Source organism: Camellia sinensis, chromosome 2 (genome assembly GCF_055761805.1).
Source record: "Camellia sinensis isolate YWXY chromosome 2, ASM5576180v1, whole genome shotgun sequence".
Lineage (NCBI taxonomy): Eukaryota > Viridiplantae > Streptophyta > Magnoliopsida > Ericales > Theaceae > Camellia > Camellia sinensis.
In genome coordinates, this window is record NC_138962.1 from 21019823 (window position 1) to 21091911 (window position 72089).

The 72089-nt window shown below is 39.7% G+C and overlaps 1 protein-coding gene, 2 long non-coding RNA genes and 2 pseudogenes across 4 annotated transcripts in view; 4 read left to right on the forward strand and 1 right to left on the reverse strand.

The window, feature by feature from the left end:
* Window positions 1-7496: 7496 nt before the first annotated feature.
* LOC114304733 (uncharacterized) lies at window positions 7497-17561 on the reverse strand. Its single transcript, XR_014360669.1, has 5 exons — window positions 17360-17561; window positions 16198-16263; window positions 15839-15925; window positions 15645-15738; window positions 7497-7736 (listed from the first exon to the last, which is right to left on the reverse strand). It is a non-coding gene; the product is annotated as an uncharacterized LOC114304733 (long non-coding RNA).
* LOC114304734 (WAT1-related protein At2g37460 pseudogene) lies at window positions 11490-14849 on the forward strand (annotated as a pseudogene).
* Window positions 17562-22897: 5336 nt separating the features above from the next.
* LOC114306264 (putative disease resistance protein At1g58390) lies at window positions 22898-51460 on the forward strand (annotated as a pseudogene).
* Window positions 51461-54782: 3322 nt separating this feature from the next.
* LOC145811607 (uncharacterized) lies at window positions 54783-55337 on the forward strand. Its single transcript, XM_082907569.1, has one exon. The coding sequence runs from the start codon at window positions 54783-54785 to the stop codon at window positions 55335-55337; it is 555 nt and encodes a 184-aa protein (XP_082763695.1).
* Window positions 55338-69465: 14128 nt separating this feature from the next.
* The window catches only part of LOC114267328 (uncharacterized), an 18354-nt gene continuing 15730 nt past the window's right edge, over window positions 69466-72089 (forward strand). Inside the window, exons 1-2 of one of the 2 annotated variants that reach the window (XR_014360671.1) lie at window positions 69466-69825; window positions 70185-70297. This is a non-coding gene — a long non-coding RNA (uncharacterized LOC114267328). The remainder of the gene's footprint in view (window positions 69826-70184; window positions 70298-72089) is intronic. The other variant, XR_014360672.1, reaches the window with a different exon arrangement.

Consider the following 72089-nt stretch of genomic DNA (forward strand, 5'->3'; position numbering starts at 1 on the left):
ATCTTCCAAGAGTTCTTAGACTGTTTTGTAGTCGTCTTTGTGGATGACATTCTGATTTACTCAACCTCTAAGGAGGAGCACGAGGAACACTTACGAGTGGTGCTTGAGTTGCTTAGAATCCATAAACTGTATGCTAAGTTTGGGAAGTGTGAGTTCTGGCTAAAAGAGGTTAAGTTCTTAGACCATGTAGTATCCGGGGAAGGGATGACTGTAGATTCATCCAAGATAGAGGCAATGCAGCATTGGGCATAACCTAAGAATGCTTTCGAGATCCATAGTTTCTTGCAGTTGGCTGGGTATTGCCATCGGTTTGTGAAAGATTTCTCCAGATTAGCATCGCATTTGACTAGATTGATAAGAAAAGGGGTTAAATTTGTGTGGAGTGAGACTTGTGAAAAGTCATTCCAAGAGCTTAAGGTTAGATTTACCACCGCTCCAGTCTTGATCATTCCAGAGAGGGGCTTGGGCTATTCGGTGTATTGTGATGACTCATGGCAGTTGAAAACACACGAGAGGAACTACCCTACTCACGACCTAGAGCTAGCAGCGGTGATATTTGCCTTGAAGATTTGAAGGCACTATCTGTATGGCGAGAGATTTAAGATGTTCTCTGATCATAAGAGTCTGAAATATCTGTTTACACAGAAAGACTTGAACTTGAGACAGAGAAGGTGGATGGAGTTCTCAGAGGATTATGATTTCGAGTTGCATTACCACCAAGGAAAGGCCAATGTAGTGGCCGACGCCTTAAGTAGGAAATCCATTAGTAGTGTAGCTTGTATTGCTATTCGGGAACGAGAGATGTTGGGTGCCCTTGGGAAATTTGACTTGTATCTGGGCGAATCTATTGAGTTTACAGCCTTGTTCTCTGTGGTTGCATAACCTACACTTGTGAATCGAGTGTTAGAAGCGCAGAGGGGTGACTTTGAAGTGGAATCCCTCCGGAAAAATATCTCTAGTGGGAAGGTAGAGAAGGGTTTAACTGTGTATCCCGACCTGAGTGTGGAGTACCGTGGCCGTTTGTTTATGCCGGAGTCTTACCGAGAGGAAGTACTCCAAGAGTTTCACCATTCACGCCTTGAGGTGCATCCGAGAGGCACAAAGATGTATCATGATCTAAGTCACCAGTTTTGGTGGAGGGGCATGAAGAAGGATATGACAGTATTTGTATCGAAGTGCCTTACTTGCCAGCAAGTGAAGGCCGAACATCAGAGACCAGTGGGTTTGTTGCAACCCTTGCCTGTAGCTGAATGTAAATGGAAGCATGTCACGATGGATTTTGTTGTGGGCCTTCCGAGTACTCAACGAGATAGTGATGCCATATGGGTGGCAATTGACCGGTTAACCAAGTCAACGCATTTTATTCCTATGCGCGTAAGAGATTCGGTAGATTACCTCACTGACTTGTATATTCGGGACATAGTAAAGTTGCACGAGGTCCCTGTGAAGATTGTTTCGGATAGAGATTCGCGTTTCACTACTGGGTTGTGGCAGAGTTTACAAAATGCCTTGGACACTAGATTTACCTTTAGCACGGCTTACCATCCTCAGACTGAGGGGCAGTCCGAGCGTACTATTCAGATCCTTGAGGATATGCTTCGAGGCTGTGTCCTTGACTGTAAAGGATCGTGGGAGAGATACTTACCCTTAGTAGAGTTTGCCTATAATAACAGTTTCTAATCGAGTATTGGAATAGCACCATTTGAGGCCTTGTACGGCCGACCATGTGGATCTCTTGTATGTTGGGCCGAGGTAGGTGATGCACATTTGTTAGGTCCAGAGTTGGTTCGTGAGACGACAGAGAAAGTGGCACTTATCCGTAAGAGGCTAGTTACAGCCCAGAGTCGCCAAAAGAGTTATGCCGACCGTAGGAGGAGACCTTTGTCATTTGAGGTTGGAGATCATGTCTTTTTGAAAATATCACCTAGACGAGGTTTGATGAGATTTGGGAAGAGTGAGAAGTTATCCCCTCGGTTTATTGGCCCTTTTAAGATCCTTGAGCGGATTGAGGAGGTCGCATATCGTTTGGCGTTGCCTCCGTAACTTTTCGGAGTGCATGACGTGTTTCATATTAGTATGCTTCTGAAATATAAGTCAGATCCATCGCATGTGCTAGATTGGACAGGCTTAGAGGTGGACGAGGATGCCTCGTATGAGGAGAGACCGATGAGAGTCTTGGATAGGCGGGACCAAGTCTTGCAAGGCAAGACGATTCCCTTGGTCAAAGTATTATGGAAACATCACGATGTTGAGGAAGTAACATGGGAGCGTGAATTGGAAGTTCGAGAGAAATATCCAAATTTATTTGTTGATATTTGAGCGCATGTTGAAATCCTAGTTTTGTTAACAAACTATGAAGAACATTGTATGTGTTTTGAATTATGAAGGCATTGTAAATGTTGAATATGTTTCAGAAATGTAAAATTTAATTTGAACATTGTATATGTTGTTTGAGTTTTGGAAATGCAATTATACCATGAACATTGAATATGTTATAAAGCTATGAAAGATATAGTGAAATTAGCTAAATTTTCGGAATATGCATTTTGGTAAAATGTGTTGGGCTATGTATATGTTGTGGTTTTGTTCTCTTGTGAAGAGATGAAATGACCGGCGGGTGGGTCATGGTGATGAGAATAGAATGGTAATCATTTTGAAAATTGGAAAATCATGGTCTTGAAACTTGTACAAAATTTTAGGGACGAAATTCTTAAAGAATGGAGGTTATAGTGATCCCGATTTTTACCCAGATCTTTATTGTGTTCCAGACTCGGGTTCCGTGATTGTATGTTGTTGTTTACGTCTTGTTTCCTTCCTTTAATTCTTTGAATTTGAGTTTTGGGATTTGTTGGGCGAATTTGGAACAGGTTGGTTATTAGTTGGTTCAAATGGTTGTTGCCCGAGTTTTGGTCTCTTCGCCCGAGCGAGGCTTTTTGAGCTCGAGCGAGCCTTAAGTAATTTGCTTCTTCGCTCGAGCGAGGCTTCTTGCGCTGGAGCGAGAATTGAAGGTCTTCAGGTTTCTTTTCCAGACACAGCTTTGCTAGAAAGATGTAAGTTCTTCGCTCGAGCAAGGCTTCTTGCGCTCGAGCAAGCCTTGTGGAATTGTTTCTTCGCTCGAGCGAGACTTCTTGTGCTCGAGCGTGCATTTGCGTCTGTGGCAGACCTGAAGCTTTGCATTGTGCGCTCGAGCGACACTTTTTGTGCTCGAGCGAGGTCATTTGTTGTGTCTGGTCGCTCGAGTGACAACTCCTTCGCTCGAGCGAGCCTCGCACATATTAGTTCGTAGCAACGATACTTTGTATCACTTTTTGGCCCCTTTTTCACTCAAAACCCTAGCACAACTTCATCTATCTCTCTCTCTCTCTCTCTCTCTCTCTCTCCATAAATACCCTATGATCTAAGGTCTTTCTACCCTATTCCCTTTGTTAAAAAGTTAGAGTATTGTGTGGGCATCCATGGAATCAGAAAAATGTGGAATTTGGAGCATCTTTGGGTTTCTTCTTCTTCTCATTTGCTCTCCTAACTCTGAAGTAGGGATGTTCTACTCTTTAATATGAGTTTTAACCTAGATATTTGTCATTTTGTATAAGTGGTGGGATTTAGGAAGATTTGGGAAATTTAGGGTTTGGATTTGAATTTTTGAAAGAGGGGTTTTCTATATTTGGCCCCGCATGTGTATGAGAGGTCTTGAACATGATATTGCTTGGATATAATTGGTGAAATTTGGTCTTGGGTGTAATATTTGGAAAGGGGAGAAGAATGCCCTAATTTGAATTAAAATAAATTATTTTGTATAAATAATGAAATTGATGTGGAAATATGAAATTGGAAGAGCGTGTAATTGAATGGTGTAGTTGGATGTGTTAAATTACTCACCTATGAAAAAATTGACAATTTATCTGTTTGATAGATTTATTTATCTATTTAGAAAATACTTGTTTTGGGCTATCGGTGGAGGATAGCTATGAGTGTTGTAGAAACTGCATGAGGACTAGGTGAGTTAAAACTAACCACATGAATTATGTCATTGAATATGACGGTCGATTAAATTGTTGAATGCGTGAATTTGATAGTCATTGTATATGACACGTGTTTAAATACATTGTATATGTATAATTGTTTGGGAGAAGATAGGGGATGTACTCCATTGTTTGGGAGGAGATAGGGGATAGACTCCATTGATAATTAACTTGGCCGGAGTGTCCATGGTGAAAGTCCCGAAATCATATATATATTTGGGTGTCAATTCTCTCGGATGTGATTCTGTAAAATGGCAGGAAAATGGAAGTGTTTGAATAATGTTTGTTATGAAAGTGTTAATAAATGAGTTGTAGTCTCGTTTTGAATTGTTTAGATAACAACGAATTATGTCAGTGAATTAATTTGGATAAATGAATGGAAACAGACTGAATTATGGATGTCAATATTGATTGGTCAAGGAAAGGGTGTAAGTAGGTTTACAAGTATTGAACATATATCTGATGCTGATATTTTAGTTAATTCTCATATATTGTTTAGCATATCTCTACTGGGCTTTGGCTCACCCTACTTGGAAAACCACTTTCAGATACAGGTGACATGCCGCCTCCAAGAACGTAGATTGGGAGGTTTTAGGGTTGAAGACTCTATTTTGTTACTTTCGTGTTTATATGTTTTTTTTTTAAGCCGAGGGCTTTAACTGTAAAGAGCTTATGACTCTCTTTTGTTGTAACTAAGTTATCACTTGGAAAGATGTAAGCCCGTAGGGCATTTATTTTGCTGTCTTCAATTAGGGTTACACGCTATAGTTTATGGAATGAACATTTATGAAAGTGTAATGCATGTAATATCTTTTGTAATGTCGACTTGATTAATGAAAATATAACTTTTCTACTATATTTATAGATCTAGTGTATGATTGATTTATGTCATTTTTTGAGGGCGTTACATTAGTGGATAAAGAGATACAGATTAATGTAAATCAATGCGATTTTAACAGATTGACATTTCACATGATTCAGAGTGGTTTTACTAGTGATTTATGCATTGTTCGGCAATGAAATGAAAAGAGGGAGCCGTTTGATGTGGGTGGAAGAATTTTATCTCAAAATAAAATTTTGAAAAACTTATAAAATAATGGAATAATAAAAAAATTACATTATAAATGAAATATTTTCTAGTATAATTATGACACATAGAAAAGATTTATACCAAATAATGAAAGGATTTATACCATGCATACATAAAATTTATATCATCCTGGAAATGTAAATATTTTTTAGTGTACCATTAATTTACATTTTTTCCTAAAATTATCATCACATTTGCGTTTGGATCTTCTTTACTCTTATAGTAGTTCTAAAATGATTTTGTTTTGATTTGAATGAAAAAAAAAAAAAAAATACAAACGCATTTCTTAAGATTTGCTTAAAACATAGATTGTCTCTCATGATTTTGAAAATTATAGATACCCTCTTATCGAATTTTTTTTAACAGAAAAAAAAAATCTTAATTATTCTCTTATATAATAATGAAATTATCTGAATTATTAATTAAAATATATTTATAATATTATTAAAAATTGATAATTGATTTGATGATTTATTAATAAAAATTAAAATTTATTATTAATTAATAACTTAAACTATCATTTCTAAAATTACAAGTAATAATTCATATTTTAAACAAATATTAAGGTTGTATTTGTAATTTATCTAAGAAAAAAAACAAAAAACATAACACGAGAACGAAAACTCCCACAGGCCAGCGGCCACCCCTTTCATTGAAGCTTGGGCAACACGTCTCTCTGTTGTTTGTGTGCGGGATACAATTTTTTGTTGTATTGTTTGTTATAAAAATCTAATAACATGTCTTTCTTCTGAGAATGCGATTTTTTTTGGAAGAAATTAGAAAAGTAATATGTGATGTCTTGTGCCTAGGTAGAAGCACATATGACTTCAGAAAAAACACACATAAATTAATCTTGGGAAAATTGGAGTGTGACTTTTGTGACAAAATAAATCTATTTTTAATTTTATGAATTTATATTTTAATATTTTAATTTATTTTTAATTCAAATTATTTGTCTATTTTAATAAGTAAAATTGATGAAAAAGAGTATTTTAGTCATAAACTCAATGTAAGTGTATATAAAATGTTTAAAATATCATTTTTTGTTAAGTTTAATGAATAGAATATCAATTTTTTGTTAATGAAATAGGCAAATGGTTTAGATTGAAAACTAATAAAAAAAATAGTATTTAATTAACAAAATTAAAAATTCAGATTTATTGTTTTGTTACAATAGTCAAACTTTAGTTTTTTTATTATAATTTTCTCATTAATCTTACTCCAACAATGACTGCAGAGTCTAAAATAGCCAAAATTTCTGTCAAAATAAGTTTATGAGAAAACCTCTATTCAAATAGTCTACATATCTAGACATTTTTATTTTGATGTTGTCCATTTCACTACAAGAATTTTTACTTTTGGCGACTAAAGTTAATTTTTAGTCACCAAATTATTTCAGCGACTAAATTATTTGGTCGTAGAAATATTCATCGAAGAATTGTCGGTAAAGGTCATTAGCGACTAAAATTATTTTAGTCGCCGAATGTATTCAATTTCCGACTAAATTTTTAGTCGCCAAAAGGTTGGACATTAAATTAAATTAGTACATTTTTGACGACTAAACTTTTAGTTGCCTAAAGTCCCTCATTTTTAGCTACTAAAATTTTAGTCAGCAAAAAGTTCTTATTTTGGCTACTAAAAAATTGGTCGCCTAAAGTTCTACATTTTTTGCTACTAAAATTTTAGTTGGCAAAGAGTTCTTGTTTTGGCTACTAAAAAATTGGTCGCCTAAAGTCCCACATTTCTGGCTACTAAATTTTTAGTCGGCAAAAGTGTTTTTATTCTTTAGCTTTTGTTTTTAGCTACGAAATATTTTAGTCACCAAATGTTTGATTTTCTTTTGGCTACAAAACTTTTAGTCGCCAAATGTCTACTTTTTTTTTTTTGGCTACAAAACTTTTAGCCGCCCAAAGTATTTTCCCAATTTCTTTTTAGCTACCAATTGTTTAGTCACTAAAAACATGATATTATGTTTTATCGCAAAATTATAATTTCTCCACAACCTGTCTATATTCCATCCAACCTGGAATACGTATATAAACAAAATGATACATACTATATATCAATCATTCCACAATCTGCATTCATATACAAAATATAAATAACTTTAAATGTCAAAATCCATACAAGCCAACTATTGTCCAAACTAAAATAATAATTCCATACAAAATATATCATACAAAAATCAAAACTGTATACAAAAAAATATATTTACTACCAAGCGAAATTATAATTTGGCATGGTACAAATTACCATCGTAATATGTACCACGACAAAAGGTGATATATGTACCACAACAAAAGTTTTTCTATAGACCATGACAAAAGGTCATATATGTACGCCGACAAATGGTCATATATATGTACCACGACAGAAGGTGATCTATGTACCACGACAAAAAATTTTCTATAGACCATGACAAAAGGTCATATATGTACGTTGACAAATGGTCATATATGTATCACGACAATCATTATCTGTTGATTGCCAAAAGTTTTCTATATTAGTAATAGTGAACTGCACAAAAGCTGAGGACAACAAAAGTATTATATTAGTTCTATACAAAAGTGAAAATTCTTCTCCATACATCAATATGGATTATCCACGAGTCTACACAACAAAGCCATCTAACAAAAAAACAAAAAACAAAACATTAGAATTGGTTACAAAATATCAATTCAGTCAGCCATAGGGAACATGTTGTAACATGCATTTAAGTTAGAACAATCGAGAAATGTTTTCTTGAAAATAAAAGAAAGTATATAATATATATGTATCATGCAATATTTATTCCAACCAACTGCACAAACAATCTAATATGTAATTTGTTCATCCTATAAATGTATGAAGGTAATTATTAAAATATGTAGCTGTTATTTTCATAAAGTTGTTGCTTTTTAAACTAAGTGTTCCGAGTTTTTCGACTAAGTGTAAAGCGTTTTTGGCTCAAACTCCAAGCCTACGGGTCCTAATTACATTCCGTCAGTTGTCATAGGTCGTAATTGTCATGGAGAAGCAGTCCGTGAGAGCCATACGGTGGTTCGGGGGCTGTTTTAAATTTTTGCCCCCAAAACACTGTTTTTTAAGTAAGTTTAAGCCGTATTCAGCTCTAATTTCCAACCTACGGGTCCTAATTACATTCCGCCAGTTGTCACAGGTTGTAATTGTCATGGGAAAGCAGTCTGTGAGAGCCATACAAGGGTTCAAGGGACGTTTTGAATTTTCGCCCTCCAGAAAGCTCTTTTTCCAGTAAGTTTAAGGCATATTCGGCTCTAACTCTCTACCCACGGGTCTGAACGTCAGTTGTCACAAGTCTTATTTGTCAATGGGAAGCTGTCCGTGAGTGTCACACTGCGGTTCGGGGGCTTTTTTGAATTTTTACTCCCGAAATGCCCTTTTTCGACTAAGTTCAGAGCGTAATCGGCTCTAACTCCCTACCTACGGGTCCGAATTACCTTTCGTCAATTGTCACAAGTCCTATTTGTCATGGGAAAACTGTCTATGTGAGCCACACGATGGTTCGGGGGCTATTATGAATTTTTGCCCCTGGAAAGCTCTTTTTCATCTAAGTTTAGGGCGCATTCGGCTCTAACTCTCTACTTACGGGTCCAAATTACATTCTATCAGTTGTCACGAGTCTTATTTGTGATGGAAAAACTTTCTGTGTGAGCCACACGGTGGTTCGGGAGCTGTTTTGAATTTTTGCCCCCAGAACGCCCTTTTCCGACTAAGTTTAGGGCATATTTGGCTTTAACTCCATATCTATGGGTCTGAATTACATTCCTTCAGATGTCACAAGTCCCATTAGTCATGGGGAAGCTGCCCGTGAGAGCCACACGATGGTTCGGGGGCTGTTATGAATTTTTGCTCTCGGAACGCCCTTTATCGAGTAAGTTTAGGACGTATTTGGCTCTAACTCCCAACCTACGGATCCGAATTATATTTCGTCAATTGTCACAAGTCTTATTTTTCATGGGGAAGCTGTCCGTGAGAGTGACATAGTGGTTCGGGAGATATTTTGAAATTTCACCCCCGGAATGCCCTTTTTAGACTAAGTTTATGACGTTTTTGGCTCTAACTTCATACCTAAGGGTCTGAATTACATTCCGTCAGTTGTCACAAGTCCTATTTGTCATGGGGAAACTGTCTGTGAGAGCTACATAGTGGTTTGGGGGCTGTTATCAATTTTCACCCCCGGAAAGCTCTTTTTCGAGTAAGTTTAAGATGTATTCGACTCTAACTCTCTACCTAGGGGTCTGAATTATATTCCGTCAGTTGTTACAAGTTCTATTTGTCATGGGGAAATTGTCTATGTGAGCCACATGATGGTTCGGGGGCTGTTATGAATTTTTGCCCCCGGAAAACTCTTTTTCGACTAAGTTTAGGGCGCATTCGGCTCTAACTCTCTACTTACGGGTCAAAATTACATTTTGTCAGTTGTCACAAGTCCTATTTGTCATGGGAAAACTGTCTGTATGAGCCACACGGTGGTTCGGGGGCTGTTTTGAATTTTCACCCCTGAAACACCCTTTTTTGACTAAGTTTAGGGCGTATTCGACTCTAACGCTCTGCCTACGGGTCCAAATTACATTCCTTCAGTTGTCACAAGTCCTATTTGTCACGGGGAAGCTGTCCATGAGAGTCACACCATGGTTCAGGGGCTGTTTCGAATTTTCACTCCCGGAACGCCCTTTTTCGACTAAGTTTAACGCCTATTCGGCTCAAACTCCATATATAGGGGTTCGAATTACATTCTGTCAATTTTCATAAGTCTTATTTGTCATGGGGAAACTATCCGTGAGAGTCACATGGTGGTTCGGGGGGTTGTTATGAATTTTCGCCCCTGGAAGGCTCTTTTTCGAGTAAGTTTAAGGCGTATTCGGCTCTAACTCCCTACCCACAGGTCTGAATTACATTCCATCAGTTGTCACAAGTCCTATTTGTCATGGGGAAATTGTCCATGTGAGCCACACGGTGGTTTGGGGACTGTTTTGAATTTTCGCCCCCGGAATGCCCTTTTTCGACTAAGTTTAGGGCATATTCAGCTCTAACTATCTACCTACGGGTCTGAATTATATTCCGTCAGTTGTCACAAGTTCTATTTGTCATGGGGAAGCTGTCCGTGAGAGTCAAACAGTGGTTCGGGGGCTGTTTTGAATTTTCGCCTCTCGGAAGGCTCTTTTTCGAGTAAGTTTAAGGCGTATTCAGCTCTAACTCTCTCCCTACGGGTCTAAATTACATTCCTTCAATTGTTACAAGTCCTATTTGTCATGGGAAAGTTGTCCGTGAGAGTCAGACGGTGGTTCGGAGGCTGTTTTGAATTTTCGCCCCCCGGAAAGGTCTTTTTCGACTAAGTTTAGGGTGTATTCGGCTCTAACTCTGTACCTACGGGTCCGAATTATATTCTGTCAGTTGTCACACATCCTATTTGTCATGGGAAAACTGTCCGTGAGAGTCACATGATGGTTTGGGGGCTGTTTGCAATTTTTGCCCCCAAAACGCCCTTTTTCGATTAAGTTTAAGGCGTATTCGGCTCTAAGTCTCTACCTATGGCTCCGAATTACATTCCGTCAGTTGTCACAAGTCCTATTTATCATGGGGAAGCTGTTCGTGAGAGTCACATGGTGGGTCGAGGGCTGTTTCAAATTTTCACCCCTGGAACGCCCTTTTTCGACTAAGTTTAGGGCGTATTCGTCTCTAACTCCCTATCTACGGGTCCGAATTACATTCCATCAGTTTTCACAAGTCCTAGTAAAGCACAAAAAGGGTTTGATTTGGCACAATGTTCAACCACAATTAGTTTCAAGGTGTTGATTTAGAAATTCATCGAAAAATGTCTCACAGCTAAAAATAAATAAAAATAAAAATTTGAAAATCAAATTGACATATTCAAATATCGAAAATGAAACAAAATGCATACTTTGGGAATTGACAACATATTTAACCCTAAATAATATATTGGAATCAAACATCTTGTAAAGGACATTCTGTCAACATATTATTTCCGCTGCATTCATCATCATCTAGTGCAACACTTTTTCATGTTTAGGGTAAACAAAAGAAAAAAAAAAAAATCAAAAACATGTTATTATATATATATATGTTCTTCTTTCTTAGATGGAATAAATAAATAAATAAATAACAAGGTCCAATAAGTACTTAATACTTGCAAATCTCTAATTATGGAATCAAATCAATCTCATGAATATACAACAACAATTCCACTGGAAGTTAATGAAATAAATAGTTTATGAAGGAATTTCTTTATTAGGGTCTAGAAGTTTGCACATAAACAAAGATACGGTGAATAGATACATAGGTTTGTGTGACCAAAGACATATCCTCTCCATGTTTGGTGACAGGGGCTTTTAAGCAATAATTGACTTTAATCCCTATTTTTTAAAGGATGATAATAATATAAAAGCAGAATTTTTTTAAAGAAAAAGTAACACAATACACCTATAAATTTGAAAACATGTCAAGAGCATTTTGAATACTCCAAAGAGGCAGTGAGCAATGACAAACCAAATATCCTATCAGCCTTTAGGTAAAATGTACGACAGGTTGAAACCTTTCTTTGCTGTCATTTTCTTGCAATTTGGGTTTGCAGGGATGGATATGCTTTCTAAGGTTGCATTGAATGAGGGGATACGCAATTACGTATTTGTTGTTTACCGCCATGCCATTGCCACTATTGTCATCGCTCCATATGTAACGGCCAATACATAAAACCATGATCTACATAAATACAAACAGGTTTTCTTGAAACATGTCTGACATGGTGTTTGTATGTCTGGGGAATTGTTAAAATTTTCTGTCCTAGGATGGAGAGGATAAAGATCAATAGTATTCGCAGCCAAGCTAAGATAGTTGGGACAATAACCACTGTTGGAGGAGCCATGATCATGACACTAGTAAAAGGCCCAATTATTGAGCTGTATAGGAAAAAAGGAAGCAGCATTAATGAACTTCAAAAGGGTGGGAAAATCTTCGACATTCAATTAAGGGAGCCCTAATGATTACAGTTGGATGCTTCAGCTGGTCATGTTTCATGAATCTACAAGTAAGTTGGTCGCTATATGAACTGCTAGATATGGACAATTAATTTTCATCTGAGATCATAATTATATTTGTTTCTGTTTCTCTAGGCAATCACGCTGAAGACATATCCCGCTGAGCTCTCCCTCACTGCTTGGATATGCCTATTAGGAACAGCTCAGGGGGCCACAGTGGCACTTCTAATGGAGAGGGGAAATGCTAGCGTCTGGTCTATAAGCTGGGGCACCGAACTCCTGACAGCTCTTTACAGTGTAAGGAGACTAAATGGGAAAACAAAATTTTCTTTATTAATGTTAACCAGGGATAAGAAAATCAAATATATGCAGTACATTAATGACTGTTTTTCCCTAAATCCCAACTTCATTGTAGCCATATTCTCTAAATCAACCCAACTCCCTTCTAGAGGCCCCTAATTCATAGCAGTCCCATCAAAGCTTCTGTTCACTTCAATATGAATTGATGTTTCTTCACAAAACTACAACATGAATTATACCTTTGTAGAAAAAAATTCTGAAACTACTATACACAAGGATGTAAAATAGAGGATTTGTTCTCATGACATGGGAGGACCAGCTTTTGCCAAAAATGGTAATATTCTACAGCTCTTTGTTTTAAAATGTATATATGCAGGGCATAGTTTGCTCGGGACTCACTTATTACATTCAAGGAGTAATAATGAAAGACAGAGGACCTGTTTTTGTGACAGCTTTCAGCCCACTGAGCATGGTCATCGCAGCTATCATGAGCTCATTTATTTTGGCTGAACAAATGTACCTAGGAAGGTAACTCTCAAACACTTTACCTAATTTACATGTAGACCCCTAAACAGAAAAATAAGATAGCTAATGGCACAATTTTACAGGGTACTTGGCGCAATTGTTATAGTTGCAGGCCTATATTTTGTTGTGTGGGGTAAAAGCAAGGATTATGACTCCCTATTCCCATTAACTGACAACCAAACAGCACCAGCTAAGCAAACAATGGATCAAGATAACAATGGAGATGGAATTTCATGTCATGAGATCATCACCATCAATGCATCTAACAAAGGAACCATGACCATAGAAGTACAAAAGTATGATAAAGGAAACAAAACCACACAGCCTAGCTTATGTGTTTTCTGAAGTTAACAAGATCAGACAATTCACGGCCATAAAAACAGTAGTAGACCTCATTTTCTGAAGCATCTTCCTTTTGATTAAATTGTTTATTAATAGTATGATGCAGACCATGAGGGCCAAAGAAGAAGAAAAAGAAAAATTTGAAGATTTAGTCCACTTTAAAAACTGGTTCAACCATGAAGCTTAATGGATTTGAAGAGTTTATAAAAAGTTATATTTATACGCTTCGGGCATTTTGGTAATTCAATTACTTAGCTCTAAGGTAATCTCCTCATTAAGTTGCTAGTCGTGAGCTATTTGTCTACCACTACTGAGCTACTTGCCACTTAATGGGTAACTTACCTCTTAATTAACCATTAAGTAACCTACTCAGTTCTTCTATGTAAAGAGCTGTTACTTTTCTTTTGAACAAACAGGAGATGCAAGAAAAATATTTAGCCTTTGCTTCTTTAGTTTGATGAGACGCCAAACACCCTCTGGTGTTTGATTCCACAAAATCCTATATAAAGAAGTGCAAATCTACTTGTTCCAACAATGCAAGACACCTCAACCCTTTGTTCTTTCTTTACTTTGTTTATCCAATCCACCACCAAAATCCATTCAGATGCCAAAGCAATTTTCTACCGAATCACATTATTTAAAACAGAATGCCAATGCAGAGTTCAATTGATTGTCCATTTGCTGCCACCTTATGATAAAACAAATAGGTGTGTAAGTTGTCATCTTCAGGATGATCCAGATAGGAGTATATTCTGACTTGGGCATCTAAGTTCATGATAACAAATACCATAAGTTACTAACCCAAAAAAACAAATACCATAAGCAGCCCAAAAATTTGGTGGGCACTCAAACTTGGCCCAAATGGTTGAGTTGATAAACTCAACTTATACTATTCTAATTTCTAAGTATGGAATGTCTTAAGTTAATGGATAAAGAGCACAGCTTAGGAAATCCCTGAAAAATAATAATTGTGCAAATCAGGGCAACAGAAAGAGACACAAACCCATACTTACTGACCAACTCCTCATAAGCGGGACTAATTTATGGGTTAGCAGTTCAAGAATGCACATCACCAGGTTATCTTGTAGCATCATGATGACTTCAAAAACAAATAATTGCTAAGTTTGACCAAAACAATCCTTCATCCTGACAACTTAGTTTGTTAAAAATTCCTTCTATCCATCTCACACACACAAAATGATTACCATAAGGTCACAGCAACATGTCTTTTCTCACAAGCTCAACAAAACATTCTTTGTGGTTTTCCATGTCTCTTTGTATCACTTTCAACTCCCATACTACCTTTTCATTGGTCCAGCCAGTTAAAAGACTCCCAATAAATGTTTCACAGAAAAAGAAGAAAAAAAACCTCCACAACACGCAATAACCAATAAAATCAATTTTGATTTTTATATAATCTTTACAGGTAAAATGTCTTGCACACACAATGCATGTGCAAATTGGTAGTAACTAAGTATGCAAAGCACAAACTGGACTTGGAAAATTGAATGATGACAGTGAGTCCCAGGCAAACCAGTAATCGTAATCTTTCTCCCCTTATATTTCTGCAGGTAAGACCAACAGCAGATCATTACTTTCATGCAAAATGAACAGATTGCTATAATCTAATGCAACTGGGAGAGAAAAATTGGTGTAATTTAATGTAATTATTAGTTAAGATTGACTGAATCCTGACCTTAAGAAGATTGAAAGGACCAGTATCAATTCCGTATGAATTATATGCCTTTTGAAAGGAGTGGCAACCTTAGATTGCCTCCACTCAGTTCAACACGGTTCAGGTTTCATTAAAAGTATAGGTAATTCTGCTCAATTACTCCTCACAAGGTCGAAACAAAAGTACAAAACCCAAAAAGGAAAGAAAGACATGGACCAAGCATGTGATATTATCGACTTAAACTATGCTGAAAGGCTTCAAGCAAATTTCAAAAGATCTGATACAGATCAAAGATTAACTACACGGACCAAACACGTGACAAAGTACATAAACTATCTTAAAAAAGGCTTCAAAATTGCATATGGTTTATGAAAGATTAATCACAAGGACCAAACATGTGACGAAGTATCACATAAACTAACTAGCCAATAACAACTATCTTGATTTTCATTTCTCCTTCAGAATGTTTAAGATGATGCAGTTGAAACTTACATTAAGTGACCAAAGTATAAGGTTCTTTCTGTGCCTGTAATGTTGATTTCTAGTTCCACAACAAAAACTCATCTCTAAACCATAAGGATGCTCGACCTCCTAATACTTACATTGCTATGATTAATAACAAAAAATTACCAAAAAGATGTATAATTATCTGCACAAAAATAAGGAAAAGATTTTCCCACCTTTATATTTGAACAAGGCAACTTTACGACAATTGTTTCCCTTCATCCTTTCCATATATACGCTGAAGTTCATGAGTAGCAGCTAAGAACGATTCTGAAGCAGAGAAAAAAGAGTGCATGTGAGCAGGAAGACATTGTATCAAAACATATTGAACTGTCACTCACTGGTAACTAAACCAAATAACTTGAATTACCTTTCCAAAGACGAAAAGATTTGTGTATGTTGTTTAACAGTGGGCACGTTTTCCTCATATCCACTTTGGGCTAAAGCTGGATGGCAACTAGTAAGCAAAGTTCAAGCATTCAAATGCAATAGAGGGGACTCAAAAACTTAGTGGATTCTATTAAAAAAACAATATGTATAACATGCGTAAATCTGAGATTAATTAAGTCTCCTAATCAACCTTATGTATTCCTCTACTTCACTTGTATTCTATGAAATAACTGAAGGGCTTTTTTTTTTTTTTTTTTTTCTTCCTTCATGTTTTAATAAATATTATTAAAACAAAATAATACCCACTTCATAAAAAATTTCAGGACACAAACTCAGTACCTTATATAGTGTAGGTTGAATGCTCCAGCTGCTGTTGAGTGACAAGAAGTGTAGTGATTGAATCACCTGCATATGTAGAGAGAGCATTATATATAATCAGTTTGGTTGCTGAGAAAATTGAGCAAAAGAAAGGATAGATTCTTCATAATCATTTTGTCTCGTTGGTTCTAGAAAATATAAGGATAAAAATAAAATTCACCCATATCTGTAGGAAATTACCAGAAAGTAGCATGTAATGCTGGATTTGTTTAGTGTTTTTCAATTTTTTCCCTTAGTTTTCTTGGTAGCCAAACAGAATCTAAAACGAAATTCACCCATATTTGTAGGAAGTAATTAGATAATAGGCATGTAATACTGGATTTTTAGTTTCTTTCCATATTTTCACTTAATTTTCTTGGTAACCCAACGGAGTCCATTTCCGTTTATATGAGTAATGGATTCCAGAGAATGTGGAAGTAATAATTTGGTGTTTTGTTAATTTTTTGGGTTTTGAGTTGGAGTTGTTTATGCTCAACTAATTATTTTGTATTATCTGTTAGGACTTAAGTAAACAAAATGATTGGATCATTTCTTACCAAAGGACTTGTGTATGTTGCTCATTAATTTAGGGCCACATACATTATATATTAAACATTTGCATATACACACATAGCATTATATATACACGCAACATTATTATACATATCCACACAGCATTTTATATACACACACACATTCACCTGCATATATTACACATCATGTTTGAAATTTATCATAAATTACAGCCCCAAACACTAAATTTTGAACAAACCCTAAAGTAATAATGTGAGAAAAGGGGAAACAGAGCAAGGCGGATAGAGAGAGAGAGAGAGAGAGAGAGAGAGAGAGAGACGCCTATACGTGTACAAAGCATTATATATACACACACACATATATTAAACATCATCTTTCAAATTTTTAATAAATTAGAGGCACATACATTCAAATTTGAATAAACCCTAAACCAACAATGTCAGAAGAGCCAGCAGAGTAAAGAAGAGAGAGAGAGACGGAGGGAGAGAGAGATAAAGAGAGACTGTGTGAGAGAGCTCAAGTGACAGAGAGAGAGAGACGCATGGACAGACCGTGAGCGAACGCGAGAGTGCGAGACACAGAGAGACAGAGACAGAGAGAGAGAGAGAACCAGTGATGTGCGGCGGTGGTGAGTTGTGGCGGTGGTGATTTGTGCGGGGGGCGGTGGCCGTCGTAATGTCAACCGTACGGTAGGCTACGGTGAGGGGGATGGTTTTTGTGATTTTTGGTAAAGGACGGTGTGTGTGTGTGTGTGTTACAAAGTGTGATGTTGTATAACAGAGAGAGGGGCGCGCGCGGAAATAAAGGTTTGGTGGGTTGAAAATTGAACCTGTAGCGACTAATTTCTGTATTTGTCGGCAAAGGGATAGGTCTGCCAACTAAATTTTTTTGTAGCCAAAAGGTTACTGAATAGCGACGAAAATATTAGTAGCCAAAAGTACTATTTGGCGACTAATTTTAATTTTAGTCAGGAAAAACCAATATTACTGATTAATTTATTTTTTTGGGGCCTAAAATTTGGACTAACAGTGACCAATCAAAATTTTAGTCGCTGAAAATTGAGTTTTTACCGACTAAATTTAAATTTCGTCGCCAATAAGTAATATTTATCGACTAAAATATTTTAGTAGCGATATCTTGCACCAATACTGACAAATATAAATTTTAGTCGCCAAAAAATGTACTTTCGGCGACCAAAATTTGTTTGGTTGCCAAAAATGGTTGCCAAAGGTGCGATTTGTTGTAGTGATTCACCAAAATTTCGAGATGTAAAAGAATTTGAAATTCAAAATTCAAGAGCTTGATGTGCACAGGCTTTGTGCTCCATTGGCTGCAGCTCTTGTTGCTCTTAAATGGGCTTGTAAGCACAATTTTCTGAACATTAATATTTTATTGCCAACTCTTGAATCTCTATTTCAGCAGATGGAGGGCAATAAAGATATCTAGGTGGGGGTGTTATCACACAATCTCTTCATTTTTTCCAATTATCTCAACGACCACGGAGTTTAAGTCACAGCAGCTTTTTCCTTAGTCTGGTTTGCAGCATTTTCCCGTACCACTTCTCATGGAGAGATCCGTTTTCCACTTAATGATGTTTGATCCTACATGACAACAATATCTAGCCAATTTACTGCTAGCTTTGCATCTTATCCCAGTTTATGTCTATATGTTACCTTTGGTGTTCTTTTTTGTTTTTGCTTGAGTGTTTGTAAGGCTTGTTGATGCTTCCTGAACTGTGTTACTTTATATATATATATATATATATTAAAGAATGCTCTTTTCTTGGGCTAAATAAATAAATAAAATTTGTGCAATCCTATGTTTTGTGGTGTCATATAACACACCTAACACTGCTTGCTAGTGTTTTTATTTTATCTCAGTTTTGAACATTTAAATCTGTAGCACAGCCACATATGGGCTGCTCAAGGAATATGCGAGTTGTATTTGTCATGATAAGTCCCTACTATTTAGTCTTTGATCCAAATATTGTTACTTCTAAATCAACCCACACATACCATTTGTTTTCTTCAATATATTTTTTATGGTCTATTCAAGTGAATGAATTTGTGACATGATGGTTATTTGCTTTATTAATATATAATTTTCCAAGTTGTCTGTGGAACCATGAACTGTAAGGATTCCTAATTTTTAACCATTTAATTGCATAAAAACTGACAATTTTAATATTTGTTATTTGCTGGGAATGGAATAGCCATAAAAACATGATATTGAAGAAGCCAAATGTGGTGGATTTGAGATTAATGTGACTACAGCCATCAACCTCATTATACAAGCATTCTGAAATAAGAATCAAAATAAAGGGCCTAAATCAAATAGAAAGAAGCAAAACATTTCTGTTTTTAGTTCACAAATTATTCTAACGTGACTAACACTCCCAACTACACTAGAACATTTTTTAGACTGGTCTTATCATTTTGATATATATATATATATATACATGCCTCGTGTGACTAGCCAAATTCATAGTTAATGAGCAACATGACAAGCTAGTCGAGATGAAGGCTTCTGAATGGATCATGTAAGCTGATGATACAGAGAATTTTGTAAAGCAGAGATCAATATTGTTAACTCAAAATACAATTTTTACAAAAATTCAACTTTTTTTGGTCTCAAAATTGGACATGGCTTTTGATAGAAGTAGAATAACAACCTGTGCAACAGCTCCTATTTCCCTCTCTTGGATTGTACTTTCTATTACTTCAACTTCATGGTGATTTTTTGTAGACTGAAAGCAAGAATCTATCTGCACATTGTTGATGCAATGTTGGAACATTTTATGAATGCTCTGTGATTCTATCTGAACTGAATGGAATTAAGTAGGTCATGATTGTTGCTTGGATAGAACATTGACTAATTTTTATGCCAAGGATTTCATGTTTGATGGAATGCATTTCCAAGATGCACTCAAAAGCCTCATTTCTTTAAAAGGACTGTGAGAACATTGAACAAATGTGTGTCGTTGCTTGTGGGAACTTGGATTGCATCCAAAGAATATTGGATTGTGTCGTTGCTTGACTTAATGGACTTTCTGATAGCCAAATTTATTTTTCTAGTATGCCATGAGTTTTGTTTATATAGATTCCTATGCTCATGTTCACGACAAAAATGCATGCTGCCTAAAACTTTAGTGACTGATTTTGTTGAATTTGGCTCCTAGTTATTGAACTGCTGCCAGTGAACAACAAAATTGATTTTGTTGAATTTGGCTCCTAGTTATTGAACTGCTACCAGTAAACAACAAAATTTTGCAGTTTCCAAATGGAATTCTATTGACAATATTGTCAACATATTAACCAAAAAATGATTAAAGAATTCTTAAACTCGTTTATATTTTCCTAATTTTAATTCCTCAATCCCTATCAACTTTGGTTTCTAAATACAATAAGTACATTTGACATAGGACTTGGAATCAATTATTTCAAGAGAAGAATAGAACATATTTTTTCTTCTTTTCTCAAATTGGAAGTAACTGATGGGCAGTTTTTTAGTATGCCACTTTTCTTTGGTAGGCAAAGGAAGTTGTCGGAATTCCATTAGCTTTATGCAAAGGACAAAATGCTGACTGTGCAATACCCTAATGAGAACATACGATCAAGTTTGTTGATTGTTATATATGATCAAGTGTGATGGTTGCCCCCTCCTACCCTTTTCTTTTACTGAAAAAAGAAGAAGAAGAAAGATTGCTATGTAGATGTATGATCGTATTCAATTCACATAACTTTTCCTTTCAGATACAACTTACATCTCAGGTTTTGGACCCTCAATCTGTTTTTCTGTATCAACTTAGTTCTTTTGAACTGATTCTCAAGTTTTGAACCCTCAATCTGTATCAGCTTAAGTTTATAAAAGAAAATAACAAAAATTTGAGAAAGTGCATAGAATCAATTATGTTGTGCTACAAGAGAAGAATATAACAAAGTATCTCCCTTTCTGTTTATTTTTCTGCATTATTCTTTGCCTAAGAGATTAGCAAAGGAAGATTGCTACATAGATGTACGGTCATGTGCAACTTGAAAAACTTTTCTTTGATGCAAATACAAACTTACTGCTCAAGTTTTGAAGTCCCAATCTGTATTGAAGTTCAAGAAAAGAATAGTACTTATCAATTCTTTTCTTCAATTGAAAGAAAAAGATTGAATAGTTTCTTTAGCATCTTTCTTTTTGATTTTGTTGCTGCATTATTCTTTGCCTTAGAGATTGGCAAAGGAAGATGTTGGGATTCCAAGCAAAGGGGAAAAAGCTTCCTGTGGAATGACCTAATGAGATAATATTGTGAGAATATATTGTGAGTCTGTGAGAATATATTGTGAAATATATTGTGAGTCTTACAAATTATAACCACTATTTCAGTACTTAGAACACACAGGGGAGTGAGCTAGTCCAAGTGTAATAGTCAATGAAATTTTGGGGCCAAAGTGTAAATACTAACAAATCAGTTATATGTATCACAGGGGACTGATTGCGAACCAGAGAAGATTCAAAAGACAGGACGGAGTCGCGATGGCTGAAGATGATCGCGAGGCGAGTCGCGATGGCTGTGGACGACAGTGGAAGACGATCACGACCTGAATCAGAAGCACGGTGATGACGTTCGCGAACCAGAAGGACCATAACTGAGCCGCGACGAAACACAGGCTGAAGCTGATCTCGAGTTACTGATGATGACTGAAGACGCGACCCACGAACTAGAGAGACCCACGAACCCTAAGTTGCGACTATGAAGAAGACCAAAGAACAAAGACGACTTCGAACAATCAGCGACAACTTCGAACAACAGGCATGGACTTAGGGTTTCGAACAAGGCTCTGATACCATGTAAGATTCACAATATGTTTCAAAATATATTCTCACATTGGGCTGTTTTGGTTCGTATTCTTCGCTATCTCAGGGGTACCATATTTCAAGGCTTACTATTCTCCTCTACTTCCTCTTTGGACATGGTGGCCTATGCTGACTCTGATTGAGCTGGTGAGGTTACTGATCGTAAGTCTACGTCTGGTTTCTGTATGTTTCTTGGTGATTCCTTGATCTCTTGGAAAAGTAAGAAACAATCAGTCGTTGTCCACTCTACTGCCGAAGCTGAGTATCGTGCTATGGCTCATGCCACTGCTGAGATTGTTTGGCTTTATTGTATTTTCTCTAATTTGGGTGTCTCTCAGTCTTCTCTGACCTCTCTCTATTGTGACAACCACAGTGCTGTTCAGATTGCCCACAATACTGTCTTCCATGAGCGAACAAAACACATTGAGATTGATTGTCACTTTGTTCGCCAATATCTGCAGCCTGCCTCTATCTCGCTTCCTTTCATCCCTTCAGCTTTGCAACTTGCGGACTTCTTCACCAAGATTCACACTACAACTCGGTTTCAATTTCTTCTTAGCAAACTCTCCGTGTTTTTTACTAAAACACCTTGAGTTTAAGCAGGGGTGTGAGAATATATTGTGTAATATATTGTGAGTCTTACAAATTAACTTAGAGTCCTATTAGAGTCATAGTCGTATTGTATTTGTATTTCCTTTTTTGGTTTAGGAGTTAGGGCTATATATATTCTAAGGTCTGATTGTAATTTATACACATTGAATATATGAGATAGAGAAAGCTATTCAGAAATCTTACAAATATGATCAAGCCCGTTGATTGCTACATAGGTATATGATCATGAGCATCTCACACTTGATGAAAATACACAACTTCCGCAATGCATTGTGCATAGCAGATCCATGCTTAGTTGGTACGTCAATGGGGATTGTGGATCACTAGTCCCCTGTGTTTGCTTTTTAAAATTAACTTCCCTTGAATGATTAATGGAAGAAGTTTCTCACCACTATATATAGTGTATGTATATGTTTGTTGGTGGAGTCATTCTCTATCATTGTATAGCCATCTGAGCTCTGACACACATACACAAACACATTGAGTCAGAGTTGTTCATAAAACCAAAATACGTAGGCTTTGTGTCCATTAGCCATATCACCATTTATTTTTGCTATAAAAAACTACTCTTTATAGAATTTGCTCTTTGTTGTAAAAAAAACTACTTATCTTTGTTTGGAAAGACAACTAGCTTAGCTGTGCTTCAAATTTTTTTTTTTTTAAAGAATTAGTGAAACTAGACGACTCAGTGATTATGGTAGATATTGTCACTAGGCCTTTCATATCCTTTGTGGTAGAAAAGCTTGGCAATATGCTCATCCAAGAAGCCAAATTGTTGCGTGGGGTAAAGGGCCAAGTCCATGAAATGCAAACCGAGTTAAAGCGGATGCAATGCTTTTTGAAAGATGCAACTGTAAGGCAAGAAGGAGGAGACGAGATGGTCCACAATTGGGTTGTGGAGATCAGAGAAGCTGCTTATGATGCAGAGGATGTAGTTGACACGTACATCATCAAAGTTGCATTAGGAGGAGAACAGGTATCCTCAATGTCTTCATGAAGTTCTCTTGTGTGATCAAGGATTGTATAGCCATCCATAAGGTTGGGGTTGAGATTGAGTCCATCAAAACCAAGATCTCTAGCATCACAACAAGTTTACAAAAATATGGTGTAAGTTCAAGTGAAGGAGAAAGTTCGAGTTCTACAACTAAGGCTATAAGTGAAGGAGCAAGCTCAAGTTCTTCTAGGTATGAGCCGTAACGACTGCTAAGGCAGTCTTATCCTCAAATCATGGAGGAGGACATTGTTGGCCTAGATAAAGACTTGACAAAAATAGTAGAACATTTGGTGAAGGAAAAGAGACAATATCGAGTTATTTCCATTTGGGGGATGGGCGGTGTAGACGTCCCCGAACGCCCCGGGAGGATGAGTCCCGTTCTATTCATTTGGGCTCACTACAGTTTAGGACTCAAATGTCACGGTTCTTAATCTGAACCAAAGAGTCCAAATCCGGCAAATCGTTTTGAGAAAACAGATTTTTAGAAAAGAAGTGCCAAACATGGACTGCTTTGCCAGATACAGAGTCGCCACCTAAATATTTTATTTTGGACAATTTAGAAAACCCTGACTCGTTGCCTAAGGCCACGTGTCCGTCATCACCAAAGTTGCATCGGCCCGGGAGCTTGGGTACGATTGGGGAAGGTCACTTCGTGAGCACCCCCGCTCGCCCGATCAAAGATCGGCCTCTACTAACCATGATATCAAGTTTTGAAAACATTGTGTGTTCTTATTCCGATTTTTTAGCCTAGGTTTACTATGTGATGCGTATAGCATACAAGTATAGACCGGTCGCCTGAATTGGAACAAAACATTTCGTGTTTGTTTTTGAAAGATGGTTTGATGGTGCTACTCGCAAGTAGGCTAAGATGTGGATTTGCCACCCTCGGGTGGGCTTAGAAAACATGATTTTGCCACTATCTAGTGGGCTTAAAACACACATTTTAACGAATTGCTCCAACTCAAATAACCCAACCTTCACCCACAGGCATTCAGGCAGTTATATCACATAAGCAATTAGCCTCATGGTAAGCATGCTATCATGGCAGTCACTCACACACATGCAAGGATGCTAAAACATAAAACTTACCGAGTACTCCAAGCCAAAACAGAAGTTAGGTTAGAAATCCATGCATGATCCTAACTATACAAAAATGCCTAATTCAACACATGCAAAAATGCAACTATAGCAGGCTCGGCTATTCTAAACATGGCATATGAGATGCAACAGCTAACACGTATTCAACTTGGAATTGAAAATACAATGCAGTTAGTATGATGCGCCGAGCCCGGTGCATGCAATACAGATGAATGAATGCAAACATGCTATCATACTATATGCTAATTGAAACATGCCCTAATCTAACCATCATAAGCTGGTGAATAAAAGGGAAGAAAGACGTGGGGTTGGAAGACATACATCACACACACGCACACTTATTACAATTATGCCCTCGCACAGAGGGTCCGAAAGAATAATATACAGTCCCAAATGAATAAATAATACAGTCCCGAATGAATAAATAATACAGTCCAAATATGTACAAAAATCCTAATTAAATAACAATTTTAACTAGGAAAGCATTAAACTGGCATGCAAGCCAGGGACTGCCTCGACTCTGTTTCAGATGATGAATGATGCATGCTCGGGTTGCTTGGCACAAAAATCTACTGCGATGCCCCAATTAGCCTCTGTTTTGCAATAATTTTTGGAAAGCACACCAAACCCCGGAAGACTGCTGATTCTTGATTTGCTGCAACAGAGAGCAGGAAAGGGGCATAGCAATGTATTTTCACAAATGTATGCATGCCTCAATCCTTGCGCCACCAATCACGCATCTTGATGCATGATGGCCGAGGAGTCGAATTGTGCAACTCAATATAGAATGAATGCATATGAAAACACAACAAGACCTAACTCCATCATGGGCAATCCAGAGTGTCGGTGACAGGGAATTGAGACACGTTCCGTCACTCGAAGTACGAAACGTCCCTCGTTTCCCGTGCTCGGGCTAACTCCTATCCCAAGCATGATGCAATATGCATGATATGCATGAAATGCAACTAAGATACAACCTAACATACACAATGCTATGAAATGGCATACACGATGTACGAGATAACATGGCATACACAATGCGCTAACATAAAACCTAGCATACGCAATGCTATGAAATGAAATGGCATACACAATGCATAATGGACTTACACCAACATGAGTGGACCTCAGCCACACTCACATAAGAGGCCATAAGGTGAAAATGAGACTCTCGAAGTACGCGCACGCATGCACGCAAACCGAAGACCGACCCTAAGGCACCAAATGCCACTCTAACAAGACATGGCAAGGCATGGAATATGGAATACTAGCATGCAAATTTCAGCGGCAAAATATGATGCAAAACAGCCCCGAATCATGGAAACATGGCACCCGATGCATGAAATGAGACCCGAAATGCAAAATTAGGCATACGCAATGACCTATAGCTATACAAAGCATGCATTATTTGAACATGAAGTGTGAAGACAGAATCAAGACAGTCCCAAAACAAGCATGTTTACAGTTTTAAGCAAGGCCAATGAACACAAATAGGGCTAAACCAATATGCAAAAAATGGCCCTAAATGTGAGATAAAGAAGCAAGTAGCAGCTGCTGGCCCTAAATGGCAAAGAGCCCTTCAACAAAGTTGAAGAGAGGCTCAAAATGAAGCACTTCACAGTTTACAACAAGCTACGGATCTAAACACAAACAGGCCTAAAACATTGTGCAAGAAATGAGCCAAAAAGGAGATAAAGAAGCAAGTGATGGTTTCTGGCCTCAAACATAGGAGGGCCCTTCAACAAAGTTGAAGAAGGGCCCAAAACATGGTATTTTTCAGCTGGTGGCCAGACCCAAAACAGTGTACATGCAAGCCTAAAATATTATGCAAAAAAAGGCCTAAAAAGAGGCTTAAACACAAAGAACAAAAAGAGAACTTCAAACAGCAAAAGTCCCTTGATCAAACATGAAGAGGGGGTCAAAATAAGGCCATTTAAAGTTCTGACCAGAGCCCAAAAATACAAGCACAAGGGGCTAACAAATTATGCAAAAATAAGGCCAAAAGAGGGATATAAAGGCAAGTGGCAAATGGAAGCCTCAAAAAGTGATAAGCCCTTCAACAATGTTGAAGAATGGCTCAAAATAAGCCACTTTACAGTTTATGACAGAGCTCAAAACAATTTACACGTAGGCCAAAAATATTACACAAGAAATGGGCATACAAGAGAGGTAAAGAAGCAAGTACAAAAAAGAAGCCTCAAACAGTGAAAGGCCCTTAAACAAACATGAAAAAGAGTTTAAAAAAATGCTATTTTCAGTTAGGGTCGGAGCCCGAAAATGCAAGAAAGTATGGCTAATGTATTGAGAAAAATAGGGCAAGAAAGAGGGATGAGAGGACTTACCCTTGAAGACCAAGTCTTTGGCAACTCTTGGACCAATTTTGGTGGCTCCTTAGCTCTAGAAAGCAGCTCCAAGTGGCTAGAATAGATGGTGGTGGTGTGGTGCTAGGTGGTGGTGTAGAAAAGGGGTGTAAGACTTGAGAGGTTTGGAGCTTGGAATAGAGAGGGAGAGGGATTGAATGCAAGAGGCTTAGAGCAATTTTGTCACCCTTCAAAATGCAGTTGGAGGGCCTGATATATAGGCAAAAGAGGGGGGAAAAGAGGGGGAAAAAAGGGGGGGAAAATAATTCAAGTTTCCCCCCAAAAGTGCAGCCCCCCGATACAAAATCTGGGGGGAAACATAATGCATATCTATAATGTACCTGGAGAGAGGATCAAGGCCGGCTGGTTATCTAAGTTGCAGGTGGCCGGTCAGCTACTTCCCATGGCCGGTCAGCCAAGGGTCAAAAGGGTCAATGAGGATTAATGGCCGGCCATGCCAAAAAGAGAGCCTCTGATGTGTGCACAACACAACCATGTGGTCAAAAACTGGAAACAATGAACCAGGAGAGAGAAAAGGCCACTTTTAGGAGGGGTTCAAAAGGGTCACCTACAATTACTGGCCGGCCATGTGATATTTGTGGCCTCCCAGGTGCCTACAACACAAATATGTGGTTTGGAGCAAGAAAAAATGGCCTTATGGTGGTCAACATTGGCTTTCAAGTGAGAAAAACGGACGACGGAGGGCGACGGAGGAATAAAACTGGTTGTCAAAATAATTACTGGCCTCCCACCCTTCTACGACCTTTCTAACAATGAAACAGAGGTCCCTGCCAAAAATGAACTCAAACCGATGCAAAATGAAGGTTCGGGGGCCGAAACACGCAGCTCGAGGCCCCAAAAACTGACTGTTAGGCACCGGAAGTGGTGTTCGACCACGAAGTTGGTCTCTCAGAGCGCAGTGTCCCTCAAAAGGGAGTAAATAAGATGCATGCCAAAAATTGGAGCAAACGGAGGTGGTTAAGCGGTCCCGAACTGAGGCACACGGCCAACGGCTCTGAAAAACCGGGAACCGGACTCCAAACGGGCAAAAATGGCCTACGACCACGAAACGTAGCCTACAGCCACTGAGAGATGATCTACGAGACCTCTCCTTCCCTTCGGGTAGAGAAAACAGAGAAAATCGAGCCTGGTTCACAAACCGAGGCAAGGTATGAAAGAGTCCGAAAGTCCGAAGGCAAGGCTCGCAGCCAAGACTCCGCGACTTCTGAACGAGCACAATATGCAACATCACCAAGCGCTCAATTGGTGACGTCTGAGTCTTAAGGTCGGTCAAAAATGGGGTGTCTACAGTTGCCCCTCTTTGACAGAACTTGAAAGTCACGTGACGGGAGTGAATGTCAAACCCAGAGACGACCCATTTTTGACAAGGCCGAAGACTTAGACAAACATACTAGATAACAAAGAAATGTGCCCGCAGGCGTGCCCGCAGGCATGCCCGCAGGCGGGGGGCAAGATGCAAAATGATATGCAGGAAGATTTTGATAATTGGACATATACGCTACGCGAAGCCGGTTTGAAAATTGAGGATTCATGCAATGCACTGTAATGTAGTGGCTAAAATGCAATGTAATAGCTAAGAGGTAGAGGTACCTTACAGGGGCAATTAGCAATGACTTACCTCATGCTGCTGGGGATCTTTCGCTTCTCCTTGGTTGAACCGCAGGTACTACTTTTCTCCCTGACTATGGTCGCAGCTTTCCCTATTCTCCAACAGGGTGACAGACTAGGTTGATTCGGTATCTAGAATTGAGGCGCATACATATGCTATCTCAATCTATGGGGCTGCCATACAGATTTCAAGCCAAGGATATACCCTGGGTATTTAAACCAGACTTTAGTCTCAGAAATCCCGAACCTTTGTGTTCTAGGCATGAGCCATTCGAACTCTAGTTTCCACCGTCTCAGTTGGTCTCCTAGGAACTCACTACTAACACAGGTAGGTGGCTATACCAGACCATCAAAAGTCGTTCGGGCACGACAAACACCAAAGGAATTGCACCTTTAGAGGATTTAAGGTCTCCTAGACCGGAAAGTGCACGAGGCGGCGCGAATAAATGCAAGCGCGATGTGCAAAACAGCGCGAATGATGATGCAGGATTTAAGGTCTCCTTAGACCGGACAATAAAACAGATACGATGCAATGGATGTAATAGATGCGATGCAATAGATAATAGATGTGATGCAATAGAGAGTACAATAGATGCAAAATGGTGACATACTCCAACCACGCTGGACTCGTGAGTGGAAGGAGAACAAAGAAAATCAATCAGGAGCGCGTTCCACGCAACCTAAGGTAAATTCCAAACACGCTGAAAATCGTGTAAGGAATGGGAGGCTCCAATCACGCTGAAATCGTGAGAAGAGGTAAACAAATTCCAAACAAGCTGAAATCATGTGAGGAAAAGAACACTCTAACCACGCTGAAATCGTGAGAAGAGGTCCGAAAATAACCACTCAAGTGCGCACACAACACAGCCTGAGATAAATTCCAAACACGCTGAAATCGTGTGAGGAAGGGGACACTCAAACCACGCTGAAATCGTGAGAGGAGGTCCAAGAACAACCCGCCTAGCGCGTCTACAACGCAACCTGGGATAAAATCCAAACACGCTGAAATCGTGTGAGGAAAAGAATACTCTAACCACGCTGAAATCGTGAGAAGAGGTCTGAAAACAACCGCCCAGGTGCGTACACAACGCAACCTGAGATAAATTCCAAACACGCTGAAATCGTGTAAGGAACGGGACACTCAAACCACGCTGAAATCGTGAGAGGAGGCCCAAACAACAACCGCCCAGGTGCGTGCACAACGCAACCTGAGATAAATTCCAAACACGCTGAAATCGCGTAAGGAACAGGACACTCAAACCACGCTGAAATCGTGAGAGGAGGCCTAAACAACAACCGCCCAGGTGCGCGCACAACACAACCTGAGATAAATTCCAAGCACGCTGAAATCGCGTAAGGAACGGGACACTCAAACCACGCTGAAATCGTGAGAGAAGGCCCAAACAACAACCGCCCAGGTGCGCGCACAACGTATCCTGAGATAAATTCCAAACACGCTGAAATTGCGTAAGGAACGGGACACTCAAACCACGCTGAAATCGTGAGAGGAGGCCCAAACAACAACTGCCCAGGTGCGCGCACAACGCAACCTGAGATAAAATCCAAACACGCTGAAATCGTGTGAGGAAAGGGGACACTCAAACCACACTGAAATCGTGAGAAGAGGTCTGAAAACAACCGCCCAGGTGCATACACAACGCAACCTGAGATGAATTCCAAACACGCTGAAAACGCGTAAGGAATGGAACACTTAAACGACGCTGAAATCGTGAGAGGAGGTCCAAATAGCAACCCGCCCAGCGCGTCTACAACGCAACCTGGATAAAATCCAAACACGCTGAAATCGTGTGAGGAAAAGAATACTCTAACCGCGCTGAAATCGTAAGAAGAGGTCTGAAAACAACCGCCCAGGTGCGTACACAACATAACCTGAGATAAATTCCAAACACGCTGAAATCGTGTGAGGAAAAGAACACTCTAACCACGCTGAAATCGTGAGAAGAGGTCCGAAAACAACCGCTCAAGTGCGCACACAACGCAGCCTGAGATAAATTCCAAACATGCTGAAATCGTGTGAGGAAGGGGACATTCAAACCACGTTGAAATCGTGAGAGGAGGTCCAAGAACAACTCGCCTAACGCGTCTACAACGCAACCTGGGATAAAATCCAAACACGCTGAAATCGTGTGAGGAAAAGAATACTCTAACCACGCTGAAATCGTGAGAAGAGATCTGAAAACAACCGCCCAGGTGCGTACACAACGCAACTTGAGATAAATTCCAAACACGCTGAAATCGTGTAAGGAACGGGACACTCAAACCACGCTGAAATCGTGAGAGGAGGCCCAAACAACAACCGTCCAGGTGCGCGCACAACGCAACCTGAGATAAATTCCAAACACGCTGAAATCGCGTAAGGAACGAGACACTCAAACCACGCTGAAATTGTGAGAGGAGGCCCAAACAACAACCGCCCAGGTGCGCGCACAACGCAACCTGAGATAAATTCCAAACACGCTGAAATCGCGTAAGGAACAGGACATTCAAACCACGCTAAAATCGTGAGAGGAGGCCCAAACAACAACCGCCCAGGTGCGCGCACAACGCAACCTGAGATAAAATCCAAACACGCTGAAATCGTATGAGGAAAGGGGACACTCAAACCACGCTGAAATCGTGAGAAGAGGTTCGAAAACAACCGCCCAAGTGCATACACAACGCAACCTGAGATGAATTCTAAACATGCTGAAAATGCGTAAGGAATGGAACACTCAAACCACACGGAAATCGTGAGAGGAGGTCCAAACAACAACCGCCCAGGTGCGCACAAAACGCAACCTGAGATAAATTCCAAACACGCTGAAATCGTGTGAGGAAAGGGGACACTCAAATCACGCTGAAATCGTGAGAGGAGGCCCAAACAACAACCGCCCAGGTGCACACACAACGCAACCTGAGATAAAATGCAAACACGCTGAAATCGTGTGAGGAATGGGACACTCAAACCACGCTGAAATCGTGAGAAGAGGTCCGAAAACAACCGCCCAGGTGCATACACAACGCAACCTGAGATGAATTCCAAACACGCTGAAAACGCGTAAGGAATGGAACACTCAAACCACGCTGAAATCGTGAGAGGAGGTCCAAACAACAACCGCCCAAGTGCGCACACAACGCAACCTGAGATAAATTCCAAACACGCTGAAATCGCATAAGGAACGGGACACTCAAACCACGCTGAAATCGTGAGAGGAGGCCCAAACAACAACCGCCCAGGTGCGCGCACAACGCAACCTGAGAAAGTCCCGGAGGACAACGATTCTAAATGCAGCACGGCGCAAAAGGATATAAGATAACACAAGATGCAAATAAACGCAACAAGTGCGATGATACAATACATGTTACAAGCAATGTAGAGCATGATGTTTAGGGAATGCAATGAATAGACAAAGCAGCACTCTAGAAAGCACCTTATGGAGTGAGTGGCGGTAAACCGCTTTACTCTGACGGGGAACGGTACTCAGGGAGAGCACTTCTGATCGCCATTCTGGCTTGAAACAGTGAAACAGTCAACACAGTATTCTGTTCAATTTGAACACACAGCTCGTATCGGCATACTGCTCATTCTGAACACGCAGCTCATAACACAGTATTCGGTTTACTCGGCACACAGCTCAGTCTGAACAGACAGTTCGATCTGAAAAGACGGGATGTAAAAACGGAACCTGTAGAAGTTGAAACAAACTCGGATGCTCCAAATTTTCCCTCTTTTCTTTTGCTTTGCAGTCTAGAACCCATATAGCTTCAGATAGGTCCTGGTTTTACTGTTCTCACATGACCTGGGTAGAACCCTGCTTTTTTTTTGAAAGAACAAAATCTTGTTTTGCACAAATGTAGAGAACGACACGGCACTCCTGAGCACAAAACGATTCATTTTGAAATTGAGAAATGAATTCTTAACCGGGTATTGAGCCTACAACTGACCACAGCCAAAAAGACTGAACAACGAAAAACAAAAGGTAAACAACCTGAACACATTGAGACACACTCGGAATGACTCAAAGCAAGAATTGAGACAAACAAAACAAAAGACACGACACACAGACGTGTTACCAAGACGAGAGACCTCTCAGTTCGCGAGGAGATAGTTTCTCCGGGTATTGTTTCCCACCCTTTCTTATTTGTGATTCTCACATCACTCGGCCCTCAGGCTCAGCTTTTCTCACAAAACCCTTTTCCTCACTTCTTCTCTCAGCGCACATCTGTAGACATCCCCGAACGCCCCGGGAGGCTGAGTCCCGTTCCGTTCATTTTCGGGTCACTACAGCTCGGACTCAATTTGTGTCATGGTTCTTAATCTGAACCAAAGAGTCCAAATCCGGCAAATCGTTTTGAGAAACAGATTTTTGAAAAGAAGTGCCAAACATGGACTGCTTTGCCAAATACAGAGTCGCCACCTAAATATTTTTTATGGGGAATTTAGGAAACCTTGACTCGGTGTCGAAGGCCACATGTCCGTCATCACCAGAGTTTCCTCGGCTCGGGAGCTAGGGTACAATTGGGGAAGGTTAGCTATGAGCACCCCCTCTCGCCCGATCCGAAGATCGGCCTCTACTAACCATGATATCCGTTTTTGAAAACGTTATGTGTTCTTAAACCAATTATTAGCCTAGCGTTACTATGTTATGCGCGCAGCAAACAAGTATAGACTAGATTGCCTAATTTAGAAATAAGCATTGCATATCCGTTTGTCTTAAAAAAAAGTACTTTGGAATTTGCTACTCGCAAGTAGGCTAAAATACGGATTTCAACGAGTTTTTCCAACTCAAACAATCCAACCTTCACCCACAGGCATTCAAACAATTTATAACACATAAGCATCTAGCCACATGGTAAGCATGCTATCAGGTTAACATTCACACGCATGCGAGATGCTAAAGCATAAATACTTACATCGTACTCCGTGCCAAAACAATAAACTAGTTAGCAAACATGTGTGATCCTAGTTCATGTCAAGTTGACTAATGCAGCACATGCAAGATGCAATTAGAGTAGGCTCGGCTAACCTAAACATGGCATGTGAAATGCAACCAATTAATGCACGTATTCAATTTGGGATTGAAATACAAATGCAGTTAGAATGATGTACCGAGCCCGGTGCATGCAAAACAAATGTATGGATGCACGCATGCATAGCATAAGGTATGCTAATTTAAACATGCCCTAATTTACCATCATAAGCAGGTGAATAAAAGAGAAGAAAAAAGTGGGGGTTGGAAGACTTTCACACACTCACCCACACTTATTACAGAATTGCCCTCACTCGGAGGGTCCAAATAAATATTACAGTCCAAATAAATAATACTAAATTAATTATTACAAAATTTCTAATCTAATTAACAAATTAAATGCAAAGAGAGGATGGCCGCAGCCCCCGCCTTGGGATGCGTGAATGATGCATGCTCGGATTTATCTTCCCCCGGAAGCCCGAAAACCCATACCATGTCACTGCTGCCTCTGTTAATGCTGCCCTGCTCCTCTGAAAATTGCCAAATCTCAAGGTATCTTCAATGAGAACTGCATAACACCACCAGCTAAGTGAAATGACCACCGGCCATGGGAAATTTCCATCGGCTGCTTTCAAGTCCATCGGCCTCATATCCTTTGCCGGTCGGCATTCTTAAGTGCCGGTCGGCAGAAACTTCCTGCAGAAGCTGGTTTTTGACAGCAACAAGGACAGACAGTGCATGGCATAGAATTTCAAGCACATGTATGCGCGGGCACACTCCCTATCATGCAAGGGACTCAAGGGAGCATGACCCTCGACCCTCGGTCCATCAACTACGCATGATGGCCTAAGAGGCCAAGTTTTGCAACTTTGATATCAAATGAAATGCAAGCACAAAACACATCAAAGGAACCCAACCCTTATCATGATTGATCAAGAGGCAAGGGATGCATGCTCAATGAAATGCAACCTAGGCATGGAGGCTAAGTATGCAACATGAACATGCAAATGAGCAATGTATACTAGGCGCGCAACCTAAACATGCAAGTAAACATGGCATGCAACAACATGCAATGATGGACTAAAACTAACATGGATAGATGAAAATGAGACTCTTAAAACGCGTGCACGCATGCACGCAAATCGAGGACCAAACCTAAGGCATAGTATGAAACTCTAACAAGGCATGGCGAGGCATGAAATATGGCATACAAGCATGTAATTTCAGCACTGAAATGTGGTATAAAACAGCCCCGAATCACGGCAAAATAGCACCCGATGCATGAAATGAAACCGAAATGCAAAACTAGGCCCATGCATTGGCCTATAGCTATATAAAAACATGCATTATTTGATTATGACATGTGAAGACAGATTCTAGGCAGCCCCAAAACAAGCATTTTTTCAGTTTTAAACGAGGCCAAACAGCAAACACACATAGGGCAAAACTAGCATGCAAAAATGGCCCTAAATGTGAGATAAAGAAGCAACTCACAGCTTCTGACCCCAAACAGATTAGGGCCCTTCAACAATGTTGAAGAGGGGCCCAAAATATGACCTTTTACAGTTGATGGCCAAGCCCAAAACAGTATACAAGTATGCTCAAAATACTATGCAAGATTAAGGCCAAAAAAAGAGCTACAACATAAAGTATACAAAGGGTATCTCAAACAGCCATGGACCCTGAATGAAACATGAAGAGGGGGTCAAAATGGGGCTATTTTCAGTTCGGACCAAAGTCCAAAAACAGAGACACAATAGGCTAATAAATCATGCAAAAATGGGGACCAAAGAGGGGTATAATGACAAGTGGCACATGGAGGTCCCAAACAGTGATGAGCCCTTCTTCAATGTTAAATAAGGGCTAAAAATAAGCCTATCTACAGTTTACATCATGCTCCAAAACAGATCACACATAGGCCAAAAATACTATGCAAGATTATGGCATACAAAGGGGTAATGAAGCAAGTGCAAGATGGGGGTCCCAAACAGGGTAAGACCCTTAATGAAACAGAAAAATGAGCTCAAAAAAATGATATTTCCAGTTATGGTCGGAGCTCAAAACAGCAAGCAAAAGGGGCTAAGAAAACTTGCAAAAATGAGCTAGAAAGATGGAGAAATCAACTCACCCTTGAAGACCAATCCTTTGCTACCTCTTGGACCAAGAAAAGCTACCTCCTAGCCTCTGAGAAGGCCCTCCAAGCTGCTGGAATGGAGTGGTGGTGTGGTGCTATAGGGTGTAGTGCAAATAGGCCAAGAACAAGGGTTTTTGAACACTCTAACACACCCAAATGTAGAGAGAGAGGGAGATATAGAGAGAGAGGGTGATATATATGTTATATGTATGTATTAGGTCTGATTTTTCTGAACCCAAAACAATGGAGGAGGATGGGTTTCTTTTATAGAGCAAGGAAATGGCATAAAGCTTCTCAAAGAAGCTATACAAGAGGGTCAAAGGAACCAAGCTTCAAAGAGAAGCTAATGCAAAGGTGCAAGCTTCTTGAGGAAGCCAAGACAAGGGGTCAAAGCTTCCTCAAGAAGCTTTGAGCAAAAGGTGCAAAAAAAGAGGGTCAAAAGGGGTGTAAAGGGTGCAAAACAGCCACACACGTGCATGGGGAGCAGAGTTTGTGCATTCCAGCTGGCACAGCTGGCATCCATTCAATCTGTAGAATACTCCGGAAGGTCGTCGGCTAGCAAACTTGGTCGGTCAGCCATCTTTTCTGGCCGGTCGGCCATCTATTTGGTCAGTCGGCCATTTGTTTTGGCCGGTCGGCAGGAAAAATCGGTCCAACTTCAAACGGGCATAACTTCTTCATATGGACTCCTTTTCAGGTCATTCTTATGTCAAAATTGAAGCTCCGGAAGTAAGCTTTCCAATGGCACCATCCTTGCATCAAAATTCCAACTGTGGAAAAAGTTATGCTTGTTTTAGTGAAGGCTGCTCAGTTTCGGTCCAACCGGGATGATGCCCAACTTCAACCAATCATATCTCCGCCCTCCGGTCTCGGATTTAAGAGATTCTTGAATGAAAAATGAAGCCCCGTAAGTCTTATTTCCAACGGTGGTGGCCTCATAGATTAACTCAAAGTGTATAGACAAATAAGCTTGATTTAGCGAGGACTGCTCGTCCCTCTCTTAGCAATTCTTGCCTATCTTCTTCTCCAACTTGGCTTCTCCCCTCTTCTCCTCTTTCCTTCAACTTCAAAACCCCTAGGCAAGGTGTTTTGAAATATTTTTCAAAGATTTCATCTCTCTTTCATTCATTTCCACTTTTTCCTTGCTCGGTTTATCGAAAAGCTCATTTTTTGACAAAATGTGAGCCTCGGAACATCGTAGAAACTTTATTTCAAAAATGTTTTGAAAGAGAGGGTTTTAAGGTCTAAAAACCATTCAAAATAGCTTTGGTCCAAAATGGGGTGTGAAGTTGGGATTTGACCCTCTCATAGCCGAAGAAATTGAACCTTTGCCCTGCACACCTTTCATCATCGAGCAAACCATCAGTAGCGCCCAAGTCTTATGGGCTGTCAAAAATGAGGTGTCTACAACATCTCTCTATTCTTTAATCTCTCATTTTTTATCCCTCCCCTGGGTGGTTGATGGATAAACAAGAAGTTGCGGGCTCTTGCCCCTAGCATTCTGCTAGATTCTCTTTCTTCTGCGCACAGCTAGTGAATTCCTCCTACAGAGGAATTGCGCTACAACTGGGTGTGTAGCAAATCTGCAGCTGACATCGGCTGTCGATGCTCTGCCGGGGAGTTTGGATGTGGTTAGATCTGCCCAGATAAGGGAGTGGGATATCTTGATCCATTCTAGTTCGTGCTTCGCACTCGGCTTGATACCTCGTTGCTTGGAGGATGAGAGAGCTTTCAGCTCCTTTGTTGACAGTTTCAGCTGTGCCCTTTTCTGGCAGGGAGAGTGCCTTTCTTGGCCAGTATGGTGCCCTTTCTGGCAAATGCACTGACAACGGGGGGGAAAGACAGGAAGCCTGACTCAACTGTGCCCCTAGTTCATTATTTTGACCATTTTTTGTTTTTGACGTTTTGCTAAAACAATTTTGACCAACATGAGAGTTAGATTAACACACTTGTTCGATTTTTGATTTGAAATCATGCAAGTCAGGTTATGAGCACTGAAAATTTTCCTTTTTTTGGGTCCAAGAAATGGTCTAGTTTTGAAAAATTGAGTACTTTTCGAGAAGATTAGTCAACCTCAGTAAAAATTCTCAAAAACTATTTTTACAAACGACCACTGCTCAACGAGCACGGAACCTACTCTTGAGATGCACAACCTCGGATCCATAGCAATGGAAAATTGCCCCTTGTCTGAAGGACACTGCATGGCAACGGAAAGTTGCCCCTTATTTGAAATGACACAGCGGCGTTTTGAATGGCAACGGAAAGTTGCCCCTTGTTTGGATAACACCGCAGCGCATTGTAGTCAGTCCTCAGAGCGACGAACACAACCAGACTCTCAGATACAGAGAAGACAAAGATGACCAGAACCATCGCATGGACACAGTCGATTTGGAAGTGTTTATGGCTGGACTTCAGAATGAAGTTGCCTACGTATCCCAAAGATGGGAATCAAGCCTTACGTAGTTCGGGGTTAAGTTACACTCGGGTATTAACCTCTCCTTTTGCGCTCTAACTTTTGCCAAGGTCGTCCTTCCGGGTTTTCAACCTTGTGAGCTTTGTTTTTCTTTTCATTTTTTTTCTTTTTTCTTTTTCTTCTTTTTCTTCTTTTATTTTCTTCATTTTTCTTCTTTTTCTCTTTTTTTTTTTGTTCTTTGCATTTTTCTTTTTTTTTTGTTCTTTTTCTTCTTTTTGTTGCTCTAACTTTTGCCTGGGTCGCCCTTCCGGGTTTTTGGCCCAGCGAGCCTCTCAAGGGTAAAAGTGTAGCTTGGTCCATGTCAAATGGTTCTGAGATCTCGAATCCTTCTGAATCCAAGAGAGTGGCTGCTGTTCGCTGATGATGTAGGAGTCCATCCAACGGGGGCTGAATTTGCCCCTAGTGTTGTGGATAGGAATTCGGTTATCCTTCAGCAATGTCTTCTTCTTTCCTTCCTTCTGGGATTTGGCATTCTTGCCGATCTTCATCTTTGACTTTTCGAGCACATTTGAAATTCTTTTGCCCCTAGTTCAAATGGGTGCTTCTGATCTAGCTTCGCAAGCTTCTTTCAATCATAACTGATCTTCTTGATCCGACTTTCTTGCCTCTTGTTCGAGGGCTTCTTCAAATCTGGCCACATAGGCCTCACATTGTGGTTGACCGTTGAATATTCTGAATGCAAGTTCAAAGTTTGAAAGCAAGGGGTCGAGTCTCGAGGCTAAGAGCGATCCTAGGTTGCACAATCTCAAGAGCGATTCTACACAGGTCTTCGCAGGACCGCGCAAAACATTTTTTGAAATCTTTTAAGAAAGCGACCAGTCGCTCGCCCTGAAGACAGTGTAGAACCAATCTGGATCAAGCTAGGATCCTTCCCAGTACTCACACTAATAAGCATAATCTCAATCATTAAGGGCTTAACATGCCTCTCTTTCTCTCAATTGATCAAATTTTGCAAAACCCAGGGAATTCCTTCTACTTTGTTTTCACCGCAGTGTTCAAAAGGTTTTGAAAAACTTAGGTCGATGTAATGAATTCAAGGCACAAAAGAGCAGGTGAGATGCATTGCCGTTTCATTAAAATCTTCTGGCACAACTGGCACAAGGCAGAAGCGAACACAAGAATGCGAAAATCACTATTGTTCATTCAAATCTGTTGGCATTACTGGCTCCAAGGCAAAAACAGACTCAAAAGAAAATGAAAAGACAAACACCAAACTAGCAAGTGATGTTTGAGGTAACACCCCCGAAATCACCCGACTCCAACAAAATAGGACTGACTCGGTACAACAAGACAAACCCAACTGACTCAGTAAGAAAAGACTGACTCTGTACAAAACAGCAAGACTGACCCAATATCCAAGTCAGAAAGCACAAAAACTAGCATTTGCAAAATGCTCAAAACAGTGCGTGCCATACGCCACATCCGGAGTAAACTGAGCGCCGCCCGTAGGTGGTTCATCCCCCGATCACATAATCACATTATCCCCTATAAGTTCACTGATCTAGTGCCGATAGACTTTGCTGGACCGGTGCAGCGATGACCTTGTTGTCAAACAGATCCTGTACTTCGTGGCGAAGACGAAAGCAGTTGTCGGTAGTATGGCCAGTTTGCTGATGGTACGGGCAGTACTGGGTAGCATCATGTGTAGCCGGAAGAGGATTCAGGAGAGGCCGAGGCTCAAGGGGTTTAAGATGGCCTTGTCTTATAAGGATTTGGAAAGCTTTGGACAAAGGCATGTGGAGGGCATGGAAGACCCTCTGACCTCGGGGTTGGTACTTCAAAGTTTGTGGATTTTTATTGGATACACCAGCAACGGGATTGATGGGCGCCGACTTGGTTTGCTGATCTCTTCTAAGTGCAGGATTATAACTGAAAGGAACATTTCTGATACAACAACCCTTCTCCCGGCTTGCCCCTTGATTCAAACTGCCCCCAACTTGAGTGGCGAAAATGTCGTCCACAGTTTTTGGAACGACTGCGAGCACTTGCTCTTTGTTCAGTCCCTCGGCTTTCAAAGCCTCCACAGCCCACTGAAGGTGTTCATGGGGACCAATGCCTGCCCCTACCTTGCTCTTACCGTCTACCTCTACTTTGCCAAGGGTTTGGCTTTCTTCAAATGCAGCCAGTCCCAAGATTGGGGAGCATTTTGACATGAACTCCCTGGTAGGCGATGTGGTTGATGATGGCGCCAAAATTCCAAACGTTAAATCTGCCACTGTTCTCTGAAGATCTTCAATCACGCTCCCCAGCTCAGAAGTAGTGGGTTCACGGGTTTGAGATGATTGGGGTTCAAGTGCATCCATCGTGCTTAAGCCCATGCTTTCCGGGATAAACATCTCGGGTTTGAGTATATGGGTTGGGGTGTATATACTGGGGTTGTAGGTGGGTGGTAGTGTATGGCTGAGGTTGAGATATGGATGAGGTACTTGGTCCTTGGGGTTTTGAGGTGGAACTATTGTCCGGTTGTCAATGAGATTCTAGATCTCGTGACGAAGGCGGTAGCAACCATCGGTGCCATGGCCGCGCTGTTGATGATATACACAGTATTTGCTAGGGTTATGTCTGGGAGGGAGTGGATTTGGCAAAGGTTGAGGATTAAGGGGTTTGAGATGCCCTCTTTCCATCAGAACTTTGAATGCGCTGGTTAGGCTCATATGGAGGGGGGTGAAAAACCTACCCTGAGCTCGGGCTGGGCTGGCTATTTGTAGGCTGGCCTTGGCAAAAGGGTCGGCTATGGCGACTGTGTTGACTTTAGCAGGTTTGGAAATAGTGCTACCGCCAGTATTGGTACTCTCGACTGGGAGCCTTACGGCAACCTCGGTGGACCCATCCTCAATGTCGTGAATGGAGTTAAGGCCCTGTGCCCTTTTGAATTGCTTCTCAAGGTTCACAATTTTCACTGTAGTTGGATTGAATTCATTAACATCAGAGAGACGAAGCCTCTCAGTAGGTTGTACCAGGATTGTGGAAACTCGAGCTTGAGTCAACCTTTCTCGGGGATCTGGACCCTACAAATCTTCAGCTGGTAGAAGTGGGTCAAAGTTTGGCTGGGGTCCCGAAGCTGGATACGAAACAGATGCCCCAGATGGGCGTTGCGTTTCAGCACTGGTCTTATCCTGTAATGTAGTTCCCTGATTTAACGCTGCTATCATGGCCACAAATTCTTCCGAACCCTGTGCCATCACGGTCTGCTGAGTCCGAACAAAGGTGATGTGACTGGTGGCTGACGGATCAGATGAACCAGTGAGCCCTGACTGGCCTTTCTTTGCCTTGCCTCAGCGAAAGAACACTGGTTGCCCTTGAATTGAATTTCTGACCTAACAAAGTCTATTAGCACTAGTCCAATGTACCCGGGGGATATCGAAGCCTTCTGAAGCTATAGTTCCAGGACTTCCTTGCAAAAAAGAAAACATGCAGCATCTCAGCCTGATTTCACCAAAACAGATATGAGCATAACAGGATGACTGTGCCCCCTACTGAATTCTGCCCCAAAATTCAGCCTGTAAACTGTTACCCTCAGGCAAACTGAATCCCAAAATACTGAATTAGTGCCCGCAGGCCTGATGCCCAAACTACTAAACTGCTGCCCGCAGGCCTGATGCCCAAACTTGTAGATTGATACATGCATTCCTATAGAGACGCACTCTAAAAGCACATAGCAGACAAGTGAGAGCCAAAACACCCCTATGTTGGGGTAGGGTTTCCCTGTCCTATTTTGTCAGGAGCTAGGGTTTCACTACGCATGCAGCGGTTTCAAACAACCTAGAAACGGGTAAGCAACCTGTCCTAGCTTGTAATGGTCACTATGGATTCCGAATATGCACTAGGTCGAATGGTCAAAAAGGGTGCCCCGGTAAAACTGGGGTTTGTGTTCCCATACTGGCAGAGCCCACAACCGGTGAGCCTTATGGTCATGTCTTGACAAGACAAGCCTCCAGCAAACCGTTCAGGAATAGCAGATGGCAAACACGGTGTCCTAGGCGCACCAATGCAAATGCAATGCAAAGAAACACACAAGTGTAGTCAAAACCAGATATTATGAGTTTGAGTCAAGTTCTCTAAATCCCCAGCAGAGTCGCCAGAAACTGTAGACGTCCCCGAACGCCCCGGGAGGATGAGTCCCGTTCTATTCATTTGGGCTCACTACAGTTCAGGACTCAAATGTCACGATTCTTAATCTGAACCAAAGAGTCCAAATCCGGCAAATCGTTTTGAGAAAACAGATTTTTAGAAAAGAAGTGCCAAACATGGACTGCTTTGCCAGATACAGAGTCGCCACCTAAATATTTTATTTTGGAAAATTTAGGAAACCCTGACTCATTGTCTAAAGCCACGTGTCCGTCATCACCAAAGTTGCCTCGGCTTGGGAACTTGGGTACGATTGGGGAAGGTCACTTCGTGAGCACCCCCGCTCGCCCGATCAAAGATCGGCCTCTACTAACCATGATATCAAGTTTTGAAAACGTTGTGTGTTCTTATTCCGATTTTTTAGCCTAGGTTTACTATGTGATGCGCACAACATACAAATATACACCGGTCGCCTGAATTGGAACAAAACATTTCGTGTTTGTTTTTAAAAGATGGTTTGATGGTGCTACTCGCAAGTAGGCTAAGACGTGGATTTGCCACCCTCGGGTGGGCTTGGAAAACATGATTTTGCCACTATCTAGTGGGCTTAAAACACACATTTTAACGAATTGCTCCAACTCAAATAACCCAACCTTCACCCACAGGCATTCAGGCAGTTATATCAGATAAGCAATTAGCCTCATGGTAAGCATGCTATCATGGCAGTCACTCACACACATGCAAGGATGCTAAAGCATAAAACTTACCGAGTACTCCAAGCCAAAACAGAAGCTAGGTTAGAAATCCATGCATGATCCTAACTATACAGAAATGCCTAATGCAACACATGAAAAATGTAACTATAGCAGGCTCGGCTATTCTAAGCATGGCATATGAGATACAACAGCTAACATGTATTCAACTTGGAATTGAAAATACAATGCAGTTAGTATGATGCGCCGAGCCCGGTGCATGCAATACAGATGAATGAATGCAAACATGCTATCATACTGTATGCTAATTGAAACATGTCCTAATCTAACCATCATAAGCTGGTAAATAAAAGGGAAGAAAAACGTGGGGTTGGAAGACATACATCACACACGCGCACACTTATTACAATTATGCCCTCGCACAGAGGGTCCAAAAGAATAACATACAGTCCCGAATGAATAAATAATACAGTCCCGAATGAATAAATAATACAGTCCAAATATGTACAAAAATCCTAATTAAATAACAATTTTAACTAGGAAAGCATTAAACTGGCATGCAAGCCAGGGACTGCCTCGACTCTGCTTCGGATGATGAATGATGCATGCTCGGGTTGCTTGGCACGGAAATCTACTGCGATGCCCCAATTGGCCTCTGTTTTGCAATAATTTTTGGAAAGCACGCCAAGCCCCGGAAGACTGCTGATTCTTGATTTGCTGCAACAGAGAGCAGGAAAGGGGCATAGCAATGTATTTTCACAAATGTATGCATGCCTCAATCCTCGCGCCACCAATCACGCATCTCGATGCATGATGGCCGAGGAGTCGAATTGTGAAACTTAATATAGAATGAATGCATATGAAAACACAACAAGACCTAACTCCATCATGGGCAATCCAGAGTGTCGGTGACAGGGAATTGAGACACGTTCCGTCACTCGAAGTACGAAACGTCCCTCGTTTCCCGTGCTCGGGCTAACTCCTATCCCAAGCACGATGCAATATGCATGATATGCATGACATGCAACTAAGATACAACCTAACATACACAATGCTATGAAATGGCATACACGATGCACGAGATAACATGGCATACACAATGCGCTAACATAAAACCTAGCATACGCAATGCTATGAAATGAAATGGCATACACAATGCATAATGGACTTACACCAACATGAGTGGACCTCAGCCACACTCACATAAGAGGCCATAAGGTGAAAATGAGACTCTCGAAGTACGCGCACGCATGCACGCAAACCGAGGATCGACCCTAAGGCACCAAATGCCACTCTAACAAGACATGGCAAGGCATGGAATATGGAATATTAGCATGCAAATTTTAGCGGCAAAATATGATGCAAAACAGCCCCGAATCATGGAAACATGGCACCCGATGCATGAAATGAGACCCGAAATGCAAAATTAGGCATACGCAATGACCTATAGCTATACAAAGCATGCATTATGTGAACATGAAGTGTGAAGAAAGAATCAAGAAAGTCCCAAAACAAGCATGTTTACAGTTTTAAGCAAGGCCAAACAATGAACAAAAATAGGGCTAAACCAATATGCAAAAATGGCCCTAAATGTGAGATAAAGAAGCAAGTAGCAGCTTCTAGCCCTAAATGGCCAAGAGCCCTTCAACAAAGTTGAAGAGGGGCTTAAAATGAATCACTTCACAGTTTACAACAAGCCACGGATCTAAACAAAAATAGGCCTAAAACATTGTGCAAGAAATGAGCCAAAAAGGACATAAAGAAGCAAGTGATGGTTGCTAGCCTCAAACATAGGAGGGCCCTTCAACAAAGTTGAAGAGGGGCCAAAAAAATGGTATTTTTCAGTTGGTGGCCATACCCAAAACAGTGTAAATGCAAGCCTAAAATATTATGCAAAAAAAGGCCTAAAAAGAGGCTTAAACACAAAGAACAAAAAGGGAACTTCAAACAGCAAAAGTCCCTTGATCAAACATGAAGAGGTGGTCAAAATAAGGCCATTTACAGTTCTGACCAGAGCCCAAAAATACAAGCACAAGGGGCTAACAAGTCATGCAAAAATAAGGCCAAAAGAGGGATATAAAGGCAAGTGGCAAATGGAAGCCTCAAAAAGTGATGAGCCCTTCAACAATGTTGAAGAAGGGCTCAAAATAATCCACTTTATAGTTTATGACAGAGCTCAAAACAATTTACACGTAGGCCAAAAATATTACACAAGAAATGGGCATACAAGAGAGGTAAAGAAGCAAGTGCAAAAAAGAAGTCTCAAACAGTGAGGGGCCCTTAAACAAACATGAAAAAGAGCTCAAAATAATGCTATTTTCAGTTAGGGTCGGAGCCCGAAAATGCAAGAAAGTATGGCTAATGTATTGAGCAAAGTAGGGCAAGAAAAAGGGATGAGAGGACTTACCCTTGAAGACCAAGTCTTTGGCAACTCTTGGACCAATTTTGGTGGCTCCTTAGCTCTGTAAAGCAGCTCCAAGTGGCTGGAATAGATGGTGGTGGTGTGGTGCTAGGTGGTGGTGTAGAAAAGGAGTGTAGGACTTGAGAGGTTTGGAGCTTGGAATAGAGAGGGAGAGGGATTGAATGCAAGAGGCTTAGAGCAATTTTGTCACCCTTCAAAATGCAGCTGGAGGGCCTGATATATACGCAAAAGAGGGGGGAAAAAAGGGGGAAAAAAGGGGTGGAAAACAATTCAAGTTTCCCCCCAAAAGTGCAGCCCCCCGGATACAAAATCTGGGAGGAAACAAAATGCATATCTGTAATGTACCTGGAGAGAGGATCATGGCCGGCTGGTTATCTAAGTTGCAGGTGGCCGGTCGGCTACTTCCCATGGCCGGTCGGCCAAGGGTCAAAAGGGTCAATGAGGATTAATGGCCGGCCATGCCAAAAAGAGAGCCTCTGATGTGTGCACAACACAACCATGTGGTTAAAAACTGGAAACAATGAACCAGGAGAGAGAAAAGGCCACTTTTAGGAGGGGTTCAAAAGGGTCACCTACAATTACTGGCCGGCCATGTGATATTTGTGGCCTCCCAGGTGCCTACAACACAAATATGTGGTTTGGAGCAAGAAAAAATGGCCTTATGGTGGTCAACATTGGCTTTCAAGTGAGAAAAACGGGCGACGGAGGAATAAAACTGGTTGTCAAAACAATTACTGGCCTCCCACCCTTCTACGACCTTTCTAACAATGAAACAGAGGTTCCTGCCAAAAATGAACTCAAACCGATGCAAAATGAAGGTTCGGGGGCCGAAACACGCAGCCCGAGGTCCCGAAAACTGACTGTTAGGCACCGGAAGTGGTGTTCGACCACGAAGTTGGTCTCTCGGACCGCAGTGTCCCTCAAAAGGGAGTAAATAATATGCATGCCAAAAATTGGAGCAAACAGAGGTGGTTAAGCAGTCCCGAATAGAGGCACACGGCCAACGGCTCCGAAAAATCGGAAACCAGACTCCAAACGGGCAAAAATGGCCTACGACCATGAAACGTAGCCTACGGCCACTGAGAGATGATCTACGAGACCTCTTCCTCCCTTCGGGAAGAGAAAACAGAGAAAACCAAGCCTGGTTCGCAAACCGAGGCAAGGTATGAAAGAGTCCGAAAGTCCGAAGGCAAGGCTCGCAACCAAGACTCCGCGACTTCTGAACGAGCATAATATGCAACATCACCAAGCGCTCAATCAGTGATGTCTGAGTCTTAACGTCGGTCAAAAATGGGATGTCTACAGGCGGTATTGGGAAGACCACCCTTGCTAAGAAAGTTTACCATCACAATGATGTCAGGTGTCATTTTGATTGTTTTGCCTGGGCTTTTATATCTCAACAATGTAATGTTAGAGAAGTTTTGGAAGAGATTCTAATCGGGCTTACCTCCCCGTCCCTCGATGAGAGGAAAAAAATCAAAATAATGAAACATGGTGAGCTAGTTCAGGAACTTTTTCAAGTCCGAAGTCAGAAGAAATGTTTGGTGGTTATCGATGACATTTGGAAGGCTCAAGATTGCGAAATTTTGAGTCCGGCCTTCTCGAATAAAAAAAATGCAAGTAGCAAAATACTGCTAACTACTTGCATAAAAGAAGTTGCTTCAAACGCTAATCAACTACGTGAACTGAGGACTTTAACGGAAAATGAGAGTTGGGAACTATTTGGAAAGAAAGCATTCTTGAGGAGAAATGTTACAGGTAATTATTAACATCATCCACCCACAGAATGAAAGTAAGGCTAAAATTTTTAAATTTCAAATTGAGATATTTCGTTCGTTTGTCTGTCTTGTCTTTTGATTATGATAATCTAACACATTTAGCTTTTTAAGAAGTGGTAATTTTTCTCCAAGTTGTGATAAAGAAGGCATAAAATTAACAAGGCTGCTATATGTTACCTGAATATTTTATCAGATTTTTTTATTGCTTATATGACTTCTCACTTGACATGATAAGTTACACCAATTCATATACTCATGAGCTTATATTTTATTTTTGTAATCCTTAAATAGGTTTGAAATTAAATATATTTTAGGAATTTAATAAATTCAATTGATAATTTAGGTACTAAATAGACTTAACTTATATATACTTTAGGGAGTTAGTAGACTCAATCGATAATTCATAGACTAAATAGACAATTTAGCGATAGTTTAAGAATATAAAGTGTAATAAATCCTTTTTGGATTTAAAGAAAACTATACAACTTTATTAATTATAGTATTTTAACTGAAAATTACTGTTTCATTAATTTACAAAAGAGTTTTAAAAAAATCCAATTTAATTTAATTCAATGAATTTAATTTAGCAACATCATTACTTTCTAGGGAGAGATTATAATGCATACTTGCACACTATAGGGAAAAATAGATTTTTTGTGGGAGAAGTTATACATTTTGTGAGATGAAAGTTACGATTTTTGTGATGAAAGTTATGAATTTTGAAATTATAATATGCACCTAAAAGTCATGTATAACTAAAATTATACTTTTTATGAGAGAAGTTATACATTTTGTGCAAAAACAAAAAGTTATATTTTTTGTAACAAAAGTTATACATTTTGTGATAGAAATTATACTTTTTACATAAGGTTCATATGATGTGCAAAGCATTCTCCTATTTGGGAACTTAGATATGAGAATTCTTATTCAAAACAAACTGTTAACAAAAATTTGGTTTGGGTCAAATCGACAGCGAAGATTAGATGGAGAAACCAAAATTTCACAAACAACAAACAGATCAAGCAATTGTGATTGGTGTCCTCTGACTTGATAGATTAAATGACTTCTTTGGAGATTATTGACAAAGAGAAACAAACTAAAAATTGATATTATATTGCTAAAGTTGTTACTTGTTACAAAGATTTGAGCAAGAACAAAAATAAAAATATCAAAGAACTAGAAAAAAAGTTCACTGATTACAAGAACCAGAAAATCATTACAAAATCACTAAATTAAGACTACTCCTAGAGAAAATAAACTACTCCTATGATATGTACAGTAATCTACTCCTAAACAAAAAAACTCTGATGAGTTTGATGTTTTTTTTTTATGTCCTTCTTGCTTCCTCCTTGAGCCTATTTATAGGATTTTGTCTACAATTTCAATTGCTCAACAACTGTTATAGGCAATTTCTTTACCCATTTAAGTCCATGTGTTCCCATCTTTTTAGCCACTTTCCTTTGTTCTTTCAAAGATTATTTCCTTCTTTCTAGCCATTTCCTTAACCGCTCATAACTGTCCATAATTACTTCCAACTCTCTTTTCTGCCCAACACACTTCAACTTGGAACCCAAGACTTCCCAAGATTACCACCAAACTTCTGTCGACACACAACTTTAGAAAATAGATACAAACAACTTGCATTACAATAAAATAAATAGTAATAATAAATGCTGTCAAAGTTACTCTAAAAAAATGATTTATAGTCTGAACCGATAGACCAAAATTGATGAGCTACAATCAATAAGACTAAAATTTTGGCCACTATCGACAGAAAATTAATTTATGGTGTCAACACAAACAAAAAATATTTAACCATCTTCAGTAACTCTACCTTTTAAAATACTATTTTCCAAATAGATAGATGCATATTATTTTTCAAGGTAGATAAAATCATGTTTATTGAATTAGTACTTAATTGGACATAGGTCTTAAACGTTTCATTTATTAATCTAAAGAAAAGTTTACAGGACTTGTTAGTATTTCTAGAGAAAAGATAAGTCGATAAAGTATAAAAATTTGTAGGCAAATTATACTGGAGGTCCCTATATTTTAGCTCTTGTGTTATTTTGATCCCTACACTTTCAATTGACTCTATTTTGATATTTAATTATAGATTTTGTTTCAATTTGGTTCAATTAATAATATTAGTATTTTTTAAGAAAAATTATCACTAAATTAGTTGAGATTAACTAATTGAGTTAAGCAAGTTTATAATTTTACCCTTAAAAATATGGCACGTGACGCTTATGTGCGCATTTTTTTAAAAAAAAATGCTACAAGTTGTAATCAATTGGATCAAATTGAGACAAAATTATAAATTCAAGGGTAAAATTGAGCTAATTAAAAGTACATGAACTAAAATGACACATGGGAGAAAGTACAGGAACTACCTTGTAATTTGGCCAAAATTTGGAGGTGGCTAATTTTGGACTCAGGAGTAACTTGTATCACCCAATTATCCATGCTACATTCGTTTCTATTTTATATCAATAATTAATATATTAGGTTAGTTTTTACTCTTAATTCACAAATTTAATGATAGATGACTCTCACTTTTTTGTGTGTGTTTGTATCATTTAATTTTACAGAATTTGAGTCGAGCACTGAAATGATGGATTTAGGTAAGGAAATGGTGAAGCACTGTAGGGGGGTCTACCGTTGGCCATTGTGGTATTAGGAGGACTTCTAGCAAACAAACACAAGGTAGAGGAGTGGAAAGAGGTGAGTAAAAATATTCGTCATTACCTAAACAAGAAGGGTAAAGGCAGCCATGGAGGAGTTCCAATATCAGACATTTTAGCTTTAAGTTACCAAGACTTGTCGAACCATCTCAAGGCATGCTTTTTGTCTTTGAGCCATCTTCCTGAAGATTATAAGATACGTCCAGAAAAATTAGTTTAAATGTGGATGGCTGAAGGCATTGTGTCATCATCATCAGTACCACCAGCACAAGTAGGAGAAATGATGAAGGTAGAAGAGACAATGTTGGATGTTGGAATGAGTTATTTAAGTGAGCTAGCACAGAGGTGCATGGTTTAAGTCCAATTAACGAGATTCAGTAGAAGGCTTAAACTCTGTCACCTACACGATCTCATGAGGGAATTATGCTTGTTGAAAGCCCAAGAGGAGAATTTTCTCAAGGTTGTTCACGTTGAAGCCTTTGATAATCAACAGCTCAAGTGGGAGGACTCTGCCTCTTCATCTTCGTCGTCACCGTTGACTAAAATTCGTAGGCTTGCTGTGTACTATTTGGGTGATCATGATGCGAATAATACAAGGGAAGAAGATATTAATCTCGAAGAATTAACTAATCACCACCATCTGCGGTCATGCCAATTTTACTTCTTTGGAAAGAAATTGAAAAGTTCTGGTTGGGAACAGATAAGATCACTTCTCAAGGGCTTCAAGTTGATTAGAATTTTAGATGTTGAAAAAGTGGAAGCTGACATAGGAGAGAAAATGTTGCCAAGAGATGTAGGAAACCTGTTTCACTTGAGATATTTAAATATAAACGAGTCTCGTATTAAAAGTGTGCCTTCTTCTATAGGCAATTTGAGATTCCTCCAAACCCTAGATCTAAGGACATATTTCGATCTAGTAGAAATACCCAATGTCCTGTGGAGGTTCGAACAATTGAGACATCTATATCTTCCTCTTGAAATCAAGCAGACTAGTAAAAGTAAGTTACGATTGGATGGTTTGAGCAAATTGGAGACGCTAGACCGCTTTGATACAGAGAATTGTGATGTCAGATACTTTCCCAAACTAACAAATCTTCGAAAAGTGAAATTTTTTTCGAAAACCACCAAAGACTTGGCAGTGATCCTTAAATCTCCAATCCTCCTCAACAATTTGAACAGCATTCTTCTACCATCTTTATCATTCAGGATTGGGATTATAGGAGATTTCCTAACGAAAGAAGAACAAATCCTTTTAAGGCAACTTTTAGGATGCCACCATCTTCACAAATTGTTTTTACTTGGGTCCCTGAATCTGTTTAATAAATTCCCAGACCAATTCCCTCCAAATCTCACCGATTTAACCTTGTGGGATACTAAACTAGAGGAAAACCCAATGCCAACATTGGAGAAGTTTCCCAACTTAAGGACTCCCATCTTACGTGAGAATTCATACACTGGGAAAGAGATAGTTTGTTCTTCTGCCCCACCACCACCAATAACAACAGCACCATCCAGCAGTAGTGGTGGAGGAGGAGGAGGAGGAGGAGGAGGAGGGGGCTATGGCGGCTGTGATGGTGGAGGTTTTCCAAAACTCATATCTTTACACCTCTGGAGTATTGAAATCTTTGAGGAGTGGAGGGTGGAACAAGGAGCCATGCCCTGTCTCTTCCATTTACAAATTATTGGATGCAAAAAATTGACGGAGATTTCGGACGGATTGAGGTTCATTACCACCCTCCATGAATTGGATATCAAAAACGTAGCTGAAGCACTCATAGACAGGGTTAGAGAAGGAGGAGAGGACTTCTACAAAGTCAAGCACGTGCCTTCCATCATATTAGTAGAATAAGAATTGACGACTGATCTTTCTCGGATCTTCCTACATTTACATCAAGTTGGTTGGTAGTTTCTTTCCCATCTCTTGCCTTTCTTTCTTTTTTTTCTAGGGTTACTTATGTGTATGTCTTAATAAGTGGAGTTATTATTTAATAGGTCTTATGAAAAAAAATTGTCATAAAAAAGTCATTAATTATAAGTTTAGCGACAATTTATAAAAATATAACAAAAAAAAGTTACTAATTATCAATTTTTAGCGACATATATAAAAAATTATCACAAAAAAATTATTTTGAGCGACAATTTTACCAAGAATTATTTTCAATAGGACTTTATGGAAATTAAATCCAACTATTAGGACCTATTGGTAGTTTATTCTTTTTTTCTAAGGGTTAATTTCACTTCTGTCTCTAACCTATCAACATTTTTTATTTTTTTATTTCATCTCTAAGCTATTAATTTCGTCTATTTAGTCTATTAAGTTTCTAATTTTTGTTCATGTGGTCTAATTAAAGACAATTGTAAAAATCAATAACTGTTGAAAAAAAGAGAGGTAATTTTATAATTTGAACAGTTTAAATCATATAATTAAACACCTGTTAAGTTGGTTGTAAGTTGTAATTTATCCAAAATAATAAGAAAAATTAGTATTTTGTTGTATGGTTTAAGATGTTCAAGTTCTCAAATTAATTTTTTTTAATCGAATTATGTTTTAACATTTGTTTGTTTGTATAATTGTCTCCAATTGGACAACACAAACATAAATTCAAAACTTTAGGAACTAAATAGACGAAAATGATAGATTATGAATGAAATAGAAAAAATGTAGACATTTGTGACTTCAATGATCCGAAACCATGTCAAAACAAAATTTTCTGATTATTAGTGATACTAGGTTCAAAAATTCTGACTTCTCAGTCCAATGCTTTCCTTCGCTTCTTGAAATTGAACAAACTGACTAGCAATCAATTTTTTTTTTTTTTGAATAGGTTTTTTTAATATTTTTTGACTTTTTACGAAAAGATGTATATAAAAGTATAGAAAATGATTTGACAACTTATATTGGCTTTTTAGCTAAAAATCTTACTTGCTGAACAAATATTTTAATTTTGCAAAAGAAGTATAACTACCTTTCAAATTTCATGTCAGATAATAGAGGACACATGTGCATGCATGTATATATATGCCAAGATATGCTCTCCAGTCTTATGATATTTATAGAATTGCCATTCTTGCAAATCTCAAGGCTTGTTTGCATTGGAGAAATATCGTTGTATGCAACTCACGTAGCTCGTTTTATGTTTGCATACAATACGTGGTGAAATTCTCCTATGTTGTTTGTATGTGGGATAGAATTTGTAGTAGTATTGTTTATGAATCTAATAACATGTCCTCCAAGGATTGTAATTTTTTAGGCACAAAAAATTAATCTTACTCCATCTGTTAATCAATGCACAATTGAACTTTAAATCACCAATTCTAGTGAATTTAGAGCAAGAAAAATCTCTTATCTACAATAAAAATTACATGAATTCTATTGTAGTTAATCCTGTTGGCCAATCCTCATTTGCTATAAATATATGCAAAATGAATTTCTGCTTTCTTAGCCTATTAAACACTGGATGATTAAAGTGGGAAGACAATATGATAGGCAATGTCTGTTGTAGTTTTGCAGGACATAGTGTCATTGGCCATAAAAAAAGTTTTTTCATGCCATTTTAGCCATTTCCATCAAATCCTCAAAATTTCACTTAGCTTAGCTTTCTCATAAAGACTCTAGAAACATGATTCGAATGTTTGGTCTTCTCATATCATATAGTTATTGTGCGGACCAGTTTCCGCAATAGAGTAAGATGGAACTTCGTGGACGAACCCTGGTGCACCAATGGGTGAAGGCCTGCACAAGGAACAAATAGTTAGGCTGCCTGACCGGGGGTTGGTCGAAAACCCTTCCTACGGTCGAGTCAGTACAGGAATTTGGTAGAGACAAGATAGAGAAGACCAATGTGTTTCTAGAGTCAAGAGATGCCCCTTTCAAGTAGAGTAAGGTTACCTTTTATAAGGATCGTATGACTTATTCATCAAGCTCCCTCGTTCTCGGCCTTGTCTTCAGCCGTGATTGTAGCACATCCCTTAATAGAAGGGAGCAAGTTCCATCATTCGCGGGCCCCACGTGCCTTTTACTTTACATGGTATTGATTGATCTGTTAGCACTCATGTTTCGTGGAGTGGGAGCCTCGAAGCCCAAGTTATGGACTTACCCACTTCGGAGTGGGGAGTGGTGCTAGGGCCAAGCCCATGGTCTTTTCTTCTTCGGAGTGGGAAGTGGTGCTAGGGCCAGGCCTATGGTCTTCCCCTCTTCGGAGTGGGGAGTGGTGCTAGGGCCAAGCCCATGGTCTTGCCCTCTTTGGAGTGAGGAATGGGCCAAGACTGATCCCTTAGCTCGGCCCATCATAGAGTAGAGAGAGAGAGCCCACTTCAGAGTGGGGACCTTCGTCCAGTCCAACGAGGCTCCATACAACTAGGCTTGAGTACGGAGTAGGGACCTTCGTCCAGTCCAACGAGGTTCCATATAACTAGGCTTGAGTACGGAGTAGGGACCTTCGTCCAATCCAACGAGGTTCCATACAAATAGGCTTGAGTATGGAGTAGGGACCTTTGTCAGTACGGAGTAAGGACCTTTGTCAGTACGAAGTAGGGACCTTCGTCCAATCCAACGAGGTTCCATACAAATAGGCTTGAGTAATTGTGCCCCTTTTATTTACGGTGGAGCGACGTCATGCCGCCGCCTATCAGTCATCTCAACGTTTGTTTGTTGAGAAAAACCACCGTGATCGTGTCATCAACTTGATGAGTCTGGAGATTGAGGAGCTACGTGCTCAACTGAGGAAGCAGATGGTACCTCAGGGTGAGCCAAGGAAGTCCGGAGGGGGACCATCGCAGCAACGGAGGCACACTCCTCCGCCGCCCCCATGATGTGAACGATCTAACTATGGTCCTGCTCGTGGTGAGCGTAGCCGACTGATTCCAGTACGCAGTGAGGGAGCCAGTAGTAGGACAAAGAATCCTCAAGAAAACTCTCGCAAGAGACAAAAGTCCATCAGTCATTATTCAGCAATCTCTCTTCTTATGCGTCATCGTGACGAGCGACCACGTGACTTGAGGACATGGTTGAACAACAACCAAGGGGATTACCGACGGTCGAACAAAGTAGCAGAACAGCGATTAGAAAGGGAAAAGGAGCAACTTAATCGATCCATTCATCAGATAGAGCGTCGTGCTCTGGACCGACTAGTCTCTTCCCCCCTTTACACTGAGATTGAAGCGGTGGAAGCTCCTCATAAGTACAGTCCACCGAAGTTCATCCTTTATGATGGGAAGTCAAACCCCCTGACTCATATCAGTCATTACTGCTAAATGATGTCACTTTGGAATCAGAACGATGCGTTCATGTACAAGGTTTTTGCCTCTAGCCTTGGTGAGCATGGCCTCCAGTGGTATGACAAGCTTCCTCCTCAATCAATCTATGATTGGGCTCAGCTCTCTAAAGCCTTCGTCGCACAGTTTGTTTCTAATAGCCGAATCCTGAAGGGATTGGATACCTTGTTCAATACTCGGAAGGATAAAAAGGAGTCTTTGCATGAATACGCTCGGCGATATTGGGAGGCATATGGTGATTTGGAAGAAGATGTTTGTAGTGAGCCATTGGCAGCTCTATACTTCAAACAAGGCCTCCCCCCTTCACATAAGCTTAGGCAGTCATTGACGAAACGACCTGCCTCTGACTTGAAAGAGCTGAGGGCTCGAATAGAGGAGCGAGCCTGTGTGGAAGATGACACAGCCTCTATACAAGTATCAATTGCAGATGAGGGAGTTAAGGCCTCTTGGCAACATAGGGCCGAACAACCTAGGAGGGAGGACCAAAGAAAGAGGTATGGCCAAAATAAGCAACCGACCATACAAACCGAAGAATAAAGGAGTAGATCCCACGAAGCCATAACCACTGTGTTCACGGAGCCGATCTACAGGCTCTTGGAAAAAATCAAGGGAGAACCCTACATCGTTTGGCCTCCTAAGATGATGGGGGACCCTGCTCGGCGCAACCAGGAGTGGCGGTGCACCTACCATCGTGAGAAAGGGCATAAGACGTAGAACTGCAGAGACCTTAAGAGGCATCTCGAAGACTTGGTTACTGCCGACCACCTCCAGCAATAGATCGATGTGGAAAAGACAAGGGCAAAACAGGGACAACCCCCAACCCCTCTACCAGAGGACCAAGCTCCAAAGCTAGTTATAAACATTATCCATGGGATGACCCACCCCCAAAGAGAGAATGCCTTTCGCGGCGAGATTCAGAGAGCCACGCACTTGCAATAAGTCATGTCAGTAGGACCATTGCTCAAGAAGTCTAGAACCGAAGTAAAGCCCTCTCAATTCAACATTGTGTTCTCCGAGAAAGGTCTAGAAGGGATCCAACATCCTCACACTGATGCCCTGATCGTCACCGTCGGTGTGGCGAACAAATTTGATGTGAAACGAGTCCTAATTGATCAAGGGAGCGCCGCTGACATTATGTATTATGACGATTTCAAAAAGCTAGGTCTTGATGAGCAACACTTAATCCCTGCAGTCTCCCCTCTGGTCGGCTTCAATGGACAGACAGAGTGGCCGCTCGGCCGAATCACCTTGTCCGTCATAGCAAAGTCCAAAGTGGTTCTATCGACATCTTGGTGATCAATACTTCATCTCCTTACAATGCAATACTCGGTCGACCTTGGATTCATACAATGGAGGCAGTGCCATCCACTTACCACCAGCTAATTCGTTTCCCAACAAAGAATGGGGTGGAGGAGATCAAGGGTGACCAAATAGCGGCAAAGCACTGTTTCATTGCCGCCATGAAGTCTAAACAAGCATGCAAGGAAGTCCAGATGGTCAAATTGCCTGATCAGCCTATACTGGAAGACGTTGGTAGAGTGCCAACAGAGAAGATGGTGGAGGACCTCGAAACGATCTTGGTGGGCAGAGGAGATAAAGACAAGTTCTTTCTACTCAGCACTTCGCTTCTCACCGGAGAGAAGGAACAGTTGCTAACTCTCCTCCGCAAGAATATAGAAGTATTTGCCTGGTCTGCTTACGAGACTCCTGGGTTGGACCCAGCCTTTGCATGTCACTAACTCAATGTCCAACCAGCAGCTCGGCCCGTAGTCCAAAAGAGCAGACAATCATCTGCAGAACATACAGAAGCGGTCATCCAAGAGGTAAACAAGCTTCTGGTGGCAGGGGTTATACGGGAGATACAATATCCAAAATGGTTGTCTAACACTGTCGTGGTGAAGAAAAAGAACGAAAAATGGAGGGTGTGCGTCGACTTCACCAGCCTCAACAAAGCTTGTCCTAAGGACAGCTTTCCTCTCGCACGGATAGACCAACTGGTAGATGCAACTGCCAGACATGAATAGATGAGCTTCCTAGGTGCCTACAGTGGCTATCATCAAATCCCCCTATTTGGCCCTGATCAGGAGAAGACAACATTCATTAGCCCAAGGGGCACCTACTGCTACAAAGTGATGCCCTTCGGCCTGAAAAACGCCGGTGCGACCTATCAACGTATGGTCACTAAAATGTTCAAGGACCAACTAGGCAAGACTATGGAGGCCTATATGGATGACATGGTGGTCAAAAGTAAATTGGCCGAATATCATCTGAGAGACTTGGAGGAAGTGTTCCAAACCCTGAAAACCCACAAGCTTCGCTTGAACGCCTCGAAATGTGCATTTGGGGTAGGTTCAGAGAAGTTCTTGGGATATATAGTGACCAGGAAAGGTATCGAAGTCAATCCCAACCAAATCAAAGCCCTCCAAGACATTGAGGCACCTACAAAGGCTAGGGAACTCCAAAAGCTCGCTGGTATGGCTGCATCATTGAATCGTTTCATTAGTCGGTCTTCCGATCGAATGAGACCCTTCTTCCAACTCCTAAGAAAGAAGGCAGACTTCGAATGGGGTGACAGGTGCTTCGAAGCACTCGCAGAGTTGAAGAAGTATCTTTCTTCCCCTCCTCTTTTGTCTACTCCAGTCCCCAATGAAGTGCTCTTTTTTTACTTAGCTGTCTCCGATCACGCTGTGAGTGCAGTCTTGATTACAGAGGAAGGGAAGAAACAAAAGCCAGTATACTACGTTAGCAAAACCATCTTGGATGCCAAAACTAGATACCTACCTCGAGAGAAACTGGCATACGCCCTACTGATAGCCTCCAGGAAGCTTGCTCACTACTTCCAAGGACACACTATCAATGTCCTCACAAAGTACCCTCTAAAGTCTGTGTTCAGCCGAGCTAATTTCTCAAGCCGGACAGCGAAGTGGGCAGTAGAATTGGGGGAGTTTGACATTAAATTCCAGCCACGAATTGCTATCAAAGCTCAAGTGTTAGCAGACTTCGTAGCTGAATTCACTCCAGGACCGACTGACTTCTCCGAAGGGAGTTTGGCCTTAGCAACCGGAATCCACAACACTCATCAAACTTCTGCCGAGGCATGGAAACTTTTCATTGGAGATGTTTGGCAACTGTTCGTTGATGGATCCCCCAACCAAAAGGGTTCTGGAGCGGAAATGGTCCTTATTTCACCAGAGGGGTTTGTTTGGGAGCAAACCGTTAGACTGGAATGGAAGGCTTCCAACAACGAAGCGGAGTACGAGGCTCTGTTAGCTGGTCTACACCGCGCTGAACACTTTAATGCAGAGGAGTTGCTTGTTCATAACGACTCCCAACTTTTGGTGAACCAATTGACCGGAGTATACGAAACTCGCGATGACCAGATGACATCCTATGCAGAACAAGCCAAGCACCTAATCCGCAAATTTCAAGCTATCAAGGTTGTGAAAATTGGCCGTGATGGAAATAGCCACACCGATGCCTTAGCATGTCTTGGCTCTTCGGTGGACTCCAAAAATGGTCGCAAGATATGGATTGAATTTGTTCCTCAACCGACTGTCGATCCACCCAGCTCGGTCCTCTGTACTAACCTCGGTCCGAGCTAGATAGACCCACTTCTTGCCTTCTTAAAAAATGGTGCCCTTCCAGATGACAAGAAAGAAGCACATAAAACAAGGCATCGAGCTGCGTGATTTTGGGTCTCACCTTCGAGCAAGCTCTATAAAAAGTCTTACCTCGGCCCGTATCTTCTTTGTGTTCACTCCCATCTTGTGGAGAACTTTCTTTACGAAATCCATGAGGGGATCTGTGGCAGTCACACTTGAGGTCGGTCCTTGGAACACCGACCCTTCACTCATGGGTACTGGTGGCCGCGTATACAGAAAGATGCCCAACAGTATGTTTAAAAATGCGACAAGTGCCAAAGGTTTGCCCCACTCATTCATCAACCAGCCAAGAACTTAACTCCCCTCACCAATCCATGGCCATTTGCATAATGGGGTCTAGACATCGTTGGACCTCTGGCAAGGGGTACTGCTAACAAAAGGTTCTTCATTGCTGCTACTAATTATTTCACTAAGTGTGTGGAGATTGAAGCCTTAGCAAGCATAAAGGAAGCTGACATGAAAAGGTTCATTTAGAGGAGCGTCATTACTCGGTTCGGCATCCCAAGGACCCTACTATTTAACAACGACACCCAGTTTGATGGAAAGATTTTCAGGAAGTTCTGTTCTGACTTAAAAATTGAGTTCCGAAATTCTACTCCAGTCTACCCTCAAGGCAATGGTCAAGCTGAAGCGTCTAACAAGACGGTCATCAATGGGATGAAGAAGCGGCTGGAGAAGGCCAAAGACAAATGGGTGGAAGAACTGTCAAACATTCTATGGGCGTACAGAACAACACCACTGCGATCGACAGAGGAGACGCCTTACTCTCTCACTTATGGAAGGCCATCATCCCCTTGGAGGTCGGCCTTCTCACTATTCGGTCTGAAATCTTTGAACCAACAAACAATGATGAGGCTATTGCCCAAGCTCTTGACCTGACAGAGGAGCACAGAGAGGCCGCGCTCATTCGTCTGGCATCATACCAGCAACAACTTACTAGAAGTTTCAACAAAAATATGCTAATTCGCCAATTTCTACCTGGAGATCTGGTGCTAAGAAAGATCATGGATCATAAGAAGGTCTGTGGTAAAGGAAAGCTCGGCCCTAACTGGGAAGGGCCTTACAGAGTTAGGGGTGAGCATGGTCCGGACTGGATCGGATTAGAGTAAAATCAGGACCAATCCGTTATCTTCGGTTCCTAAAAAATTGGAACTAATCCAATCCGTTTAAATCATGGAACCAATCCGAACCAATCCATTTAAATACGAATTAGATCGGTTTAGGACCACGGATTCACATAATTAAATAACAAAAATATATATATATATATATATATATAACACTTTAATTTATAAAAATATAAACATAGCGCTATAATAGCAACATGTTTTTCTATAATAGCGACATACTGTTCTAGAATATAAACAACCAGAAGAAAACTGGTTTCACCATAAGTATTTAGACCATTACAAATTAAAACTAAAAACTAACAAACAAAAGTAATAAAAGAAGATATTATATAGTTTTAGGTTTGAGTTTAGATTTTATATAAAATAAGAAAAGATACTATGGAGGATGATATATAATAAAAATATAGACTATTTGTATACGGTCCGGATCGGTTCCAATCCGGAACCGTGGGGTTCAATCCGGAACCAATCCATGGACTACGGATTTTTAATTCTTCAATCTGGAACCGAACTGCGGATTCAAAAAACCAATCCAAACCTATCGGATTGGACTGGGCAGGATTGGATTACGGATTTCACGGATTCCTTGCTCAGCCCTATATAGAGTTACCTCTGCCTTAGGCAACAGAGTTTACTACCTGACTGACCTAGCAGGCAAGCCCATTCCTCATCCTTGGAATGTTGCCAACTTGAAGAAATACTATTAGTGATGTAATGATCTAAATAGCTTTTGAATGTAATCGCAATTCTCTAAGTATTATTGAAATCACCTTTTCCTTATGAATTGTGTTCTTTTTCATATGTGTTGTACATATTTTTGCTCGACAATTGAGCAAGAACGGGTTACAAGTCTTAACCTACACCTTAGCCTGCAAACTCGGCCCTTCGGTTGGAGTAAGCCGCCAAGTATTATAGCTTGGTGGAATTTGTGCCAAGTATCGTTACTTGAAAGCATGGTCCATGGTAACAAGTCGCGCTCAACGAAGAGCCGAGTTACGCTCTACGATGAATTAAGCTTGACCGAATCAAGTAAAAGCCAAACAACAAAATACTTGGCCGAATCCAACTAAACATTTCTAAGGCACAAAGCCTGGTCTGTTCGATTAGACGCCCTATATAGTCTTGGAGCCTCTGCTCGGCTGGGGGCATGAAAAATTCTTTCCTCAAATTTTTCTAAGGCACAAAGCCTAGTTTTACCGAACAAATGGCCTCCTTTCCTACGACGTCTCTGCTCGGATTGGGGGCATCAAAAGTTATTTCTTCCAATTTTTCTACGACACGGAGCCTATTCAGACCGAACATGCGGCCTCCTTCTTTAGAAAGCCCCTGCTCAGCCGGGGGCAAGCATAACACATGCAAGCAAAAATTAGAAATTGAAGTTCAAGACATACAAAAATGCAACAAAGCATGACATTACTATAAAGCATCCATTACAAAAAGAGGAGCTCGGCTTTACAAAACGACGATGTCTAACTAGCTGAACTTCAACACTTGCAAAAAAAAAAAAAAAGGGTGACGAAATGCAGAAAATAAGTAAAGGGCTTTCAAGCCTCATTACAAGGCTACTCTTGCTCATTCAGAAATAACGCTCAACAGTCGAAGAGAGGAAACAGAAATGGTGGCCTCCGAAGTCTCAGCCACTAATGTCTCATTTGCTTTAGTAGCCCTTGCAGTAACAGTCTTAGATGGAACAGGGATGTCCTTGAAGAAAGTAGAAGTCTCCTCAGTTCCAACAGCACGAAGGTCCCTTGTCCAACCCTTGGCAAATAAGCCATCCCTCAGTTCCAGCACTTGTTGGGTATAATCTGCTTCAGTCTCATCCCAACCCTTCTGGATGGCCTCTTCAATAAGTTTAGCTTGGTTGGCCTTCATTGCCTCCAGCTCGGCCTCCACTTCAGCTTTCTCTGTTCGACCTCTTTATTGGCAGCCAGAGCCACCATAGCAATTTTCTTAATCTCCAACAACGCTTTCTCCTTAGCAAGGGCTGACACCCTAGCAGTGGCAGCCTCCTCTTCGGCCTTTATCCGTTCTGCTTCGGCTGACTTCAGAGCAAGGTCGGCATCAGATAATAACTGCGTAGTTCGGTTGAAGTCTGTTACTTGCTCCAGAACATGAAGTCGCTGTACCAACTGTCAAGAACCAAAATAAAACACTTAGAGAAGTTTATTGAAAAACAACAAGAAATGAATCAAATCAGGAGAGGAATATTTACTGCGGTCACCATTTAAATAGATCCTTTGAGTAGAGATTCAGAATCTACATTACACTCGACCATGTCCAGGGGTAGGAGTAATGTCTTGGACAGATAGAATGCCAAATCACAAGAATCTGTCACGCTGTCAGCCACAGTGATAGGCCAACTTTTATACTCTAAGGGAGATAGCCACTCCTCAGCCAAAGTTTTCTCGTCAGAGCCCTCTACAACGTCCTTTCCTTTACTCCTCTTTCTCTTGGAGCCCCTCAGTTCTTCAGTATGTGTTGTACTATGTGGAGTAGGAGAATGAACTTCCTTGGAAGTCTGTACGGACTGTTTTGGAACCAAGACTCTTTGGTCAGCAGGCCGAACGGTCACAGTAGCTACTTTAGGAACAGGATCTGTGCCGTAAGAAAGAGCTGCAAGGTCAAGCTTTCGGCGAGTCATGCCTTCTTGGTCGTCGTGACAAGGGCCCTCACTCGTAGTTCCACTTGATGACCAAGCAGTGGCGGAAGTAGAAACACCAGTGTTATCACAAGCTTGCTGCTCCAACGACCTCTCTGGAGACTTCCTAAAGTAGTTAATTACACGAACCTTCCTCTCATTAAGCTTGTGCTTGTAAGTGGCCTTGTAATTAAGCAGTTTTGTTACAAATCGATAGGGGTAGGCAAAGGCAATCTCAAGGTTGGCCAGATGTTCTTTGGTAGTCCGCCTCCTCGTCCGGGAATCACCTGTCGAAGTCATACAACAAAAATTAAAAGTCAACACCAAAAGTGTAAAAGTAAAGCGTTAAGGACAAAAGCTAACCTGGACCACCACCTTCACGACATATTCGCGTTGGTCGGTCCTCTACACCGGCAAGATACTCGAAGTTCCGTTCTGCCGTGAAGAAATCTTTCGAATGCTTATCAGAACCAAGAAGGTCTAAGATCATTTAAGGGACATCGGACCGAACTCTAAGGCAGAAGGTGCCACCTGGGTGGTGAGAAAGGTTGTAACAATGAAGTATGTCCCATACTCCTAAATTATGGCCAAGCAATTTGTTAAGGGCTAAGAAGCCACTTACAACCCTAAAAGTATTCATGGCTATCTCCATGGGGTGGAGTTTGAAGTAATAGAAGATTTTGAGCCACAAAAGGTCCAAGGGGAACCGAACTCCCCCTTCTACGATGGCTCCTACAGGAAAAGGCACAGTGTCATTGGTTAGAGTTCGAAGTGTGTTTAACCCCCTAACACTAGTGTAACATATTCGGGAATATGATACTTCTTGCGGAAGAGGGCTAGTTTAGACGGTGTGTTCACTAGATTCCTAAATTTACCCATGGTTTACCTCAAACTTTGGTGTTATGGCATTAAATGGTGGACAACTCATATGTCAAATGTACAGTACCCAGTAGAGCCCAGAAATTATCAAATGACTAAGACAAAAGCGACAATCAACAATGGCGAGAACCTAAAGCAAAGATATGGGTTCAAGTACTCACGGTGCCAAAAATCAAAAGGTGCACGACAACAAGGGACTCCAACAAAGCAAGCCCACTACAATAATCGAAAATAATACCATTATGAGCCCACTGGAAAATAAAGAAATCACTTGAGATAATAATGGATAACCACCGTCAACGAAAAAATGATGATAGTTTGTGGTAAGAGCGCAAAGTGACTGATTTTAGTGACTTACAGTATCGGTGGAAGAATTCACAATCAAGGAGAGGTCACGTGGTGGCGGAGGCGAAGGAAGTTTGTCACACTGAAGAACCAACGTCAATGACAAGACAAACTATTTGACAAAGGGATACTGGAGAAGATGGATCTTCAAGCTCGCTCCAGCAAGATTAGAGTTTCAGGAGTAAAAAACCGAAAGCACACTGACTGACCAGAGAAAGCTGCCACCGCCAAAATCAATGGTGAGTGATGGAAAACACAAGACAATCGCTGAAAATTGGCAACACAAAGATCATCGACGGCGGGCCGTAAGGGAAGCACGATGATAGGTTTGTTATCAAGACAGTGATGACGGCAGAACAAGCTTGTCGTGGAAAGAATAACGCCGTCTGGTGAGCTTCGAGTTTCAGAGAAATGGGCTTCTATAATAAGAAAGAGAGAGGTAAAAAAAAATGGAGCAAGGATCCTCTAGAGTATTTTTTTTTCTAAAGTTTCCTAGAGTAGTGTATTATGTGGTTGAGATTTAATGACAAGTCACATCAATTTTTTAACATTAAATCTCAACCACACAATACACCACTCTAGGAAACTTTAGGAAAAAAATACTCTAGAGGATCCTTGGTGAAAAATATGGGTATTCAATTTCTCTATAAAGAATTCAAAATAGCCTGCAATGGTCAAACCGTCCAAGCAAGAAATGCCACGCAGCCATATAGACAGACAAAAGTATAACTTTATCAAAACCAAGCTACTCAAGGACCGAAGTAATGATTAATCTTTTTAAAATATATATATATATATATATAAATATTAATAATAATGTTCAAAAGTCAAGAATCATGGCCCAGCAAGCACTCATTTAACTTGTTTATAAGTATCGTTTATAAGTTAAAAGACCATACAAATAAAGCAATAATAAACTCGGTGGAATTCGGGGCCCACCCAGCTAATCTATGCAAATCCAAGTATTTAAATTAGCAAACTTGGCAATTCCAAGTCAAAAGGTGGTCACCAGGACAACATGCCTACTCAAAATCTGTGAGTGGGCTGACATGACTATTTAAAAATATATATATATATATATATATGTAAATAAATAAATAAAATTTTTTTTGAAGGCTGACGTAAAGTTTGTGGAAATTGGGCCGAGATACAAATAATGGCTTCCACTCAATAATTTTTTGTGCTAGGCAGGGGCAAATGAAGGGGGCACAATTACTCAAGTCTATTTGTATGGAACCTCGTTGGATTGGACGAAGGTTCCTACTCCGTACTCAAGCCTATTTGTATGGAACCTCGTTGGATTGGATGAAAGTCCCCACTCTGTACTGACGAAGGTCCCTACTCTGTACTCATGCCTATTTGTATGGAACCTCATTGGATTGGACGAAGGTCCCTACTCTGTACTCAAGCCTAGTTGTATAGAACCTCGTTGGACTGGATGAAGGTCCCTACTCCGTACTCAAGCCTAGTTGTATGGAGCCTTGTTGGACTGGACGAAAGTCCCCACTCCGGAGTGGGCTCTCTCTCTCTACTCTGATGGGCCGAGCTAAGGGATCAGTCTTGGCCCACTCCTCACTCCAAATAGGAGAAGACCATGGGCATGGCCCTAGCACCACTCCCCACTCCGAAGAAGGAAAGACCATGGGCCTGGCCCTAGCACCACTCCCCACTCCGAAGTGGGTAAGTCCATAACTTGGGCTTCAAGGCTCCCACTCCACGACACATGAGTGCTAGCAGATCAATCAATACCATATAAAGTAAAAGGCACGTAGTGCCTGCGAATGACGGAACTTGCTCCCTTCTATTAAGGGATGTGCTACAATCACGGCTGAAGACCAGGCGGAGAACGAGGGAGCTTGATGAATAAGTCATACGATCCTTACAAAAGGTAACCTTACTCTACTTGAAAGGGGCATCTCTTGACTCTAGAAACACACTGGTCTTCTCTATCTTGTCTGTACCAAACTCCGGTACTGACTCGACCGTCGGATGGGTTTCCGACCAACCCCGGTCGGGCAACCTAACTATTTGTTCCTTGTGCAGGCCTTCACCCATTGGTGCACCAGGGTTCGTCCACGAAGTTCTATCTTACTCTACTGCAGAAACTGGTCCGCACAGTTATATACCGGTTTATTGCTCTGGTCAATTGGGATTGAGATGTTGGTATCATAAAGAACAGATATCAGGCTGGTATACTGCTTCACTCAACCTATCATCCTTCCTTCTAATTCAGTCCAAGATCACATTATCACCAATTCTCATTCATATGTTTTTCCTGCCGATGTTGTAACCTCATCAAGTCCATTCCTCTTTCTCAACATGGCTTTCCAGATAGGCTTCATTGGGGTTTTGGGGACTTCATTGTTAACTTTGCATATAAGCCACCTTGAAGATTCTAACACATCATTCAGTCCTTAATCTACGGTAGTGTTGCTAGAATGATTATGGGCAGGAATGGAATGACTATTCCTTAGCCTCCTAATGGAATGGCCATTTATACTGGAAATAAGAATTGCTCTTCCATGTATCAGAACCTGCTACTCTTCAATGCATAAGAACCTGCTCAAAAACTTGATTTTGAAAATCTTCACAATGCAGAGAAGCTTAAACACCTTCCGATATTTTGCTGATTATTCCAAGGCTATTAATTGGGGAGCTAGAATCTTAATAAAAGTATTAAGCATATGTTATAATTCTTTGCAACAGGCCTTGGGATTCAACAGCTGCACATGCATTCAAACTGTGTATTCTCCTATTTGAACAACTAAATTGTTAGTAATGTTTGCATCTTTCTTGATGTCATCTTTTACTTATCGTTACAATGACTGCAGATGCTAAAGAGTAAACATTTCTGTCAAAACCAGTTCACAATTTTTATAGCGCAAGAAAATCCCACCTTTGGCTTGCTTTAGCTTTCCAATGATTTTGGTGCAAGAAAAATTTCTAACCATCATCAGAGAGAGCAGTTCACAATTTATATATATATATATATATTTTTTTTTTGTTATAGAATAATTTTTTCTTGCTTATATTTGTAGATTGATGAAGCTTGGAGTTTGGATGAAGCTATTGTGGTTCTTTGAAGTTCGGATGAGTGGATGTTGCATATACTAGCAGTTGTTGCGATTTGCTATGGATTTCTTAGACTGTTTAATTGTATAATTTAGATGATTGGCTAGATTCTCTTGGACTAATTTGGATGGTTTGCTTGTGAGTGTGTACTGTTAATTTCTTTGTATTCATGTTGGACTTAATTTGGATGGTTATTTGTATGTTTGATTTCTTTTTAAACAAGTTAGACTTAATTTCTTGTTACTCTTGGGTGATAGTTTGTCTTTTGAATTAAGGTAATTTATTTGAAGAACAGGACTAAAGGTTGAATGAGCTTTTGTTTTTTTGTGTGGAATTAAGTTGAATGAGCTTGTTTATTTTAATGGGATTGGATTAAGTTATTTGAGTTAGGTTTTTGGGAGTCGCACTTTTGTGATTATTTTTTTCCCCTAAACCCCTTTGCTCCAACCCGTGCACGCTCCTAATAACCGATGGACACTGCATATTGAGTTATAGGGTAAGTTTTAGAAGGTATCCCAACAACAGAATACATTCAAACTCATGTCCACCTAATCTTTTATATGATTTGGTAGATATAGCCATATGATCTCTCTGATGAACTATTTATGTCAGCAAGATTTTCCCAGCAAAACCATCTAGATGATGTCTGTACACACCACATAAACCACAATTTCATAGGAATATCCTTTATACCATTTGTCAATAGTAACTCTAGAATTTTTTGTGAGTGGTGTCATTTAAATTTTTTTAATTAACTTTATTTTTGATTTTTAATTTTTTAACTTTTTAAAAACAAAAAATAATGAAAATTTGAAAAAGACTCGTAATTTCAATCTCCTTTTCATTTAAATTTTTTTTTTGAAATTCTAAAAAATAATTCAAACAATATTTCCATATTAGTTTTTTGCTTTTTTCTATTTCTAAAAATAGAAACTTCTCAAATCATAAATAAAAAATTGATATTATATTTGAAATATGAATACATACACTTTTACAATGGATATATATACAATTTTTTTTTTTTTTGGTGGTGGTATAGGAGCCTTAAATCTCCAAATTGATTGTTTACGGCAACACAATTCTTCTTAAAAGAATTATTTGTATAATTATCACAAGTTTCATATCTAAAAGAGGAATTTACACTACAATTAAAATTTTTCTGAAATTCATCCATAATATCCTTGAGACAAGCTCAACCTAGAGAAGGATAGTGGTAAGAAAATAAAATTATTGAATGTAACAAATTACTAATAGCCACCTCTCATGTTGTTTCTTAAAAACACCAACACAAAATTGATAACTATATGAATCAATTACATTTAAATACGTATGCCACATATCAATCAAAGCCACCGAATATTTTTAGAGATATTTACACACAAGTTTTAATTTGTAAATTTATATTCCATTGAGTCCTAATAAAAATTTTTTAAACCTTCAAGTCCCATTAAATTTTTAATAGTTGAATTGTCCTTCAAACAATGTTTATCATTTATGATTATCTATATAAAGGAACATAATGATTTGACATTTATTTTAATTTTTAAAACTTCAAAACATTAACTTTCAAATTTAAAAAAAAAAATTGAAAATTTTGAAAAAATTGAATTATTTTTTTTGTGAAAAACTAAAAATTTGAATCTATAAAGGAGCATAATGATAGAATATTGATGTGTAAAATTGAAAAAAAAAATTAAAATGAAAAAATTGATAATGTTCTTAGTTTTAAAACTGGAAAAAACTGTTAATGTTTCAGTATTATTGGATAGTTGAATCAAACTAATAAGTAGAAGGGCAAAAATGTTTAATCTCATGCTCTGTTTTTTTATCACTTAGTGAAACATTTATCTAGAACATTACTATGCAAAATTGATAGTGTTCTTAGTTTTAAAAATTGCAAAAAAAAAAAATTGATAATATTCTTAATTTTACTAAACAAGACTTATTGGTTCAAAAAATCTTAAATAGGATTTGAGCTACCATAACATTTGTAAATAAGACTTTTAGGTAATTAACTCATAATTTTATAACATAGTAGATTGTTATATATCATTTGTTTTTTTATATCACTAAATTATATGATAAGATATTATTTATTTTCATTAATTGTTTAGTAATTATCTTAAAACAATGAACCAATCATGAGTCTTTATATAAGAGGTAATGTAAAATGGTAAAAAAAAATAAAATCGGTGATATACGTAATTTCTCATTATAAAAACTGTAATTGCAATTTCTATGTAAGTACGAGCGTTCAGAAAATAAAAAATAAAAAATTGGTAAAAAGAGGGTTCGGGCAAGAAACTTCAGAGGATTCATTCAATATATTATTTACATTTAACTATAGAAGGTCTGATCATTGATGATTGGCAGTACGAAAATTTTTGCAAAGCAAAATGGACACATTCATTTGTCTCCCACATTGAAATGGATGTTGAAAGTTGAGAGGCTACTACGACATGTAAATAATTGCAAACAATTTTGTAAAGCAGATTTTCTAGTCCCATGTGAAATTTGTTCTGGTCTTTCATTTATACTAGAAATAATAATTGCTCTCTGACAAACCCATGATATGATTGTTTTTTTAAAAAAAATTATTTTTTGTAGGACAGAATATTGTGACAGAATTGATATATAGCTGTAACAAGACATTATGACTCTGGTGATTGAGTTCATAAACCAGTACAAGACACAATAAATAATATGCACACTCTTCATAGATGTAATACTTTTTCCACCCAAAACAAATTAAAAAGAAAAATGTTCATGCATTTTTTTTCCATATATGCCAGTTGCTATATGATTTTGAATAAATGGAAGAAATGATTTTGAATATTTTTTTACAATACAAATGTAACAATCTAGGCCTAGGAAGAATTTATAAAATGAATTATCCGAATGGAACTAATAATGGGCCACATGGGTCCAATTTGGCTGTCCAATTTGTGAACGGATTTGGTGTGCTTATCTTCTTGGGCTACACTGGCCGAAAGACTACTCCAAATAGAACTGAGATCCACCACCCAAACTTCAATTCTCTCTCTCTCATTTCTTCTTAAACCTCTGTTCCCAAACTAGGAACAAGCTGCTCTTTCTCTCTCTTCACCTTATTCACACCAAACTCATATTCGCAAACTCACCTTCAAACTCTTACCGACAACTTCTTCAATTGCATCAATCCAACAAACCCATTACCCTTTAATGCATTCATCTCAGATTTTCGTCTAAAAGGGTGTTTCTCTCACTCTCCAAACCTTCGCTTTTCATACACATCAATGGGGGTTCCTATAGTTGAATTTGTAAGCTGTTGCATTCTCATGTTATCAAATCGGATTGGTCATCTAGCTTTTTCTTTTTGTGGGTAGTGATCTTACTGATTTGTATGCAAAAAATTGTTGCTTATCAATGATGCAGTGCAAGTGTTCGATGAAATTCCTGTTATAATAAACACAGTATGTGCAATTGCTATTTTGTTGGGTTAACCTAATGAGCTGGTTTTTGTACTCCATGAAAGGCACACAATTGGTTTTTGTGATAGAGGGAAATTGATTGTTTTTTTTTTTAATTTCCTCGCCAAATAACTCAATTCAAACGAAGTGTAAGTTGTTAGCCACACTACTAGACAAAACTAGTTACTAACTAGGCCACTGTTATGCAGGACCAAAGACTTCTCACAAACTCAAAAGAGCATGAAATATTCTCAAAAACAAACACTGCCGGGGAAGGAAGAGATGCAGCAAAACCCCCAAGGGGCGGCTGTGTATGGTTTTGGTAATTTTTTCTATAATTAGTTCTCTGACATTAGTATTCTAGAACTATTAATCTTTTTTGAATTTTTTATTTTGCATCTTTCCGACCCACCCACTATGTCAACCTTGCTAATGGTTAAAATTTGTGGGTTGGCCACCACGTGGGCGGACTGTAACCACATCGTCCATAAATGCTGAACTAGGTTCGGCCACAACTCCATATCCATAATACCACTGCGATTTTAATAACAAGTACAACCGTGAAAGAAGAAGGAGGAGGAGGAGGAGGTTAGGCAGGTCTTTAGTATGGTGTGGGATTTAGACTAGAGAGGGAAAGAGGAAGAAGGGGGATGTTGTTCTGTGGACTTCAATGCTTGGTGCATATGGCCACTTGTAAAATAAGTGATTAGATCGTACACAGAAATGTTGATGGGAAATGAATGTGAGAATAGGATAAGGTTACGAGAAAGTTGATAATCATCGCGTGCATAACATTTGATAATTTTTCATTCAAATATCTAATAAATGACTAATAAAAGAATTTAATGTTCAAATTCAAATAGTTTGAGAGAAGTAATTGTTAGGTTTAAAACATTAAGAATAAAGTGTAAATAACTTATAGTTTAAGAGGATTTAGGGATTGTTTGGGGTGTCTTAAATAAGTGTACTTTTTGTCTTTTTGAACTAAAAAATTGAGAAAGAAAATATGAATGTTTGGGTTAACTTTTTGACTTTTTATGAAAAAATATGTAATAAAAAATTGTAAAAATTGATTTGTAGGGAAAAATTAGGATTGAGAGTTGTGCAGCTGTAATTGTTAATTTTTGGTGAATAGTGTTAACTTTAACTTTTTTATAATATACCAAACTTGACCTTAATATAATTTGCCCCTCTTTTTTTTTCTTGTCACTCGTTAGAACCTACTCCAGCTTAAATCACCCCTGACTCAAACTCGCAACTTCTATTACCGGGTTAGATTTTGGAAAGCATACGACGTACGGTCATGGATAGGTCAAAAGTTGAATTGAAGGAAAAGTCTAAGCCTGTGTTTGGCAAGGGCTTTTTCAGGCTTTTTTGGCTATTTTAGCCACAAAAAACAAAATAGGCTATTTTAGCCATAACAAACAAAACATCACATCCAACCTATAATCATTACATTCTTCTCTCACAAAAAAAGTCAAAAAAGCCAAAAAGCCAAAAAGTCATTCCCAAACCAAGCTTTTTAGCCCAGGCTAAAATAGCCAAAAAAGCCAAAAAACCAAAAAGCCAACTCACTTCCCAAACGGAGGCTAAGTAGAATGTATATTTTGAAGGTGTAAATAAATGAAAGTGATTTGCAAACATAGAACTTATACAAAAAGAACATCAATGACGCACTAATGACATTTGTGAAATTACAAAAATAAAAGAATTACACGACGTCAGCTCATTCTGTATGAGAATTTTGTACAAATTTTCTATTTATATATTAAAAAGATATGAATAATTTGATAGATATTTATGTTTTTATTAAAAGTTTTATTTAAAATTATAAAAATTAAATATGATTAATTGTAAAATAATAATAATAATATTTAAACATCTAATAATATTTGAGATAAAATTATCAAAGTCAAATTACACAAACCAGGCAAGTGATTAAAAAAAGAAAAAGGAATGAGCTGTGGTTTTTGCAGCACGTGGAAGGCAGACAATTGGTTTTTGAGCAAGGTGGTCAACACCACAACTAGACAAAACAAAAAGCTATCAACTAGGCCAATGTATGTTCAAAAAAAACTAGGCCAATGTAAATCCTGGACCAATGACTTGTCACT

Bases quoted from the DNA above. Each gene is read 5' to 3' on its own strand.
- LOC145811607 (XM_082907569.1), top strand. From the start codon at position 54,783: ATGTCACTTTGGAATCAGAACGATGCGTTCATGTACAAGGTTTTTGCC.